Here is a 60948-nt window from a genome sequence, read left to right as displayed (position 1 = left end):
CGCTTTAATACTTGAGATTATATACAAGACTATAAGTAGTAATTATTCTATATTTTACTATTAAACTAAGGAAAAAGGAGTATAAAATTATTTGCTTTACTATTATTAAATATTGATAAACTAGAAGTCATAGCTTCCGTCATAAGCTTAAATATAAATAATTGAATATCTTTCAACATATTTTCATGCAATCAGACAAATTTTTAAATGTAAGTTTACAAAAGACAGATCAGTTTGAGTATTGTAGAATAATACATACAAGAGTTCGTTGCTTTAAAAGGTAAACTAAAATAATAAGAAGTATTGACTGACTATGGTAATAATTAGATTATTGCATAATATAATTAGAGTAATCACAGTTATCGACTATCTAAGAGAGAAGAGGCGGCTAACTCCACATTCCAGTTGGCCGACTGTAAAGCTGACTCACACTGCTCCTTCGAAGCGACTCCCAACCTGGATACGGTAAAAAAATCTTAAATCTTTGAAAATATAATAAAGAAATGTATTAAATGACCATCAACAAATAGAGCCGCCAATAATTTAGCAACGTCACCAATATTATAATAAGTCCATCGTTTCTGTGACGTCATTCATTACAAACTTACGAAAACAGCGTTTTTAGGAAGGCGAATTTTGCAAAAGAAAATGACGAATGAACATATTGATTTTATCAGCAGTTATAAACACAAAAGTCTTACACAATCCTTTATAGGTTGAATATGTTAACCCTAACTAGTCCAATGTCGAATCTCATTCGACATCGATTTTTTGCTCTTAGGTCCCATGTCGGATGTTATTGGACTTTTTTTTCGTTTTTTTCAATTGGAATGTAACTGTCTACCTAGATTATTTTTTTTTTAATTTTGGGGGACCGTAAAGGGTTAAATTAGATATTCCTCCCGAGCGATAAAACCCCATTATCTTGGCTTGCCAATTTGCGGGTTAGATGGTTTCCGATAACGCGGTCCAAGTTTAGACTCACTTGATGAGTTGCGTCAGCTTGAGGTTCTTGAGCGCCAGGGGTATGCTGCCCTGCGCGGCCTGCAGCGCGGCCAGGCACTGGTCGCGGCCCGCCTCCGCCGCGCCCCCGGCCAGGCTCTGCAGCCTCCGCACCGACTCCTCGCTCACGGGCAGCACGCCCGATATCCCCGACAGCCCGAGTTTCCTCTCCAGCTGCTGCGTGGACTGGGGACCGCTGGAATAGAGATCCAATTAACTTTGTGACTGCAATTGACAGACGGCAGTGACGCCAGCCCTAAATGATGTTTTCTTACCTCACCACAATGAATGTTTTGAGCCATAAAATTTAATGCGGAAAAAACCTAATTTTTCACTGTGTCAGACAATCTATCTACATATCGTAGTCGTCAGGAGAAAGTGACCAACTACAAAACCTAAAATTTTCAGGAGGGCCATTTAAGTCACTTTTTCTTGGTAAGCATATAAACATAATGGAGTTAGTCATTTTTAACAAGTCAATATATTATACTTCCAAGTTTAAACCCTTTGGGATTTTTTATAATATATCAAATAGTCAATGATCACGTTTTTGTAAAAAATGTACTTGGTCACTTTCTCCTGTATGACTACGATATATTCATATTTTCATATTCATTTTCTAAAGAATGACCAAAACTACTGAAAACACATGATTTTATAATTTTTCAATACTTTGATCATTTTAAGATCTGTCAGTTTTTCCTCAAGATTCTTTTAAGTATACATTCATTCATACTTGAAGCTCTTATCCGCACCCCAATGGTGCATAGGGCACTGCATCATATAAACGCAGTGTTATCTTGATCGTTAACACATGAAGGAAAGGTGAATAGCCCTCCGTTTCAGGTACCAGTCCAGGGTAATATTGAATAAATATTAGAGTGAAAAAATCACTAATATTTATTTTCACACCCCCTGGGAATCGAACCCGGGACCTCCAGCACGGTAGCCGTACGTGCTGACCATAACACTAGGGAGGGGGACAGATACGGACGCCAGTGATAGATAGCTCTGAATGTTTTCTTACCCTACCACAATGAATTTTTTGAGCCATAAAAATTCATACGGAAAAAACCTCTTTCTTTACTGGATCACAAAATCTTTCTACATTTATTTATATTCACATTGTAAAGAATGATCAAAAGTATTGGAAACTTATGATTTTATAACTTTTCAATACTTTTGGTCATTTTAAGATTAAGTATTTGTCAGTTTTTCTCATGTTTCTTCTAAGTACATATATATTGACAGTGTACAACCGACACATGCTTGTACAAATTCGGATAACAAACACCGGGTGTCCTAACCATTGGCACCATTTCCACCCTACTCTCCAATAATTCTCTTTATCCAACAGTGTCAATTTGGAACGGTTCCTTATACACCAGAGGGGTCAGAGATCTGTCAGTAAGCAATGTTATTTTACTTTATAATAGTCTTATAAAAATAGTATCTTCTAACATTATCCGAGACAAATACCTAACGATTACCACGTTTCTTTCAAGGTTTAGATTTTTTTTGGTATTGTTGTATACAAAAATTAAATCAATGAGATATATGAAATAAACATTTTGACGGTAGTTCTTGATGGAAGTTTTTGTTTAGCAAATAAACATTGATGTTGTAAATTTTAAATCAGTTCTATCAATAATCTTTCGAATGGAAATATAATATATTACTTACATATCAGTTATCTCATGATATACAGGTTGGGGGTTCGCTTGATTCTGCAGTAGTTCTAAAGGAGAAGGTGGCGCCGGGCGATGTGGTCGAAGTACGGCTCCCGTGTGCAGAGTGGATCCATACACTCCTTCGAACACTTCATCATAAACTCTCGGGACTGAACTGCCCTCCACATAGGCGGGGGCGTCGTTACTGTACAGGTGATATGTTCCATACGTAGGCTGTTGTTCCGCACCGCCGTATATACTATAGTGATCGTTTATCTCATTATAAACGGACTGACTGGAGTAGACGGTTGAATTCCTTCTCATATCATCCACCGTTCTATCGTAATAAGCTGACTCGGATGATTGTCTAGGAAGCGTGCTGTTCCTGTTTGATTTAAATTCGCCTAGAGCAGTTTTATTTTGAATCATAGACGGAGGCCTGTTGGATAGCATAGTAAAGGTGTGCACCTGATTGGTCCGCATATTATTATCTTGAGAAGTGCCAGCGCTCGCGCCGTAATCGGAGTATTCATTATTTACAACATGCGTCGATCTTGTTAGAGTATTTGGGCTCGAGTTGACAGGCTGGGAGTTGTTTGCGTATTGATATTCTTCCTTCCAATTTCTAATAGGTTCTTTGGTGTCTCCGTTGAAGGAGTTTGAGAACTTGGATGGGTCTTGCATTAAGCTACTGCAGCTAGCGCTCATTACGCTATTATTAGGAAGGGTATTTGTACTATATCTGTAAGCGTTATTTTGCTGTGGAAATTCACTAGAGTGATTGTTTTGTTGCAATGTGGAATTCCTCCTCAATACGGCTGTTTCCCTCAGAGATTCTAGAGCTTGGTACTTGTTAGATAGCTTGTTGGACTGCGGAGGGGGGCGTAAGCAAGGTATAGCGCTTTCATTCTGAGATTGTTCTTGATTCACATTACTATTTGCCGTGGCTTCCTTCTTCCCTAAACTTTTTTCTAACTCTTGTATGAACTTTTTATCTATCTTCACGGGTGAGGGATCTAACCTGAGCGATTCTATTCTCCCCGCAATATTCTGGTCGGCATTTTGTTCCGCCACAACTGCCGTTTCATTAATAGATGTAAAATTATTTTCAAAGGCAGAATCAGATGTTGGCTGTGTGGATTCGTAGGACATTTGCGAGGATGAAGCGTAGTTTTTATGTTGGTTTTCTAGCATATTTGGTCTGTAATCGGGGGCTTCCCCCGCTAAATGTGATGTGTCAAATGGATCTTCCTCATTGGCAGATTTTTTAGTGCCGTATAAGCTAGCTGTGTAATTTTGTAACTCTTGAACTGCGTAGTTGGGCGTGTTTCTTGTTCCGTACTGTGATTGGGGAGCAATGGCGGGTGTCATAACCGATTGCTCCAAAGTATCCAAATTTTGAAGATAGTGAGAAGTATTTGCGTAGCTCGGCGGTTGTTGGTAAGGGGGAGGTTCACTTCTAACTGAGGAATCGTAAGAGCTTTCAACCGGGTCATCCCAACTTGGTTGTTGGGATTCAAATCCTGGAAATGTATTATACGATTACGTACATATTCGGAATTAGATAATTGTTTTAATACTGTTGTAATTGATAATAAGTTTACTCTACCATTTTGCGGAACATCGATGGGTTGGTCGAGTAAGGACTCCACGATGTGAGCGGGTCCGGGCTGACTGGAGGGATGGTGGGATTGGTTACTGGAGGAAAGTATGTCATCATCTGTGGAGAAATCTATGAGTACACCCTCGTTTGCTGGAAAGGCAAATAAATCAAACTTGAAATAATTGAGGTTGTGCATTGAGAATCAAGCGTGAGAAGAGTGAGTAGTAGAAAGTTAGTTTGTAAACACGAGAGAAACTTTCATAGAAAGAAGGAAGCTTTCATTAGATCATCAGTGTCGAAACCATCATCAGTGTTGAAATTTTTTGTTCAGCATGTCAAAATAGTGATTTTTAGCATTTTTCTAAAGTTTATAAATCGAGGACCTTTTGTTTCTTTAGCAATTGATACAATTGTGCTACAAACATTGTGACTGATGACTATTCTTTTTGGTATTCTGTGATGTAAATTCTCTCCTCACCAATGATATAAAACGCTCAATAAATTCAACACTTAATTTTCATTATTTATTCACGAAAATGCTTAAGTGACATTTTCTCATCTATAATAAAATATCATTATCGTAAATATTAACTTTTAAATTATGGATATGAGCAAAATTGTAAATAAACTATATTTATTTATCATCCCACAACAATTGTAGGATGAGAAAAATCATCATGGTTATCATTGGTTAGTGATTTTTATTTCAATAAGAATAATATATCATCATTGTTAGCCTTGGGTTAGAAGTTAGAGAAATACAGAATAGATATTGTGATCATACTGGAAAATGGACCAATTCCTCTGAATAAGTTGCCTGGACTAAATGCTGGAACACAATTTTGAAGTTGAAAATAAATTTCAAACCTTAAAATAAAATATTACAGCAACATCATAAAATATTTTGAGATATACGTAAATAAAACTAAGGGAGTTTTCAACTATTTAAATGAGCTTATGTTAAAATTACACGCATTGACTTGGTTACTTTTTGAAGTATGCTCACAATACATACACATTAGTAAGATATATTTACAATTTTTTTTAAATTTATTATTAGATTAAAACCAATATTTTTAGCTTTTCCACTTTTTTATTTGACCAGCGACCGGGTTTCGTCGTTACCGACATCATCAGACCAGTCTGATGATGTCGGTAACGACGAAACCCGGTCTAATAATAAATTATATACAATCTAATAATAAATTAAAAATGCAATTCCATCACGAAGTGTCAGTGGATAATATAAAGATATATTTACAGCGGGCATGTAGTAATAAGTCAATTACCATTATGCGTAATCTTAGGCTGAGGCGGTCGGTCAGGTTTATTTTTCCTGTGAGATTGTCTGGAATTTTGGCTACCGAGAGCCGTGTGAGTAGGACTGAGGGTGTTGTCGTTGGTCAGCTTGTTATAATTAAACTGCTTGCTTCCCGAGTTGCCTCGCCTCAGCGACTGCGGCTGCACCGCCTCCGGAGATTTCTTCTTCAAGCTCCCCGAAGGTCGCAGGTTCCTGGAAGACGGACTGGAGGGACACGACCCTGGATAGATTATAAAAGAGACAAAAAATTAATTAAACATTTACATTTGGTAACTTGTTAATCCTTCCCTTACGGTGCTAAAATCTTCCAATGGTGATATGTATTTTGTACACCGTATGAAAATTTGTGATTTCAAGACGAAAAATGTGATTATTCTTAAATGTTGATTTTATTGACCATAGTTGATGTTGAAATGTAACAGTTTTGTAATTTTAGCTCTGGTAATTATCTGAAAATGTGAAAAAAATACAACGCAAGTAGCCGCCATAGCTGGCATAGTGGCACGACCACCCCAAAGGACGACTTGTGCGCTACTAAAAGGAGATTGGCGGAAATATTATCAAGCCGCATGTACGCAAAGCACGGCACGCATGCACATACTAGAAACGTTTGCATATAGGTTATTCTATCCCCAATTTTTCACTTTCATGTAATACGTAATTGTATTATGAAGTAATACAAAAATTCTGAGCCCGTATCTATTAAATTTTGTATCAATATTCTCGTTATTAGAGTCGAATTGTATACATATCACCATGAAGGAAAGGTAAATTTCATTTAAAAAATTTAATCACAATGTTAAGACTGTGCGAATATTTTTGTGATGTTAAAACCAAATAGAATAATGTATGATTTCATAAAGAAGAGTATAAAGAAATAGTGAAAATAAAACAGTTGTTCAAACAGTTACATAACACAATAAAAGACACTTCCGTAAAAATATGACATCATTCGATGCTGTTAATGAATTCTGTTGACAATTTTTTATATGAAAAAACGGTGCAAATAATAGTAAGGAATGGTGCAATTTAAATTATGGAGTAAGTTTGTATAAAAGTCTAATTAGTTAGTGAAATTTCTCAGCGGAAACTAATCATAAATTAAATACCAGGACAATACTTGAATTCACTTACTTTTGTAACTAACACATAACCAATTAGTCAGCTTAGCAATGGCATAGGAGTGAAGACATTAGTTATCAATTAGCACTAACTATTCAAATCAAAGTATCGTCCTAGCGTTAACAGTAAAAGCTTGTCAATTCTAAATTAAAAGGAATAATGTTTAGAATTTCAAATTAACAAATTGAAAAAAAAACAATATTTTCATTGATTTGCTTATTTTATTTTGAATATTGGATAATGAAATATTTTTTTTTCTATTTCATATTTTAATTTTTTTGTGGGAGGGAGAAAATTATGTAATATTTTTTTAATAAATTATGTCCGAATTCGAAAATCATTGTTCAAATTAACAAGCTTTTCCTGCAATTAGTTTTATTAAAAAGTTAATGAAAATTAGTTCATAAAATTTATATACATATTTTTTTAACTTATCCCTTTTTGATGGCATGAATGCTCTATCAGTAAAATAAACATTAACAACGTACTTGCAATTAAAATATCGGTTTTAAAAAAAAAAAATACCCGTAAAGTGTAAAATTGACCATTGGAAAGAGGCGTGACATACCATCATTTTTGGGAACTAGAGAGGGATCTTTAAGATAAGTTTCTTCCAAAAATCCAGGATTACCCCAGGACTTTCCGAATGCTGATCCGTGGCCGGTGTGAACTAGAGAATTCTTCACGGGACGACTGATGTCTTGCTGGTGCTTCCTTCCAGAATCCACTATCGATCTAAAACAAAGGCTTTATCAATTGTCGGTAGTATTTTGCATAATTTAAAGGGAAAGCTATTTGCACGAGGGTAGGTATGCTCATATTTTCACAGGTTGATATAAAATATTTATAAAAAATTTATTGTTTGCTCATCCATTTCAATACTACTACTACTACTGACCCTTATCCGCACCCAATGGTGAAAAAACACTGCATCAAATTGATGCAATGTTAAGTTGATCGTTGATCAACTTAACATAACTTAAGGCAAGGTGATCAATCCTGCGCTTCAGATACTAGTCCAGGGTAATATTACATAAATATAAGAGTAAAAAAAATACTTATATTTATTGTCGTCCCCCTGGGGAATCGAACCCAGGACATGATCTTGGTAGCCAAATGCGCTAACCACAACACTAGGTAGGTTAAATTTCACCATAAGTAATCTTAAATTACAATTTTCAAAGAATTTACTGGTCTCTTTTGCACTCTTTTTATCTCTTATATTTTCGTTATGTCTAAAATATACTTACTTTGGGAATAATCCAATATCAAATGTTCGTTGATTTTGACCCTTCCACCAGTAGAGTTCAGATCGGCCATCGATAATGATGATGCAGTCACCGGCTTCCGCCGACAACTTCCCCTCTTCGGAATAGCTGAAAGGTATACATGTAAATATATCAATAAACAAGCATAGCATTAAAATAGGAACATAAAGAAGAATCCGTTTGTCTGACATAGCAAAAACTCACTTTCAAACAATGAGCTTTGAAATTTGCATAGCTCATTCTGTATGTAATTAGTTATGCCAATGCAAAATCATCATTTCAAGATCATGAATATTTTTATACCTTTCATGACAAAATTTTTGATATCAATTTGATTACTTTTGATTAGCCGTAACGGAGACCAGGCGATTATTGGTGAGGTATTGCAGGATTGCCGCGAAGGAAGGCCGCTCCCGGGGTGTGAGGTCCCAACACTGCATCATCAGAAGGTACATGTCCGGGGGACACGCGTCTGGTACTGCAAGACGCTGGTTCTCTCGGAGAATCAGTCTCAGGATGGCAGACCCATTTAGACCTGACGGGAAAAATATTCACGATTGATGTCTTAAATAAAAATAGTACTTACAGTATTATTTGCCAAATTATTATAATGAAATTTCTTAATATTGTTTCAACAATATAATTTTTTATATTTAATCCCTGGACCGATCAAGTTAAGTCAGCAGCAGGCACCTTGGTGGTTGGAGCGCTACGCGCAGCGTATATCAAAGGATAACTGGAGAAGAGTCATTACTTCCACAAGGGTCACAACCCTCAATAATGAGGAATGAGGAATGAGATGGAGAAGGAAAGAATATATTTAAAACAAAAAATCAAATCCAAATATTTGGTACTGTAGGTAATTTTTACCATCAACTAGCAGTACGCTTTACCATACATAAGTATCAACCACAATTTGCTGTTTATTTAATCTGGTTAAATGGAAAATATATAAAATAGAAAGCACACATTTCTAATATGTATTATTTCATAATGCTTTTGAAGCTATGAAAAAATCTAAAATCTATTCGACAACAATGCGATAAAAAAAATTTTTAATGCTAAATGACGACAACTGTCAATATTACTGTTATGTTCATCAGATGACGCCACCATTGTGGTAAAAAAAATCTTTTTTTCAACAACAAAAAAAAACAAAGAAAGGGACCATTGTATTGTAAGTTTCAACAAAAAACTTCATAGACAATTAACAATCACAAAAATATTAACTTTTAAAAAGCTCAGAAAGTAATTTCTCTAGATCAAAAGAATAATAAAATAGATTAAGATGAAAGGTAGGTACCCATCCAAGGATCCTCCCCGAAGGTCAGCATTTCCCAGAGTGTCACAGCGTACATCCACACGTCGGATGCGTGAGAGAACTGGCGGGAGCGGAGTGACTCCGGGGCGCACCAGGGAAAGGGGACTTTCTTATGTTCGGTCATCACGTAGCAGTCATCAGAGTCTGGCAACACTCTCATCAAACCGAAGTCTCCAATCTTAACCTGAAGTTTAAATTTGTACATATGTTTGTATATAAATTTGAAAAAGAAAATAATATTATTTGTTGAGGTAATGTGAATCCTTAAAAACATGTTTTAGGAAATAAAAGCGAGTTTGTAGAATATAATAAAAATGATTTATGATTTAACAATGAAACTCTTTCTCAAAATGTATTAAAGAATTCGCTACAAAATATACAGTATTTGACTTTTTTTAGTGGCTTTTTTAACCACCTTTTGAAGAATACACAGTGGAAATACGGATAAATTTTCAAATAACTTAATCAAAACTCGATAACAAGATGTTTTTTTAAAGGTGTCTCAACTTGATATAAAACATCTATCATCCCTCTTTATATGAAAGAAGATGGAAGTCTGAGCATCCCAGGGATTACGACCTACTATTTGGCTGACTTGAGCGATCACTTATGCACTTGTGTTATGTTTACCATTCTGCCCATTATTGAACATCCATATTCTATAAATTCTTGAAACCTATATATATGCAACGGTCTCGAAATGTGGGTATGATTTTTTATACGTTTGGAAGTATGGCTAAGTATTTATTTAGCTCACTCTGCTTAAACAAGATTTTTTTGTATTAACATACCATATCTAATGTAGAAAGAAGGACGTTGCGGCAAGCGAGGTCTCGGTGTAGGAACCTCTTCTGTTCCAGATACGCCATCCCCTGCGCAACCTGCACCGCCCAGCGGCTGATCAGGTGGAGGGAAACCCTTCCGTTCTGGGCTCGGAGCCAGTCGATGAGAGCTCCCTTCGGTGCCAGTTCACACACCATCATCAGGGGCTGGAACACGACTCCGTGCAGGCGGATCAGGTGCGGGTGGTCGAGGCAATGCATCGCCTGCACCTCCCGCACAAAGTCGTCAAATACGCCGGGCTGCGTGAGGGCGTCAGCTTTGAGAACCTTTACCGCTACAGATAATGCGGGAGATTCCGGACTTCTTTTCCATTCGCCACGTCGGACGACACCGAAGGAACCGTCTCCTAACTTGTCCCCAAGCCTGAAAAATATACACAATAAAATAAATTAATACTTCTAATCCTTGGTGTAGGTCTAGTGGCCTGTTTTTAACCTGTTCACCAGGCGGGACGCATAAATACGTCCAACGCAAACAATATCAGGTACGGGAAGGACATATGAATACGTCCTTGAAATATATGTTTATTATATAATATATATATACACGTATATTTTTCGAACAACAAAGGTATTAATCATCCATACATGTCTCGACATGAATTTAAGACACGGAGTGAATCAGTATTCGCGCCCGTTACAAGTTGCGTAATTGGACAGCGGACCGCTTGGTTAACAAGTTAAGAGGGATTAGCCTCCTACGATGTTGATTCTCAGCTCTCAATCCATCTCTTTGGTGGTCTGCCCAGGAGTCGTCTACCTTGGGGTTACCCGTGTATTGCAATGTGGGGGAGTCTGGATGGTTCCATTCTATACCATTGTCTTCCCCACCTAACAAAGTCATGGAAATAAATAACAATATTTTTAATTTTAACACATTGTTTGCGGGAAAAGGTTAAAAGCGTCTTTTACATACTGGTGATAGAGAGCGGGAGACACTTATAAGCGTTTTAAAAATTTAGAATCGGGTTTGCAGTTACTTGTGACTAGTATACGACCCTAATTAGTATATTAATTAGGGTCGGGGTTGATGAAAACGCTGCCCGACAACAATGTGTTAATGAACAACTAGGTATTGCAACCAAATGAAGATAGTAATTCCCAAGTGCCATATTTGAAACTATTAAATGTTGTGAATTACACATTATCTAAATTATTTTCCCTAGTAACAATTATTCTATTTTTTAGCATAGCTTGATATCACTGACACATTGTTTAATAACTTTTTTTTTAACACAACACATATTTTTGCTGAAAATACAGTTTTATATTCATTTTTAAAAAGTGGCAATGATACAAGATATTGCAAGAAATGGAAAGATTGCTTTTAACGACAAAAATGAGAGACGTGTTCTTGCAATATTGGCAAATAAATGTTATTACATATTTTATTTTTTTGCTTTAAAAAAAATCTTCCTCTCACCCTTATATGCACCCAATGGTGCATAGGGCACTACATCATATTGACGCAGTGTTATCTTGATTGTTAATTGCACAAAGGCAAGGTAATCAGCCCTGCTCTTCAGGTACCAGTGCAGGGTAATATTAAGTAAATAAAAAGTGAAAACCACCCATATTTATTTTTACTCCCCTGGGAATCGAACCCGAGTCCTCCAGTATGGTAGCTAGATCCGCTAATTACTACACTACGGAGGTGGACATTTTTTTCTTTAGACATAAATTAGACTCACGCAATATCTTTCTCCATGATGAGACAGGTTAGGACATTTCCCGAGTTAGAAGCGGGAGGGGGTTTGCTGGGGACATTGGAACTGCTGCTAGCGCTCTGTTTGCCGCCGCCAATCAACTTGCTCAGTATATTCTTCTTCCACTGGCTCATCTTTTTCTTCTTAACGGTGTCCATCAGCCTTCGGATCCCCGGTTTGCTGAGACCAATCTTTTCCAAGTCATCCGGATGCACATAGTCAAAGTGTGCCAACCGAGAAACCTGAAGGCATTCATGAAAGTTATTCTTAGTATTCCCATCCATCTGAAGAGGAAAACATTCGATGCATGTGTACTTCCAGTGCTCACATCGGTAGTATAATGGCAAAGGGGTATATCTGTCAAATTTTTCATTTTCTAAGTTTGTTCCACAAAATGTCTAAAATAGTGTATTTCATAATCTGGCAAAAGGATAAAGCTGTAGTTGCAATACTTATTTAGTTTTATTAAGATATTTACATATAAAAATACATACAACAAATGAGTTATTTAATTTCACAAGTTTGTTATTGCTCTCTTGTAAAATTTGGTCTGAGACAGACCCTTTGCCTTTACACTACCGACATATGGATTCAAAGCATTTGCCCTAACAAATCAAATCATCTATAAGCTCCGGGTAACACAAAGAGCAATAGAAAGAAGGATGCAAAACATTTTCCTTAGGGACTGAAAAACGAATGTTTGGATGATAAGGAAACACACTAAGGTAACAGATATGGCTCAAAGAATCGCAGAACAAAAGTGGAGCTGGGCAGGTCATGTGGCACTTATGTCTGAGGATAGATGGACAAAAAGGGGCTTGACTGGAGGCCTAGAACAGGACACAGAAGCGTGGGTAGGCCCCAGACAAGATGGTGCGATGACATTAAAAAACTGGCGGGCCTGCACTGGAAGAGAGTCGCGTCCAACAGAGAACTGTGGAAGTTCAAGAGGGAGGCCTTCGATCAATTTTTTCATTCCTTGCGCCAAAGATATTTGATTTGCTGCCTGAAACCATTAAGATTTCCAGGAGTGATCAGGTCTTTAAGAACAGTGTCCGTCGATGGTTGCTTCGCATTAGAAGGGACAAGGTAGAAAGTGAATTAATTAAAGTCCAGGTGTAATTATTATATTGAAAAACCTTTATACTGTAAATTTTATTTTTTATTTTTTTTTATTTATTTTTTATTCATTTTTATTTATAACATAATAACATTTTAATCATTTATACATATGGAGAACTTTTATATTTCGATTCGCTGTGCCTCTCCATAAAAGAGTCTGTGCTCTTGTGCTTGGAAAGGGACTTACACTCGTGGTTTAATGTTATATAATAAAAGATATAATAGTTTTTTTTATATATTTTTTTAAAGATTTAAATGTATAGAGCTCTAATTTAATTATTATTGTATCTCCTGTATGTTATGTATATAAACTAATAATAAAAAATAAAATAAAACATATATTATTAAAAAATAAAAAATTAAAAATTAAAATTAAAATTGTATTAACATGTTAGTATTCGGCTCAACACAGGCCATGCCTAAAGAGCCGTAATACATATAGTAAATGTATACATGAAATAAATATGTAAAGGGTCCGCCAAATAACATTTTTTTTTTGAAAATGGGGCGCAAAACATCGAGTGTAGCTTCGGCTGTGTGGCACGTAGCGCCGTCCTGTTGAAACCAAATGTTGCCAATATCCTCCTCTTCAATTTTTGTGAACAAAAATCCGTTCAACATGGCCCGATAACGATCGCCATTGACTAACGGCCACTCCTTGCTCATTTTCAAAGAAAAATGGCCCAATTATGCCTCTGGACCAAAATCCGCACCAAACAGTGACTCGTTTTGGGTGTACCGGCTTTTCAATGTATGCGTGCGGGTTTTCTGTGCCCCAAATACGACAATTTTGCTTGTTTACATACCCGCCAAGATCAAAATGAGCTTCATCCGAAAAGATGATTTTTTTGGCAAAATCGGCATCTTCTGTAAGTCGAATGTCGCAATATTTCCCAGCGTTGTTCAAGCGTATACACAACCATATTCGCTCAGCGGAAGGATAAAACTAATTATCTGTCAAATCAGACATGAGCTAAGTGTTACCATTCACGAAATAAGCACTAGTTGAAAAAAAAAACTTTAGATGGCGGACCCTATATATTTGAATGTAACTTTGTATTATGAAATAAATAAATAAATAAATAAAATTAATACTGGACACAAGAAGAAGGCTGAAGTAAGTAAAGGTATTCGTATTATTCGGTGCTTCTTTTTTTTAACTCCTATTCGCACTCAATGGTGAATAAAGCATCGAGTCATAATAATTCAGCAACAATGTTAGCTTATTCATTGATTATATGAATGCATTAATAAGGAGAATTTATCTATGACCTCACGCGTGATATCCATACACTAATCACTACACAATGGAGGTGGATCTTGTATTACACAGTGTTCCAGAAGAAACAGAGAAACATCAGAGATAATGTATATTATATTTTAAATAACACAATCAAACACTGATTTTTTAGGGTCTACTAATAGTACTATATTTTATTTTTTTAATACAAAAACAAAATTCATGACAATTGTTTCGCATTGTTAGGGCATTATCAAACTACTGCCAGTTTCGTGCTGAATTTCCTCCTTAAACAGAGTATAAGAAATATATATTTCCTTCAACTTCAAACCCTTATCCGCACCCCAACGGTGCATAGGGCACTGCATCATATAAACGCAGTGTTATCTTGATCGTTGACAGAAGACATGAAGGAAAGGTGATCAGCCCTCCGCTGCAGGTACCAGCCAAGGGTAATATTGAATAAATATTAATGTGAAAAAATCACTTATATTTATTTGACTGCCCTCCCCCCTGGGAATCGAACCCGGGACCTCCAGAACGGTAGCGGAATATATATATTTAAGAAACAAATATCCACTTAACTTCGGCAATTTAATTTTCTGACTGCACCCATGTACACTCAAATCAAATTACGCAACAAACCTGCAACTCATCACGAATCCTTAAATAAAACTGCTCAAGTTGAACGTCCCTCAGCAAATCCGAGAGCCATTCTGTGTCTGAGTAGTCTTCAGCCATCTTATGTAAACTAGTGTCTTCTTTTAAACTGTAAAATGTACAAACAGCATAAAATAACAATTCGTAAGATTGCACAAATTGTGCAATTGATTGATCGCATTTATTTTATTTTTAAATGCAAATAATTCAATAAAGAGAAACTCCTGAGACGAGAATACGAACTAATGAAATGCGTAATATCTACCTGAGATGTATAAAAAATGTTTGCCGCAATCGCACCGATCACGACACCTTGGAAATGTTTGCACGGCATTCAATAAGCTTACGCCCGAATTATGTTAAACGAGTAACAATTGTTTAATATGATCGCAAGTGTATTTTCAAGGTAACTTTCACGTCCAGAATATACTCTCATTCTACTCAATTTTGAAGAACAACTAGGATTAAAAACATTGTGACGGTTGAAAAAAATAAAAACTCAATAGATGAGTTTAAAATAATTCATAAATAATGTAAAATAAGAATAACAAATAAAAATATCGCAAAACACGACAAAACGTCAAAACTAAATTATAATATATGTTTTTTCTTGCGCTTCTATCCTTTTCTATGATTTTATGATAGCATAGACTACTAAAACACCATAAGCTTTATTTAATCTTTACCTACCAAATACAAATACAAAAGCATTACATAGGTTTGTTGTATTTTAACATTTTTGTTGATACGGGACACTGAAAACTAGGGCTGAATGGGAGAGAGGTTATCATCAGCTAGAAAAAAGCAATGCATCTAGGTAAATAGTTCGTGATTCTAGTAAAAACGATTCCCAAATAAAACAATAAATATTGTTCGTTCAAAGAGCTGAAAGGAATTTACAATTATGAGCTGTTTTTTAAAAACTAAATAATATACAACAAGAAAAATAGGATTCTTTCTTTAAGAACGAATGTACATTTAACGCTCCTTTACTCCAGGCGAATCAGCACCATCCAAAAAATTAAAGTTTTAATTTTTTGCATAAATGTTACTGAAAACATTTGAAGTGACCCTTTAAAAATCCTCCCCGCCTGGGTGTCCGCTCTCCTCCTCTAGGTGTTACACCTTGTCGTGTTTTTAAAGTGTAGGAACTTTTGACGGATCACTTTTAGGGTCGTCGTAAAAAAATACTCTTCCCAAACATTTAAGTTTTTTAATTTATTCTGAAGTTTAACGTAAATATGCTTTCTTCGCCTGGACTACTTGGCAAAAAGGTTTAGAAAATTTAACGTTAGGTACATAGGTAGGTATGTATATCACTAGAAAAATAACATAACTATACATATATAGCAACACTTTACAGATTTCTTCTTTCCCAAATAGTGCGCCATCTGTCTTCTAAAACAGTAAATATACGCAAATTAGATTTCCGCGATTTTCATAAGAATTATACTATTTTTATATTGGTGTTTCAAAACATAAAACTTTATAGAAAAAAAAAAACTTTTTTGGTTATAGCTTTCAGCATATTTATTTTTATTTATGATTTGCAACTTTAATCAAAATGATAAATACATGTTCCGATGATTTTAAATTTACAGTTCGTATTTTCTTCATATAAATTTAAAACAAGAGTTTCTAAAAAAAATGTGCAGTTTGAATATAGTGTTCCAGCCTAAGTTTTAAGTTTTTATTCAACAATGTCTTTTGTAATATGTTGTTTTGATTCAAATGAAACACATGACATTGTAGAAGCTATTGTTCAAAAATGTACGGATCCAGGATGTAAGTATATTTTAAAACAAATGAATAGTTCATCTTTTAGTGTAATAAAGCCATTTTACATAAAATTACTTTATTTTCGTGCTGTAACTATTGATTTTCCTCTCATTTGTGTTGCCGCGTAAATTTAGTACTGCCCTTGTAAATTATTGTAGGAATAAAAGTACTTACTTATTTTATTCATAAATATAAAATTGATTAAAAATAGGCTGCATTGAGTTATAATATTATTTTTAATGGGATTTAAAATAAAAATTTAAGATTTTTCAGTATAAATATCCAACAATCAGGTTGAAATAAAATATTTCACTATCTATTAATGTAATCAGCAGCATTTCAAAAAATTCAATAGCCACTAAGTTGAAAAAAAGTAACGCCTTCATTTTGCGGTTTTTTGACATAACAAAAAAAGATGAAAGGTTAACGTCAAACTTTTGACACATAATACCCAAAAGCGATTTGTGTATAGTTTTGGATATTTCATTGTGTATTTGGCAGACAATTAATATTCTGTTTTTAATAATACGGTGAACCAGTGCATAGTAATTTATAAATGTCTTCTCGCCTATATTATATTTATGTCTGACTCACTCAATGTCTAGTGAACTCAATCTAAATTAATATGTCTTTTGGTAAGAACCTTTACGCCTTAATGTTATTTAATATTTTTTAATATTTTAATGCTAACATACCCATTTTTAAATTAGAAATTGAGTTGATTACTTAGGAGTATGATTGTAATTCATGTCATTCCATTTTTTCTTAATTAGCTAGCAAAAAGTTGTGTTTAAATTTTATTCCATTGCCATCAAAGTGTACGAATATACACAAAAAATGAATATATTATATTTATTAGTGACAGTATATCTCATATCTATTCTGCAATAATAAACATGAAAATGAATTTTTGTTAATGAAATTTTGACGTGCATAAATTTTGGTTATTCAAATTATTAAATAATAATAATACGTTTTAGTTAAACGATACAGATAATTGTCCGTCTTCTTAGTGTAATGGTCAGCACACGGCTACCGTGCTGAAGGTCCCGGGTTCGATTCCCAGCGGGGGTCAAATAAATATGTTTTAATTAAGTAAAGTTATTTTTTACTGTAATATTTATTTGATATTACCCTAGTTTGGCACCTGAAGATAAGCGCTGATCTCCTTTCCTACATGTATTAATTGATATAGGTGTTTAAAGAAATAATATTTATAGTTTAATTTTATTTTTGCCTCGGTTAATTCGGGAAGCTGCTTGATGTGTTCCAATTAAGTGGAATTAACTAACATATAAATATATTAAATTTTCTTACATGTTTTTCTTTTTTCATTTGCGAGCCCAAAAAAACATTATTGCAGTTTTAAGGTTGTTCCTTAAAAGTTAGTTTATAATACACCACCTTAAGGCGTTTGTCCATTACATGGAATTTTACCATCCGGCACGTCAGTTAGCGTTTTAAAACGATGACTGGCTTGGATTGGCTTGTGCTTTTGTCCATCTTTCTTCGGATCGAAGCTCTTGATCGGTGCAATTGTTCATTGTAAATTCGATCACGCTAAACTGTCGTAGTCGCTTTCATTTTTCAAAACCAGACTGCCGGACGATAAAATTCCAGGGAGTGGACAAGCCCCTTACAGTTTCACTTTAAACTTATAGGTTGATCACATTTTTTCTACTATTTGTCATTATCGACTTTGGTTGTTAATGAAAGAATGCACAGATTTAATGTCATTATTAAAAATGACCTCATAATTAATTACTGTAGCTATTCTATGGCAATTGTCATCTTTTCAAGGTCACTGATAATCACTTAATTGTAACCCAATTGAGCCTTTTCTACTTAACGTACACAAATAGGACTGAATTACTATATTTAAAAAAATGCTATCTATAAATATAAAAATGATATAGCTATCTTTTAACCACCCTACCTTTGGGTTATTATTTAAAAATTAGGTGAAAAATCTTGTTTTTTTTTGTTCACAAGATTTCTCAATAACAATAATTACTCGCAATGTACCAGACAAATTTTTTAAACAATAGGCCCATTATGACCCTTTTTATATCCTTTGCAAGTCAGAGGTTCTTAAAATAAGATGTCGACAGATTAAAAAAAATATACTCTATTCAATATTTTTACAAATATATTTTGTACTGAATGTAATATATCAATCAACATAATCTTGATATATTCTGCAAATGAGGTATTGATCTCGAAATACTAAACGCATTGTATGACGTATTTATATGCGTAGGCCGAGTAGGAATTTTTCATACCTGAACGTACGGGATACGGCTTGTCGTATTCGGGCGATAATATAGCCGATATATTCATATATTTTTATGATATTTTTAAATAACGAGGTACCTCTCCAATAGAGCGTACTGCTCGTGTTTAGGGAGGAAGTTCATTTTACTTTATTTATAACTGAATTATAAACATTGTTTATTATTCAGAGTAATAAATAGATTTAAAATTAATCCTATGGTATATTAAGTGATAATAAAAGAGTGAGGCTAAGAAAAAGAATTAAGAACTAAAAGCAATTATGAATTGATAAAAATTAAAGTAACTGTAAACTAACACTCTCCTTATCATTCATCGTTCACTTTGTGTAGTACCACTTTAATTAAATTAATTAATTAACTTTGACTAAAGTGGTATTACTTAAAGTGAACGATGAATGATAAGGAGAGTGTCATATTACCGTACCACAAAATTAACAATGCTCTTAACTAGTTACTTTTTTATAGTACTCAATGCAATTTAATTTAAATAAAATTTTAGAAAATATAAATGAATAATAAAATGTTTTGAATTATTATCTTATTTAAATTGCATTTTATGAGAAGAGAGTATATTAATTACTGGATAATGTTCAATGTTAAATAATATTACACAAACATTATCTGCTCTGTAATTATAATAAAATGCAATAATAATTAGTATGTTAGTCCATATTGCGTCATTTTACTCCTAGATGTTTAATTATATTTCCACGGCATCTGAGTTGCCATCATTATTGGCGTTAATACCTTCAGAAATCTTGCTAAGTTGCTGAAACTTTGTTATCTTGTCAAAGTTTTCTGACAATCTATATCTGATAAGCACAAAGATACATATTGATATTGGTGCAAATAGTATTTGGTGTTTTAAAATTTGTGGGATTAATCAATCACCGTATATTGTTATATCTCGATTAACAGTGACATGTTCAATATGAATTTTAAGATAGTCATATTATTTATATACTGCCCAGTTTGTTAGTTACTTAATTTTTTCAAACTAATCGGTTTTGTCAGTTTCAAGTTACAATTACCCATTTTTTTCAAAATTAATCGGTTTTGTCAGTTTAAAGTTACAATGCTTGTAAATAAATTTTTCCATGGATGTTTGTGGCAATTTTTATGCTGAAATATGTATAAAAACTTTTACTCATCCTTTTTCTTTCTTTCTGATTGAATTTTTAATATCGGGTCACGTTTGGTGTCTCTCGGAATATCTACAGCATGACATGTAGTCGTTTTTGTTTTTATTTTGCAAAAATTGTTTATTTAACATGTGAGTATTTTATACTGATAAGATAACATAACTTACGTTACTATTATTAATATTTTGTGTAATATGCATTAATAAAATACATTACTTTAAAATCAAATCTCTGCACTTGTGCATAGTACAATTCATTTTTGTGTACTTAAACATTTATCGTTTTCTACAAAGTAATTATATTTAAAATTGTCACTGTATTTTGAGTATTTCTGTTACTCTTTTAAGCTTAATATTTAAAATTTCAATTAAATATAATGTTGGATTCGGTTAGGTAAAGATAGATTCTTATAGTTGAGTGCAAAATTTTTTTTTACCAGATTACCTTGGATGATTTTTAGAAATTCTGATATAATTTTTTGGTTTTTAAAATTTTGCCATCAACAAATATCCATCAAGTTAAAAAAAACGTATATAAAATATAATATATCGACCATTTCCCAATGAAATATTATTAACATCGGTAAACTAAAGATCATTTTGTTTAAGTTAATCTGCTCAAAATAAATATACGCGTCATCTGAAAAAAAATTACACTTTGGAGCCATCAAATGACAATTCCAAAGTGTATGTTTTTTTTTAATATTTCATTTTTAACAGATTTACTGATTCAAATCTATATTCACTATACTGGTGTTGATATAATTTTGGCAAAAAAGAGTTGATACAATCAAGTAAAACGGCACTTACAGACTTTGATATTAAAATAAATTTTGCCTTTATTTTAAATGTATGAATGCTATCATTTCTACTAATAGCATCTTATTATGTGTAAAGTCTACCCCTTGAATAATATTATAAACACATTATTATATAAATAATATCAAAACCGTCAGAATTTTTTTTACCCCTTAAATTCTATGAAGTACATAATTAGAAAGCATTTGGAGGTTTTACATAACTAAAATTAATAATGTAAAAACATGTTCTAGAATGATCCTAACTTTATGTCTTTATTTTTTATTTCAATTTCACTTGGTAAATACCACTATTTCTCAAAATCTATTATGACACGTGTAATGATACATTCCGCATAATTTTATTTCAAAATGATATGGAATGCATTGATACACATGTTACAAAAGATTTCAACAAATAGTGGTATTTGCAATGTGAAATTTAAATTGATAATGGATAGATCTTAAACTTTTTACTTAAAAAAAATATATTCAAATATCATTTTGATGAATTATATAAATAAAAATTGTAATTTCGTAAGCGCAAATATTGTTTTGTCTAATTGATTTAGAATTTTTTATTATTTATCTGTGAAAAAAGGTGCTAGAACACCGTTCTACCGCATTGCATAGGAAAAAATGCCCAGGATATTACAAATCAATTAATGAAATTGGTATCTTTATAAAATTAATTAACTTTGTTCTCACCACTTTTTTTATACCTGATATATATTCACCAAAAACTTCCACACACTCCATAAAAATCCTAAATTATTTAGGATTTGGATTTTTATGGAGTGTGTGAAAGTTTTTGGTGAAAGTATTTTAATGTTTTTAATGTATTTTAATAAAGTATTTTAATGATTAAAATAAACCCTGATTAAAATAAACCCTGATGATGACAATGTATTGTTGAAACTGGTAGGTTTAATTGTAATAATAAAAAAATGGTGAAAACAAACTTAATTAATTTTATAAAGATATTATAAAATGTACCACAAAGTATCTGCAGAAAACATTCAAGAAATGAAATTGGTGTCTTTAAATTGTTTTTGCAGGTTGCTGTGGGTGTTGCTCCGCATTGCGGCCGCGTTACAAGCGGCTGGTGGACAACATCTTCCCGGTGAACCCTCACGATGGGCTGGTCAAGTCCAACATGGAGAAACTCACCTTCTACTCGCTGTCCAGCCCCGAGAAGCTGGACCGCATCGGCGAGTACCTCTTCCAAAAGGCCAGCCGGGACATATACCGAAAGAGAAACGGGTAATTGCTTTAGCTCTAATTTTTTTTATTTCTTCAGTTTAATACAAACTATTATTTGCACTTAATTTACATAATATATATTTATATGTTCTTACTGTACACAAAAAATTTATTTTTAAATTCTTTCAGACTCTCTTTTTTTTATACATTCAGGCGTCTCATTATACATTTTTAAACCCTTATACATTATACAATTTTGAGATTATGTTTTTTTTTTTAATAGCAATCTTATTTCATTATTATTTCTAGTTACGTATTTATGATTTTTTTAATTGAAAACTATTTTATTCTTAAAACATTTAGACATTTTATCATAATTTTTTTTTATATAAAAATATGCAAATAATTTATTAGTCTCTTTCTTATAGGTAACCAGATGAGTTCTTAAGAATTTCTAGTTTATTCAAATTTCCTTCATTGTCTAAAAATAAAACTATGGAGCAGTGATCTACATGCAGAATCAATATTGTTTTATATATAACTTCTGCAGTATTTCTATCTTACTTTTTCCTTATTCAACATGTGACCCTTATCCACACCCTTGATAGTCATTTATACAAAGACAATATTGTAATGTCCTGTCTTCAGATGATAGTCCGAAGTGGTTATTAATAATTATTTCGAACTTCCCCCGGGAATTGAACCCGGAACCTCATGTTTGGTAGCCATGATGACAAAACGTTTATTTTTTATTATTATTTATTGCAGTCTCGTCATCATTGCTATGGAGGCCATGGACCAACTGCTGGTTGCGTGTCACGCGCAGACCCTCAACTTGTTTGTTGAGAGTTTCCTGAAGATGGTGCAGAAACTTCTAGAGTCCACTGATCCTCAGCTCCAAATCCTGGCCACCCAGAGCGTAAGTATTACTAATTGTCCAATGATTTTATTCTCCTATACTATAGTGGAGTGATTAGTATATTTGAATACCGTTCTGGATGTCCCAGGCTCGATTCCCAAAGAGGAAGATTTTTTTCTCCAAAAGGGGAATATTTATCGTATTTTGCCCTGAAGTGATTAGTAACTGAAGTGCAGAATTGATCACCTTGCATTCATATAGTTAACAATAACAACAACAACTCAACATTATTTCTATCTGACACAGTGCTCTATGCACCATTGAGTACAATTTAAGGTCAGATTTTTTTTTAAATCTAAAATTTTTCATATTAAAATGATCATTTTCTGAAATCACGAATTGTCTAATAAAAATACATACGTATGTTTAATTTTTGTGTAAATGTTTCTACTTTTTACTATAAATATTAATTTAATTTAAATATGTAATTGAATTATTCCAGTTTGTGCGATTTGCAAACATCGAGGAAGACACTCCATCGTATCATCGCCGATATGATTTCTTTGTGTCGAAATTCTCGGCGATGTGTCACAGCAACCACTCCGACAAGATCACTAGAGATAGTATCCGGCTAGCTGGCATTAAAGGACTCCAGGTAAAAAATATTATAATTAAAATGTAACTTTGTTTTAAAATCACTATAAATTTATAGTGATTTTAAAACAAAGTTACTTTTTAATTATAAAATGGAAAATCACAAAGTTAGTGCTTCAAATATAAATTATAAAAAAAATCTGTTAAAATAAAACAAAGACAAACGTGATATTGATAAAGGAACATGAATATATTGGCATTTACTTAGCTCATAATGCATCATTGACCGGTTTAATCAATCATATACATTCAGTTAATGTGTTAAATTGATAAACATATATAATGATTTACACGCGCTAAAAATACTAAATTTTGTCTAGTGTGATGGTTAGTGGATTTAGCTACTGGGCTACAGGCCTGTCAAATAAATATTTATTTAATATTACCCTGAGCTGATACCTGAAGCACAGAATTGATCACCTTGCATTTGTGTTAGTAATGATCAACTGCGTTAATACGAATCAGTGCATTAAAAACATTTTGTTTTTATGTTTAAAAATAAAAAGTATGGTTATCATCATCATATCATTATCCAAGTCTTTATAAGCGCCCTTAAGGTAGTATTTTACAAATAGTGCTATATAAATTATCCATAATTATTATGGTTTTAAGCAAAATATGCATAAATGTTTTCAATTACTACGGAATATTCTTAATTGTATGTAGTTATTGGTCATTTCCGAAGCAATGTTTAATTTTGATGCCTTTATTTTTAGGGTGTGGTAAGGAAGACGGTATCTGACGATCTTGTGGAAAACATTTGGGAAGCTCAACACATGGACAAAATAGTCCCATCTCTCCTATACAATATGCAGGTTAGTTGATTTATTTTTAAGTTCAGTTTTACTTAGTAAATACCACTATTTCTTAAAATCTATTGTAACACATGTTTCGATACATTCTGCATCATTTTCAAACAACATATCACATTTTCAAATACCGTGTCACAATAGATTTTAAGAAAAAGTGGTATTCACTAATAATATAACTTAAATTAAAAATGGATAAATTTCACTACAAAGTTACTGTCGAATCAATTAATGAAATTATTTCATTCATATTACATACAAAAAATGTTTGGAATTTAATTATACATTGATTTGTTATCCTTAGTAGTTAAGCTTTGTTATTTTGTGAGTAATTTATTGGAATAATCATTGATGAGATAAATGAATTATTATTGAAATTAACCACTTAACTGACGAATTTTGGCGAGAAAATTTGCAGTTGCAAGAAATCATCAAAAACAAGTCAAAAAATGACTGTCCGAACACCGCTCGGGTTATTCAATAAAACATATGGGTTAATATTTGACTCTGGCAAAGCAGGACTGATGAGTAGAATACAATTTATCCAAGCAGTGCTCGGGATCGTCAAATGCAATACAAAATCCTTGGCCGAGTAACGCTCGGGCTAGTCAGGAAACTGGTTAACAACTTTTAACTGTCCATGTGTCAATCACATATTTTTCTTTATAGAATTGCCAGTACGAGAAGGCTAACGAAGGTGCCATCACCTCCGAAGGTGTGGAGGGGAGTCAGGACAGCACTCCGCCAGCTTTAGCTGAAGCTTGCTTGAGGGAACTAGTCGGTAGAGCCAGTTTCGGCCACATCAAGAGCGTACTCAAACCAGTTCTCAAGTAATCCATCCATATCTTATGCGTAGGGCACCTTTACACCAATGAGTATGCGGTGTTGTGCGGGTGATGTTATGTGTGAAGGTATGAGTATATAGAGAAAAGTGCACATTGAAAAAGTGGCATGGCCCTTGTCAGGTCAACGCGTGGTATTTAAAAAAAATTTCTATCTGTGGCACTGAAATATGCCAAGTGCATACTGCACTAATCATATATTAAAATGCGTCGGTGTAAAGGTGTCCATTCGTTCATGCTAGTCCTCATTTTCAACAGTAAATATTGATGTTATCTTTTATCATTACAGACATTTTGATCTTCATAAGTTGTGGGTACCAAACGACTTTGCGATTCACACATTCAGGATTATCATGTTCTCAATCCAGGTAAAAAATAAATCTTCCTCTTTTTCTAATGTAATTATTTGTAATGGAATTATTACATATAAATTAATTTTCGTTAATTAATGTTACATATAAATTAATTTTCATAAATTAAAAATATCGGGTATGTTTTGTTCTCCAGGCGCAGTACTCGTATACTGTGGTGGAGACCCTGATGACGCACCTGGACGATGACAGGAAGCCGTCAGAGCAGATGGTGGCAACCCTGAACGTGACCAACCGGCCCGGGGCCACGGTGCGAGAGAGCACGAGAGTCCGCACCGCTGTGGCCGAAGTCCTTGCGAAGATTATCGCTATTGCTGCTGGCGAAAGTGTCGGTAAGAATTCTTCTTTTTTTAGTTTAGTTTAAGACTGTATTCTATTGTTCTCGAAGCCTGCTCCTGAGAAGTGGATGTCCAGCTATCCCTCCATCCTTTGGGTGTTCTTCCTGGGGTCTGCTACCTGTTTTGCACTCGTCTGCTGCTATCCTCACCATTTAATCCAAACCCTCTCTCCCCACATAATCTCTCCAAAAGTGTCTTCTTGCTTTTCCCTTCGACATTACAGATTCTCCTTATTTCCGAGTTTCTTACTCTGTCACCAAGTGTTACGCCTGCGATGGGTCGTATAGTCTTCATCTCATTGTTTCTTAGAAGGCTTTTTGTTCTAGTGGTAAGAATTCAATTCTATAAATACAACACAGACTTTACTTTCATTATTCATTTTCAAATGCGAGGCATTGACAATGTGTTAGTTATAAGCGTGCATTTCTGTATTTCTATGAATTGATATTGAAAAGACTCATTGAGTTGAGGCAATAATTGTGTGATGAATTTACGATTTACATAATGTACGTTTTACGTAACATGGCAATTTATAATACATACCATTTATGTAGAAATCCAAGATACTAGCAATCCCCATTGGCAAAAAATATCTCTGGTATCTAATTCTGTTGGCTGTGACCAGCCCAGTAAAATTATTAGTCATACATACTAAAAATGACTAGAAAACAATGTTCATATTAACCCATCATATTAGAAACGTGTCCCTTTTGACATGTGACCTACACATTGTTTTCAGATAAAATAAAATTGATTTCCTAACATTTTATTTATTTATTAATATTATTTGCTTAATTACCTTTATTTCTTAAAAATTATTGTGTGATTTGATGCTTTCAGTATCAAAACACATGTTTTACAATATTTTATAATGATGTGAAACATCGAAACATGTTTCATATTATAGATTTGAAGAAATAGTGGTTTTTACCTAGTGAAATTTAAATAAAAAATGCATAGATACCACAAAATGACTGCCTAATCAATTAATAGTAAATCAATAATTAGTGAATGTTGTCTCAAACAATTTTCAATAACTCTAACTCTACTCCAGCATAGATTTCTCTAGTAATATTCTTCTCTAAGGCCAGCGTAATACCTGGCCCATATTATTATGAGCAACTGTATTTGTAATATTCAAATTTTTCTGTTGGCAAGAAACCACAAAAAAACAGCTCCCGTTCTTTAAACAGATTTGAGTCATAACACTTCAATACTTTACAAAAAAAAAATGCCACGGCACCTACTCGCCTAATTTACACAATACAAAGGTGTGTGATGTTAGTGTCTATATTGTTTACATACATAATTTGTTGAGTCACAACTAAAATTAATGTGTAGTTATGTTTATGCATAGTTACACTAGTTTCTTATAAGCTTTTGACACTGAAAAATGTGTTCATTGTTTCTGCAAGCATCTCTTCTAGTACAGTGTTTACTTTTCTATTATTCTCTCGTTATTTAATAAGTGAATTTTTGTATTTTAGGTCCATCCGTTTTGGAAATCATCAACTGTCTTCTAACTCATCTTAGGGCTTCCGTAACTCGCGATTCAGAAGTAAGTTCATTTTATTAATTTGTTTTATCAATCACCAATGAATTTATACAAATGAGGTGGTCTATATATGTATGTAGATGGGTGGCTTGACTCTGGCCAATGTCTTTATACGATGGATTCTTCAGTTCTTTGGACACGTTGCGCGTGGCAATGAGGATAGCCTGGAAAAACTGGTTATAATCAGTAGCCTGGAGGGAAAGAGAGGGAGAGGAAGATCCCCACACGATGGACCTATCAAGTTAAGGCAGCAGCAGTCACCTCGGTGATTGGAGCGCTACGTGCAGCACTGTCATGGGATAACTAGAGAAGAGAAGATGTCATTGCTTCAACAAGGGTCACAACCCTCAGTAATGAGGAATAAGACAGAGAAGAAGAAGAATATTTCTGGTAGTAATATCTTATCACCCTGTTACAATTTTACTATTTCAGAGTGAGACTGATGAAAAACAATATCAGGAGGCATTAATCAACGGACTGGGAGAGTTTGCCAATCACCTCCCTGACTATCAGAAGATAGATATAATGATGTTCATTATGTCCAAAATCCCGTACCAACCGACTGGTGGCAATAAACAGCATAAGCCAAAGAAGGGAGACATCATGTTGCAAAGTATTCTGCTTAAGAGTTTACTCAAGGTAAACAAATATTGAATTACATTTATTATTGTTTTAATAACATTTTTCACCACTCATATTTATCCCAGTAACAATATTCATCAGTGAAATGTAATATTCATTAGTAAAATACTTTGGTGAATAATAGTATTCATTACTGATATATCGTAGTCATACAGGAGAAAGTGACCAAGTGCATTTTTTTTACAAAAACGTGATCATTGACTATTTTATATCTTAAAGTTTAAAGTTGCCCTGAAAAAAATCCCAAGGGATTTTAAACTTGGAAGTATAATATATTGACTTGTTAAAAATGACTAACTGCATTGATGTTTATTTTGTTGCCAAGCAAAAGTGACTTAAATGGCCTATATTACGTTTTGTTAGTTGGTCACTTTCTCCTGTACGACTACAATATGTTATTAATAACAATATGTATTCATTTGTCAAATATATTACCTATTACAATCAGTTTATATTACCTGAAGATGGAAGCATAGCTTCCCAAACTAGTCGTTATTATAAAATAAACTCAAGTGGTAAAAAAACAAATGTTTTTCTTTTACAATTACAACATTTGTTAGTAAAATTTATTGTCAGTAATAATGTTATTTATTGATATTTGTTATATGTATTCATTTGTAAAATATGATTTCAATAATATTCATTAGTGCATTCATAGGTTTTCAATAACAGTCATGAATATTCAACAATGATATTCTTCAATGAAATATGCTTAGTTGATATTATTATTATTATTATTATTATTTATTTCTCTTAAATCAAATATTTTTATGGGTGAAATTTTTAAATCTTACAAAACCCTTAAAAACATATTTTATTCGTTTCAAAATCTTAATTTTCCTAGGCAAGTTTTTAAATTATGGAGGCGAATTGAACTTTGACAGTCAAAAAAATCATGACCTTAGAACAACAGAGGTTTTAGTAGATAAGAATAAGGGCAAAAACAAACCCTTGTCAGGCCGTCACATTTTTAATTCCAGCATATTTGATTTATTTGAATGTTTACGAAACAGGTTGGAAGCAAGTACAAAACCACTCAACTGAATAAAGCCTTTCCCATCTCTTTCCTGGAGCCGTTACTCCGCATGGCCGGTGCACCGAGCCCGGAGACCAGAATCCTGGTGCAGCAGATCCTCCATCAGCTCATTGACAGGAGGAGTAACCTCGACAGACTTAGTATTATGAGGTTCAGAGCTATTTACATACTTTTAATCACCATATTCTCATAATATTTTATCAAACGAAACCCCAATGTTTTATAAAAATAAAAATACAGGACATTCGGTAATATTTTTACTAAGATATGTAAAGAAATAAAGAAGATACAGAGAATTAAATTCTAGGCATTTAAATTTCTACCATGGTATAGCTTGCGATCACTGTTCCAAGTGTGTAGTATTCGGAGTGGGATTTGACGGAAACTAAATCGTTTTTGGACTAGTTTTAACAGCAGCTAAAGGTGCCAACTTTCAAAAAATATATACAGTCGAATTTTGAAAATTTCAAAGTCTTTTTTTATTTTTAAATTACAAAGAGAATCTACTAAAAATCCTTAATATAATGTAGAAGCGCCCTTATGTAAATGGCCCTGTATAAATTATCCAAAACAATAATTATTATAGAGTATGTGTGAATATGTTAAATCTGATATTTTTTCTGTGAAATAACACCCTGTTATTTTGAATATTTTAATTTTAGCGTTCAAGTAGCCGATTTGGAGTTAAATCTTGAAAAGTCATCGAGACCTGATTTGATATTTATGAATAAACATGGACCAGCTATATACTCATCTCTTTACGAAGGTACTTGAATTATTATTCAATATATTAGTTTGTGATTTGTTTTGAATAATTTTACTGTGAAGAAACCACCCAATAGGCTCTACCCATATTACTACTATACTATGACTTATACATTTAATTTCAGGTCTTCAAATAGAAAACAATACAGCAGAAAACATAGAAGCCATTTACACTACTTTGGCACTCTTATCCGTTGAACTGGCTTCTGAAGAAACAGTCTGCGACATGCTTCAATTTGTTTTGGGGTAAGCCTATGAAATTCAAATTTTAAATTATTATATTGACCTACATTTCGGTAATCTGTCAAAAAAATGACAGCCTAAAACTTAAAAATAAATAAATATATAAATTTGACTGTGAATACTAATTCACAGCTTCAACTGATCTCATCTAGGAAGCAGGAACCTAGCTTATATTGTGAGAAACTTTGTTGCCGTTATACAGAGTACGCTGTAAAGCTTATTTAAATTGGGAAATTATTTTAAACAAATTTGTTTGTTATGTTGCAGCACTACAACAAGGCTCCACAAAGGGTCAATTTTCAATCATTCAGTATTTATGCATATAGAATATTAAGTAAATTTGGATTCATTTTATTTTGATTACAGGGTACAACACTTGGCACTAACAAACCCGGCGTTGTCTCGCTCGCGACGCTACCAGCTTCATGCTCTTTCTGCTGCCCTATTAGCGCTTCTGCCGCACACTCTACAGTTACCTCCGTTGGATGAATATGCCAAAAAAGTAATCATTTATCCATAAATTACGTATTTATTGAAATATTCATCAGAAAGATGTTCAGTATAAGCTTGTCAATTTGAAATTGAAAAAAAAGTGTAATAAAAATAAATTTTATACATACAAACTGATTCAAAGTGTTTTGAAAGTAATTTGTATTTTTTATTGATGGAATGACAAAATAAGCGAATGAAATTGGTAATTAAAGCAGATTATTGAAAAAACACATTATTTTTTGTTTTCGTTTTTAATTTTGTAAGCATTTCAAATTAAATGATTTCAAAGAATTGAAATGTTTCATGTTTTGAATATTGAAAGCATTAACTTTGTGGATCATATTGATATATTCTTTTGAGAAATAATATATGAAATGTTTCAATATGCAAATGGTTTTGTTCTTATATGAACTGCTATGTGTGATCAGCCTATTATCTCAGTAATCCGCCTGCACTATCCACTATGTAACACGATTTTATAAGAAAATGACAATTTTGTAAAAAATCAAATTAACAGTGTTCCAATTAAAGAGTTTTTACTGCAATCAATATTTGTGATATATATTACCATAAAAATAAATACTTTATTTGAAATTTAGTTGTCCTAATTTTATTTTTATTTATGGCAGATTATCGAAGCGCGAATTAACGATGCCTCTCATCTCCTACCATCCCTGTCTGATGAGTACGAGGACTGCGAATCCCCATCCAAGATGCCATATTTGATGATAGATCAGGTGCGTAATTTTTCATAGATTAGAAATTGGAATACTTTCACGGTTCTCAGATAAAGTAATACGCTTCATGTTTTGTACAGATGGCGCTCTGCGAGTGTTTGAAAGCGTCAGGCATTGATGCGTCTCGCCTGCAAGCCGCCAGTCCCTATACAGGAGGGTCGGCAATGCATCATCTCAGTCACCAAAGGCACAGTTGGGTGGAATCTGGTATGTTTTATTTATTTATTTTATTGTACACATAATACCAATTGAAACACATTGCGAGACCGAGTAAGAAATACCGACATCCGGAGCATGTGTAAGACAGAAGATATCTTGAGGTGAGGACGACAACGAAGGCGATACTGGAATGAACATATAAACAGAATGTCGGAAGACAGACTTCCACGTATCACCCTTCAAGGTAGCCCTAAAGGACGCAGACCCCCAAGCAGACCTCCGAAAAGATGGAAAGACAGCTGGGAGTCAACATCCCAAGAGCGACATGCGGAGGCACTTTTTTTGGAGATCCCTAGGATCTACAAAAAGAAGAAGAAGAAGAAAATAATGTCCTCACTGGGTTTTTCAGAGCCGAGGGCACATTTTCTTTATTATTATTCCGTACAATGTTTTTGGCGTCTCTCGCGCTCTACCAAAAGTAAGCAAATAGAACGCTTATAAGCGTCTCCTGCTCTATACCAACAGTATGTAAAAGATGCTTTAAAAAAATTCCGCAAACAATATATGTATCAGTTTTTTATAAATTTCCCGATTATCCAATTTTATGTTTATTTACCTTTATTTTGAAATGCTCAATCAAACGTGAAATATATTTGATTTTGTTTGATCTGTTGACAGTAAGTAATTTATAAATTCAGAAGTAATTACGTATTTTAATTTATAATTTAGGTCATGGCCGTGACAGCATTACTGACCTGTCAACCAATCAGAACACTGATGTAGATAGCGTCAACAGTTCTCCGGGAGTTCAAAGAGTGAGTTTAGAATTTCTTTACAAATATTTGTTTTATATTTCATATTGCAATGTTTCAATTTAAAAACTTTCAATGATGCAAATGTCCATATCCAGTTACTTAAATATATTTAAAAAAATTATTCCAATTTGACAACAGCGCAAATAGTGCCTTTGCTGTTTAGTAATGTGCAAGACGTATGCTTAGTATGGCTAAGCACAGGTCTTGTTACGTTACAACGTTCACTACAGACATAAGTACTCTTTGGCGAGTGTTTTTTACCCATCTGCATATTGATAAAAGAATCTCTATTATTTTTTATTTAAGTTTTACTTAATAAGTACCACTATTAATTTAATCAATCTTTAATGGTATTTACTAAGAAAAACTTAAATTAAAATTGGATTGATTTTACCACAAAGTGACTGAAGAATCAATTAATAAATTTTTTATTAATTTGTAGCAGAAGCCACCTCCATCGGAGTTAACATTTGAGTGCATGAGGCGCGTACTGGCCGATACGGGGGAGGCACGCGGTAAGGAGCAGCAGGAGAGAGAGGAACACGCCCGCAAACTGGCCCAAACATTCCGCACCGCTCCGTTCAGTGAATTGCAAACAATGACGCAACCAAAGGTACACTATCACTCATTTCAATAACTATACTGAATATTGGAATTCTGATTAGTTATCATCAGTATTGTAGTAAAGTATGTTCTGGGTTTTGATCGCTCCTAAAGTCAATCTGGCAGGACAAATGGCAGCATTGTGCTACTAAAACATGGACCATAAAAGCAGCAGAAAGGAGAAAAAGTGACGCATTCGAAATGTGGTGTTGGAGGTGCATGCTCCGAATTCCATGGACAGCTAGACACACCAATGTCCATTCGACATTCGTTGCACTTGGAAGGCTTGACTCTGGCCAGTGTCTTGTACATGACGGATTCTTCAGATCTTTGAACATTTTGCGCGTGGCAATGAGCCACACGAGAGGGAGAGTAAGATCCTCCACACGACGGACCGATCAAGTTAAGACAGTAGCAGGCACCTGGGCAGTTGGAGCGCTACGTGCAGCGTAGTCAAGGGATAATTGGAGAAGAGTCATTGCTTCGACAAGGGTCACAACCCTCAGTAATGAGGAGTGTGACAGAGAAATCTACACCTTACATTTTTCATACACATTTTTTTAATGTAGTAACATTTTATTTCAGCATGATCTCCAGCACAAGCTGTCGGAGATCTTCAACTCGCTGGACTGGGAGCCTCCTGTCCCGGTGCACGAGATCTCCCCCTCCTCCAGCCGCCAGCACTCTCCCGTCAGCCGCACCACGCCTGGACAGCGCAAGAGCTTCCGGGGACACCAGCAGAATGTACCGGCCTATGAAAAGTACTTCCCTGAAATGTTCCTCTATTAAAACCAAATAAGAACAAAGCTCAATTATAAGGAGGTAATTTTAATGGCTATAAAATTGATTATTTTGTTGACAATTAGCCATGATTTTGAAAATACAGGCGTCACCTTGACTACCAAAAATAAGTTACATAAATATTATTTCTACACAATGTCATTTTTTTAAAAATTCTTGTGCTGAATTGAGCATTGACAGTCAAGATTTATGTGAAAGGTTTGCAATTATACATAATAATGCACTCTTTTTCTTATCCTTATCCACACTCAATGGTGTATTATCAACTGCATCATATCAACCTAAAAATATTGATGTATACCTAAAAAAAAAAACATTGTACTGATTTATTCAATCATATTATTTTTACTACTCTATTTAATTTTTATTACTTATTATTTCTTAAACTATATTTTTTTATAACGTAAATCAGTGCCTCGTTATGATTTCCACTCAGTGAGGTGTTGATGAGGCGGAATATAAGATCAAAAATTCACTCAAAGAGGTATTTCTTTTTCACCATATTAACTTTATATCCTATGTCTTTAATTTAATATTCTATAATTTAATAAATGTTTTATTTTACCACTTAATCGATAATTTCTGCATATTATATTGACCGTCTTATTATTGCTATTTAGATATTTGCGACATGTTAGCAGAATATAATATCCGGAAGTAATGAGGGATGCCTGTAATTAGTCAATTTTTGACACTCTTTTAACAGATGTTTGGTGACATTCAAAATCAATTATTAGGAAAGGTGTATATAAACACTAATATACTGAAACCAGAAAAGGACATCAAATTATTACCAGTACATACACTGATGACTATAAATATTATTGAAAGTGGTAACGTTATGACTATAGTCAGTTGACTATTAGAATGATGCAAAATTGTTAAAAAATATCTCTCATGTTGACGAAAAAAGTGTTTGTTAATTGTGGTAGTACAATATATAATATGAATTAGGGAATATAAATTATATATAGGACAACTACACTCTTCAGTCATATAGGTAAACGCATATTCATTCAGTAATATACATATGAATTTACTTCAGAATCTCAAGTTTAAAAGCAATAATAAAATATATTTAACATTATAAAATTATAAATAACTTTCATCATGATATAATATAAATTAAGCACTCATTTAATGATAAAAATAGCGCATAAATATTACTGCCAGGTCTTATCACAATTGTTTATTTACAATCTAGTGACCAGTTTCACCAGCGCGCTTACATCTTAGACTAGAGCTTATGATATAATGAAGATACGTTATTACAGTGTCTTAAAAAAAATATGTTTTCATATTTTCATGTTATTATTAGACTAGTGAATTTAAATATTCTCACCACTTAGTTTAATAACCAGTTGACTCCAATTTTGATGATGTTTCAGCATTTATCTTTGAAGTTGTTAAATTACAATACTTATGCCTATTGTATTGTGTATTCTATTTATAATGTGTAATAAATTATGTAGTTAATAGTGATAATTTAACATGGTATAAATTTTAAATGCAATAAAAACTAATCGCAAAACAAACACAGCGTAGTATTCACAGATACGTTGTAAATAACTTACATAGACTAGAAAAATAAAAATGCATATTATATTAGTTTGTTAAAATTTTTAACACCAAAAATAATTATTATCTTCTAGAAGTAAAATCAAAGTTTCATTGTATTGAATTAAAATTTAAGTGTTACTTATATTGTTTATATAAAAAACATGTGAATATCTAATCTAATTGAAAGAATAGCGATATTGATTATCTCCAATGTGTTCACGGTAGCTGATTATTTGGAGATTTAACTTTTGGATAATTCATAGCTTTATTGGCATTTTCGTGTCAACGTATTTGGGAATATTTCCCAACAAATTTATCAAATAAATTTTGAACCAATGTTATAAAAATACATACTCTTGTTTCTGTGAATGTCATGTTATCTAATGTGTAACCTAATTGCTTATTTAATATTTATGGAATTAACCTATTTCAATTTTGATTCAATTTATGTTTGAAAAAGAATGGGAGAAAGTTGTAGTAATGGGTGAGACTTTAAATGGGTTGTAAGTGATGATTTCAAATGTGTATAAAATATACTTATTATTTGGTGACATTATCAACTAGCTTTGTAACTGTGTCAATTGAATACATCGATTGATAGTTACATGGTAATTTTAACTGTACTTTCATTATATCTGGATATCTGCATTGTTGATATTTTTTTAGTTTTGCATTTTACTCATCATCGTAATTTTATTTCATTAATTTTTAAAAGATCTTTTATTTTTTCTAGACAAATAAGCTGATAAGTATATAGCATTTTGTCAATAGATAATATACAAATAACAATGTATGTGTATGAAATAAAGCATATTATCTATAAGCACAGAGAAAAATACAACAAATAAATTGGCATGTTTATCAAAACTTTTAATATACCACATTCATCAAGAAGTTTCTTTTTTACAACTTATTAGAATTTCTTTGTAAAGTTGGTATGTAGTTTATAGATTTCCAGATATATTGCAAGGACTGCTGATATCTCACCAGTGTAAGCAATACTCAGTTTCTCTCAACTAACAGTTACGTGAATATACTATGTGTGTTATAGCTTTTTGTCGCTTTCTTTTGGCAAATATGTTTAGGCATTCCATTAGTTCATATAATTCTTGTTTGGTTTTAACACAATTCAAGATTGCACATATTCATAATTGCTTGGCTTAGCAATTGATAATAACCCATGCAAAATATAGATTAATTATATAAGCTTTGTCTTAATTCAAAACGAAATCTAAAAGTGTTATTTTTTCGTTTCTCAAAAATCATTTTATTTTTGTTTATATGTAATATGTTAATCGTGTGCTCGTGTGTTGTACACATGTGTTGTAAGTTCAAATAAAAAATATATACATTTGATTGAAATTTAGATATTTCAAGTAAGTCGTTACTTCGTTATAATATACATGTAGTAAAGATTTTTGTCTTTGTGGTGGTCTTAGTAATCGATTTCAATCCACAAATTTCTTATACATAATCTTAACCCAATGACCGCTGAGTGAATTTTTTTTATTTGGTGTTTTTTTAGTGAGAGTTGATTTATGTATAAGAATAAATAAACCACACTTTAGGTGAAAACTTATTACAATTTAAATAATTAGTTGGGAAAAAATCAAGTCTTTATTCTGGGTACTATATACAGCTGACACTTGTCCTGACATTTATGTTACAGGACAGACTTGTGCGCTAGCTGCAGTTAATGGTTCAGTATTCATTTTGATCCAATAACATTGAGTTCAGTTTCTTAATCTTTCCGAGAGTACACAAATTGATATCCGACTTTCTCTGGGGAGTGGGTTCAATCGATTTAATATAATTTTTTTTTCATGAAATTGAAGGTATATGAAGATATAAATTATGTTAAAATATATATTTTTTTAAAAAACACCTCTTCGAAATATTTTTCAACTGTGACAAAATTACACGCAAATATCCATAGATGTCATTGCTATACAATTTACATCATACTAACTGACAGACGGACTTCGACGTTCATTAACGTCGATACTTCTTTAAGGAAAGTTCGCACCGATGTTCATTTACGTCCATAATCACGGAAAGGTTAAATTTCTGAAATACTATTTATATTTATATTAATAGCTTTTTTGAAAATAAAAACTTATCACAGTAGGTCTAAGCATTTTTAGAAGCGGGGTTTGTAACAAATATTATTATGTTTCTATTGTGGGTTGGATTATGTAGTATGTATTTAATCAAAATTAATTGTATGTATGTTTGTATACGCATTCCAATTTTGGGTGTTAGGAATATTGTTACATTTGAGGTTAGAATTTATGGAATAGGGGTTGTAATATTTTTTTAAATATTTGTCTTTTTTGTCATGATTTATTTTTATTTATTTATTCTAATTGTAAAAACTGCCATAAGCTATTTCCATTATAGGAAGAACAAATAACATATTTCAGCTTATAAAAAATAACTATGCTTATGCTTTGCAAATATTAAAATGAATATATTTAAATGCACACTTGAATAGAAATTTATTTTAAGCTTATTTTATAACATTTATTAATTAATTCATAAATTTAAAATAACAGGTCATCCCATCAATTTGCAACTACTATAATTAATATTCATTGCTTTCATTTGCATAGTTAATCCGGCTTTTACTTACATTATTCCATACCCAATTATATAAAAAAAAATATTTACAGATTTTATGTTATCACATGAAGTCTTAATAATAAAAAAAGAGTTACATATACACACGGGCAACTCATAACACTTCCAATGTATCTAAGATGAAAACAACATCTAATTGACAATTTTGTTTGACAACATTGTTCTTATCATAGATACATAAAAGGAATTACAAGATTCCAGTATGTATGTTACTTGATTTGTGTAAATTTTGAGTTAGGTCAGTTTACTATTAAACGTCCAATAGTCAAATGTTAATTGCTCCTGTAATGTATTTTTTATAATTATGAATATATATTACCCCTATAAATTCAACAATTCTTCTATCAACTAATGATAGTTGTTTGGAAAATGTTTAATTTAACTATTGTATGAAAAATATTTCAGATTTGAACAACACTGGTTGTGGATGACTTTTTATCTTCAGAATGATATATGTTTGTGGAATTTTCCTGTTATAAAAACATTTTTTCCAATTATATATAATAAAATTTCATGTTATCAAAAAAAGGTTTTGCATTTTATTTAATTTTTTATCTTAATTTCTGCAAGAGATGCCATAGAAAATTTAGGACGGAATTCAAACAATGGTTTCACAGCTACAAGAAATCTGTGAAGGTTTATATAAGTCTAATTTTTTTTAATAAAAGAAATATTTGTGTTTTTATTATTTACAAAAATACTTTACTTTCTCACTATTTCTGTGAGCCTAAACAGCTCATTATTTAAAATACGTATCAAATTATGGTAGAGTGGGTTCAAACCCGGAAACTCTTGACTCAAGAGTCCGCGACACTAACCACGGGACCACAACCAGACACGTATTATTAATATGTTATTATTACTGAAAACCAACATTGTACATTTTATTGTGATGCCTATAAGTAGCAATAAAAATAAAAAAGGGCATCATAATTCGTCATTAAATTTTATTTAAAAGAAAAACACATTACACTTAATTAAATTTATTGTCAAAAGCGAAAATGTAAAAGTAGAATAAAAATACATGGTATACATAACAAAAACGTACCGGAGTACTTGACCCTAGACTCATAACCATATTTCTGAGTACACTTAGACTGAATTTACACTGCTTATTTAAGAAAACGCAACACAATTACATTTTAGAATACAATAAGTGATGTAATTTGTTGCTTTTACAATGCGCTTGCTTAAGTATAGAAAATAGATGTATCCACATCTATTTATTTAAGAAAACTGCTTAGTAAATAAAATTAAATAAAACAATTCCATGCTGACATAGGTTGAATTACTAGTACTAATATCTGTCTCCGCAGTGTAGTGGTTAGCGGGTTTGTCTACAGTGCTGGTGGCCCTGGCTTCGATTCTCAAGGGGATAAAAAATAAGTATCAGTGACTTTTCACTCTAATTATTACCCCGGACTGGTACCTGAAGCGCAAGATACCTTGCTTTTATGAAACCAACAATCAAGATGACACTTTCAAAATGATGCAGTACCCTGTATATCATTGGGATAAGTTTTAGAAGAAATATGACCAACTTAATTGTAAAAATAAAATAAAAAACTATTCACTGACTGCTTTTTCATGATCAATGATGATTACGTCGGACCTATGCCAAATATTTTTGTTATTTTATAAACATGACAAAAGGTTATGTTGTGTCACAAAGTGTTTCATTTTTTATATTTTTTCTCAAGGTCAATAAGAAATGACTTTCTGTCCTTCCCGCATCCGAAACCTCCCAATTTCCCCCCGGAAGCTATCAATCGATGGCACGGGACTATTATGACCACGGGATTAGCACCAGCAGCAGACCCCACAGCTCTAGAGTATCCTGGTCCTTTACCTAACCGTGACGCCAATTGGGAGTAGCTCATTGTGTCGCCAAACTTCATCAAAGTCAATTTCGTCCAGCATTCCTGAAATTCAAAAAAATATTTTTCAAATTTTAAGAGTAATATTTGTGTTTTTATTATTTACGAAAATACTTCAATTTCATACTTTTACTGTGAGCCTAAGCGGTTCAGTATTAAAAATAGGTATCAAATTGTGGTTGAGTGGTTTGGAATCCAGAAACTCTGATTTGAGAAACCGCGACACTAACCACGGGACCACAACCCGACACGGAAATGTTTTTTTTTATTTTAAAAATCTTTGATTATATGAAGAAATGTTGGAATATAGATACAAAAAATAGCGCTGTATTTAGTAATGTTTCAATCAGCATAATAAAAAAGTAACAAACTCGATATTTTTTTTTAATAAAACGATTTTTTTTATGAAATTTACAGTGAATGAATGAAGAAGCGATCCCAAAACAAATTTATGACGCAAACAATGAGTTTTAAATAGAAACGTCATAAGCCAGTAACAATCTCATACAAAATTAATAACCCCATTTAATATTTAAATTTTAAACATGTTATAATATTATTTTTTAATAGGCACTCCTGCAAAATGAAATATAACAAATTATCAACCTTTTGGAAATCTGTTCCAGTAAGTTTGAATGGAGTAGTGAATTCTTTCAAGGTCCCTTTGAAATAACTTGACATTTCTTCTTTCAAAGTAATAAGTACAGGGGACTCTCCAATAATGATGTCTTTGCTAGTCTCAGTTTTTAATTGCTTGGTCAAGTTTTGTATTTTTTTCCCATCCACAAACTGCAATAAATATATATGAAAATCGTCACCCATCGCTATCATATCCCCTAGAGGCGATTCGATTCTGCAGGCTTTCAAAAGTTCATCATTTTCGAGAGTGCTTTCTTTCGAAAATATATCAAATATATCACCATGTGACATTTTAAGCTTTTAAGGGAGGACGCTGGAAAAATAAATAAATAATACAAATATTATTTAAGAAATCAGAACGAAACACAAATTTGCAGCAGAAATAAACTAAAGGTTTAAATTTGGAGGGATTTAATTTTGACACTTTAGCTAATAGCACACGCCATTTCATTGAATTCAAAATTTTCAGATTCCGAATTCGGAATAGGATACACCCATACCTCGCTTTACGGCTTAGATACGTGATACGGCTTAGAAACTTGGCCACAAAGCGAAAAGCCGTATAAGGAATTAATTATTCTAATACAAATTCAATGGGATCGGTTTCAAATTTCTTAAATATGTAACATGGTTCATCTTAAATTATTTTGAATTCCTAATGAACCAAAAAAAATCCACCTCCGTAATGTAATGGTTACCGTACTGGAGGACCCAGGTTAGATTCTCAGGGAGGTCGAATAAATATAAGGGATTTTTTCACACTAATATTTATTTAATATAACCCTGGACTGATATCTGAAGCGGAAAGCTGATCACCTATCCTTCATATGTTAACGATCAAGATAACACTGCTATTATGCAATGCCTAATGCTCCATCAGGTGCTTCTTCGTCTATGTTGAGATGTCAAAATGTATAAATAACTGGAGAACTGGAGGAAAAAAGTGGAGAAACCCAGATTTGTGAAAAAAGGATATTAAATATACCCAAAAATGTTGTAAACTATTCTCATTATCCATTTCAATATACTTCCCATCAGAAAGATGTCCTTAAAATATTCCGCCGTATACTATATTTTTTCTCTTGTACACTCGTTATAAATAGTTTGAAAAAAAAATTGGTATTAACAGAAGGCCTCGAGAAGAAAAAAAATAGTATTCATCGAAAACTTCAATATAGTCTCCTTGGAACTTTCATACCCTATTTCAAAACGCTGATACCATAGCGAGAGGTAGCCGATCAATTAACAAATTAATAACCTAGTAATTCAAAGATTTTATGAAATATTTAATTTTATATGTGAAATTAAACAATCATCATTTAAATAAACTCCTTGTTCATAAAAAGGGTATTATATTATATAAGGGGATTATAATATTTATTATTATAATATTATTGTCACAACTGTCGTCAAGAAAAGGCGAATTAGTTGGCTTGGCCATGTACTCCGCACGTCTCCTGAGAGCCTTAATCAAGCTTTCCTCTTTTACAAGGCATCAGGTTCGCGCCGCCCAGGATGACTACTGCTGACAATTCGTCGGCAGTTCTCGTCAAAACTTTGGGACGCGGATTTGACTTGGGAGGATGCAAGGGAGCTGGCAGCTGACAGAAAAGCCTGGAGACAGTTTATGGACTCCATATGCTCCACCTAGGGAGCGGATATGGTTTGATTAATTAATTATTATCATTTATTATTTTACCTAACGATCTCTATCGGGTAGGTACTTTGGGTAGCATAGACATTTTTTTTCATAGATCAATTGGTATTAATCTATAGTTTATGGATAGAGCATAACCGTGTTGAAAAGTTTGTTTGCAATTGTCGTCGGATTGTCATTTTTGCTTGGTTGTAGCGTTTTAAAATATTTCAAATGAAATTAAGTTGATATTATTTTTGAATTGTGTATTAGTTCATGATGACTGCTTCACAACAAAATAATAAGCCGGCTCCTAGCAAACCCGCACCTAAAACTTACGGAAAAATAGTTCTAACCTTACAAAATTGTCTTCTTCCCGATGAAGCGTTCGCTCAGACACCCTCCCAAGCAGATGGTCTGGATATTGAAACTGAAACTGATCTTCGTATTTTAGGATGTGAATTAATCCAAACCGCGGGCATTTTACTGAAAATGCCCCAAGTAGCTATGGCCACTGGTCAAGTGTATCTGCAACGATTTTACTATTCCAAATCCTTTGTCCGCTATCCCATGGAGACTATGGCGATGGGTAGCATATATTTGGCTTCTAAAATCGAAGAGAAGCCATGCAGAATCCGAGATGTCATAAATGTTTTTCACCACATCAAGCAAGTAAGAGCCCAGAAACCCATAAGTCCACTACTTCTAGATAATAATTATATAGAATTGAAGAATCAAGTCATCAAAGCGGAAAGACGGATTCTTAAAGAGTTAGGATTTTGTGTACACGTTAAACACCCCCACAAATTGATCGTTGTCTATCTTCAACTTTTGTCTTACGAGAAAAATAAACAGTTGATGCAACTGTCGTGGAATTATATGAACGACGCTTTGAGAACTGACGTGTTCATGAGGTTCCAACCGGAGACCATAGCCTGCGCATGTATCTACCTCACGGCCCGGAAGATCGGATTACCGCTGCCCAACAATCCCCACTGGTTTTCTCTGTTTTCTGTCACGGAAGAAGACATCCAAGATGTTTGTTTGCGGATTCTCAGACTGTACAAACGGCCGAAAGTTAATTCCGACGAGGTGGAACGAAAAGTCGAGATACAGAAGCGGATATACCAAGCTAATAAATTGATAAGTCTCGGAGTTTTAGGTCCTACGGTAGCTAATTACGTAAAGACCTTAGAGGCGAGGGAGAAATCGGGGCAGTCTTCACCGACAGGGGCTTCCAACTCCACCAGCCGAGATGACAAACGGGATAGGAAGGAGTCTCTGAAGTCCACAACACCTCCTCTGAAGCATCACCGAAAGTATAAAAGCGATTCGAGAAGATCGCGATCTCGGTCTCATGATCGTAAGGACCGTTCGTACAAAAAGCGATCGCCGTCCCCACCGCGCCAGCGACACCGCTCCAAGCATCACCACTCTGACCGATCACGCTCCCGGGACTCCAGAGACGACAAGAGGAAATACTAACTCCATCTTTCATATTAAATCTATGTTAGTTATCGAGTGACGAGCGCCAATAATATTAATTATTTTTACATTTTATTCATCACAAAAGCAACGGAAGTAGTCAAGAGTATAATTTTAAGATATATTTTTGGAAAAACTTGATTTATTATTATTTTGGTTGTTTTACAGCAAACCTTAGGCAAACCTATTATACATATAAGGTTTTCCATTAGTGAAACCTATACCTGTAAGGGTATTTGTATTTATAAGGAAGGCAATTCTCATTTGTACAGCAAATTGATTGGTCAACAAACTCACCTAAATGTTATCTCACCGACTTAGGATGACTTGAAAGTAGACGGTGTTTTACATCTTGTATCTTACATTTACTTTATTTTTTTACGATACTGATAATAATGGTTTGATACAACAGTCATAGTTGTGAGTGGACATGAAATGGAGTTCTCATTGAGTGAGGGTTGTCTTTATTATTTCAATAAAATGCATCAATCGAATGGTTAAATTGTGCTGTTACGAGTAATGATGGTATTGATGGATTGATTTCAGAATCAAGTCATGATGTATTTGAATAAACATATAATTTGAATAAGGAAAGGCTGCCAGGAAATATTACCTACACCAATCCTTGAAATTTCCTAGCGATTTTTATTGGGAATCTTTAATTTTCATGTAACATGAAAACTTATGTTGAGACTGTATATTTTTTAATGTGTCTGATACTCGTCTTTATTTTATTTAACCAACCTATGAATTATTGGTTTATATGACTTTGTAAAATAAAATTATAAATGTAATATGGCCGCTGTTTCACTGATACTTACAGAGATATATTATTTCAATACATTCAGCATTTTGTAAATAAAAATATATTTTCTAAAAAAATTATGCATTTAAACGTTATTGTTTTATTTATACTTGCATCCCATATAATTTATTGATTGTACATATACTCTTAGGTCTCTCAACTTGTTATGAAGCATCTATAGTTTTCAAACAAAAGACTATGGAATTCTGAGCATACTTTTACATATATATGTACAATGAAACCTATATCTATCGTTCCTCGAATAATCTTTTTCCCGGATGTGTCATTTATTTCTTCTACCCCGAATCCATTTCATACAAAAATAGAATGCATCGATCGTTTCTATCTACCATTTTACCGCATTCATCGTTTGAATTACGCTGCATAATTAATATATATTTTCTGTTTTTATTTTTTACATTCTTCTCAATTTTGTTACATGCGACGACAATATTCCAAGGTGTGGGATAGAAACTACTGAAAGTTTGTGATGCAAGGTTGACGGATACATCAGAAGAGGTTGATATCGATGAAAAGGAGCCACTGCCTGTACCTTAATTTTCAGACTCTTTGAAAGATCAAATAAAAACTTTCTACTACGCATATTCAATAACTAATACCGAAAAAAATATTATGTAATTGGCAATGCCGAAAGTAGACTTACGGAAATAAAACAGTAAAAAAACAAATGTCAATCAAAGATTATATTTGGTTTGTCGCTACAGTGGCCGTGCGTTGCCCCTCGCCTCGTATCGATTTAAAATCTCACAATCATTTGTAGATGGTGGATGACGTGTGCATATGGTTATAGTAAACCTAATTCTCTAGAAACTACACACCCGGCACACCTTGCATTTCCTGAATTTCGCTCGTATCACGCGACAATTACTTGTACTTGTTTTCTGTGACCCGACAGATAGCGATTATAGCGAGCCTACATTTAATTGGAGGCCTTATTTATTAGACAAGGTTATTTTATTTTACAACTGAAAGCCGTACTATGGTGTCCATGGCGAGTTAGCATTGCATTTCATTCAACCAAATATCACAAAGTTTAATATTTTTGTGATTCTGTACTTTTTTTAGAAATAAATACATTTATTTACATCTAAAACTTATTTAGAATTTTAACCCACCAATGGTTATGCAGATTGGGAGGACGGTATCTCTACTCAATTGTATTTCCTTGTGTATTGACTTCTTAATCCCGCATTCATAGTTTATTTCAATAGGTCCTTTTAAAAACGATAGATAGAGGTTTCACTGTATATCATTATATACGTATATCATTCAGGGCTGAATAATCCAGTGTCAGATATAATAAATAATAAAAAATATTTACATTTTGTAGTTGTGTATTAAAAATACATTCACAAGTATATTTTTAATTGACATTATCATTAATAAACCTGTTTTATAATACATCATGAATAACATGTGAAAAAAATTTAAGTAATAGTCAATATTAAATATATGAAAATCTACAATATTTAATGTCCATTAATTAAAAATAAAATAACACCAATCCGTAGGTAGATTTTTTTTGCCATGCTGTCGCGAGTTTTACGCATTTTTTTTGAGACGACAGTGTTCAAATGAGTACCTACTCATAATTTTTAAATACGCCCCTCCCTTATCTGCACCAAGGGTGCGTAGGGTATATAAGACACTGTAATGAATTGATGCCGTGTTACCTTAAGCGTAAATTATGTGAAGCCAAAGTGAACATTCGAAAGACAAGACCCCGTATATATTTTGGAGATATATTGGTTTTGATTCCCAAATAGAGTCTAGCTCTTGTGCTTGGAGAAATGGTAAAGTGGGTATGAACCATAGATTCCCAAACTTATTTGACTCGACACCCATTTTTCAATGTCAATATTTTTCATCCTTTATACTTTTGGAAAACTGTATCTCTATTAACGATAGTTAATATTAATCCCCAATAAGTTTTTGGAGTTTTTCTTCGAAACAAATATGTTTTTGAAAATAAAAGTGTTATTGCAAGATTTAAAAAATTTTAAAACATTTTTCGTATTTTTTTTATACATAGTCATTAATAAATTTATGTGTATTGAAATAACTTCACATAAGAAATTCAGAAATAAGTTATTTAATGAAATAAAAGAAAAAAACATATACACTTAACTTAAAATATAAACAAACAAAAAACCTATTTCAAATTTCACTTGGTAAATACCACTATTTCTTAAAATCTATTGCGATTGTATTCAGCATTATTTTGAAACATCGTATTATTTTTTTAACACTAGATTTCAATTAATAAATTGGAATTTGATTAGTTATTTAATAGTGGACCCAAAGTAGGGTATTCGAAATATGAATTTATTTTTCATCCGGCCCACCATTTAAAAAAAAATCCTACCCTTTTTTCAAAAAGTTGGTGAAATAAGTTTTTCTTGGCCATGCAATGTTTTTCATAAATTAAAAATATAGAGCAGGGCTGTCCAAACTACGGACATGCATGCGGCCCTCGGCTTACATTTACGCGGTCCGCAACGTGTTTCTGATCTACTGCAAATAATAAATGAATGATGTATTTATTCATATGAATAAATAAGATTTAATGTTAATACATATGTCATAATCATCATCCAGGTTTTTCTTATTAATTATTATTAAGTATTCTGCGACCCTCCAATGTATAATTTATTTTAATTAGCCCAGAATCATATCCGGTTTGTACAGCCCTGATGTAGAAGAACATAGTGTTACTATAGAAATCTTTTCGAATATACGAATATATAAAAGATAATCAGAATCATTATTCATATACAACATTTTGAGTGTGTCAAAATACTTATTCACAAATCCGGATTATCTCGAATTATAGGAGTTATTTATCATATTATTTTTTCGACATCTCAACATGATGAAGAAGGCTATGGAATTCTAGGTATTTACAAGGCTTATGACCTGTCATAAGCTGGTTAAGTGATCACTTTACACACGTGCATCATTCACCAATTCTACCCATGATTGACAACCACACTACTCAAATTTTGGAACTCCTCGATATATTGATCAATCTCGTGACATGGTATGAATTCACAACAGCACAGATTCTTTCTATTTGTAAGCAAGGGCCGAATCTTGGATTAAATTGACATACTTGAGCCCTCCTTTAAAATGTGATTTTAAATTTATATATATATATATATATATATATATATATATATATATATATATATATATATATATATATATATATATATATATATATATATATATATATATATATATATATATATATATATATATATATATATAATAATAAAACCCTTATCCGCACCCCAATGGTGCACAGGGCACTGCGTCATATAAACGCAGTGTTATCTTGATCGTTTACACATGAAGGAAAGGTGATCAGCCCTCCGATTCAGGTACCAGTCCAGGGTAATATTGAATAAATATGACAGTGAAAAAATCACTTTTATTTTATTTATTTTACCCCCCTTGGGAATCGAACCCGGGACCTCCAGAGCGGTAGCCGAGCGTGCTGACCATTACACTGCGGAGGCGGACGCATATATATATATATATATATATGTATATAAAAAAAAATATATTTATATATATATATATATATATATATATATATATATATATATATATATAAATATATATATACATATATATATATATATATATATATTTATATATATATATATATATATATATATAAATATATATATATATATATATTTGTATATATATATATATATATATATATATATATATATATATATATATATATATATATATATATATATATATATATATATATATATTTATATATATAAATATATATATATATATATATATATATATATATATATATATAATATATATATATATATATATATATATATATATATATATATATATATATATATATATATATATATATATATATAAATATATATATATATATATATATATATATATATATATATATATATATATATATATATATATATATATATATATATATATATATATATATATATATATATATATATATATATATATATATATATATATATATATATATATATATATATATATATATATATATATATATATATATATATATATATATATATATAGGAAATAAAACTATTAAGTCCTTTAGTATAATTGAGCAGCAAGGGCCTATTCATGACAATTATATGAATTAGGACTCTTTTAATGCTTTAAACGAAATTTTGCGTCAACTTAGTAAAAATACTACTATTCGTAATTTGCCTTTCTCATAGATGCTTAATAAATCCAGTAGAAAATAAAATAACACGCTATTTCAGGGAGCTTTCAGTGGATCGGATGACCGAGCTTACATAGAGGCTACGCTCGATTTCAGTAGAATTAATAAAGACAGCCTAAATAGAAAATGGCTCGCCCTTTGTGAAGGCAGATTAACCCTCCTAGTTTCCAGTTCCATTTCAACAGAAAGTCAAATCTCATTTATAAATTGTGCGTGAATAATAATTAATCCGATTACACTTTGTGTCGGCGGTCAAATGATATCATTAGTGGTAATGGTTCGGTTCTAATTAAACATTCATCGAAGGTGGATTATGTAAAAGGATCTTTTCGGAGGGATGGTTACTAAGTCTCACGTTTCGGTACTTTGTGTTGGAGGTAATCATTATTATATATTTTAATCACCAGTAATATAATATGATATCTTATATTACACACAAATTATTACTTTTATAATGATGCGATAAAGCAAATTAAGGGAATTTCTCATTATATACGTAATATACTTAAGATTTTCTCACTATATCTGTCTATATCTCATTTGCTCGTACCAAATGATGTGTAGAGCACTTCTCTAGTAGATTTATATTATCCACTGACACTTCGTGATGGAATTGCATTTTTAATTTATTATTAGATTAAAACCAATATTTTTAGCTTTTCCACTTTTTTTTATTTGACCAGCGACCGGGTTTCGTCGTTACCGACATCATCAGACTGGTCACTTCTCTAGAATTGAATTTATCGTCGTTACCGACATCATCAGACTGATCACTTCTCTAGAATTGAATTTAATTTATTGAGACCATCAAATTGAGATTAGAATTTTGCTATTAATAAAAACGCATTTTTTAAAAACAATACATATACGATAGAAGAGATATTTGGAGAGTTACCAAACGAAAAAAAGAAATATAAAGAAGTTAATGAGAAAAATATTAAGAAATTATAATAATAAATGTAAATAAAATTATTGCATACTGAAATATGATTATTTTAATCTACGAGTACAGTTGAACCTCTCATAATGAGCATAATTCGTTCCAGAATCTTACTCGTTAAGCGAAGCATTGTTGTGACAAGCGCATCCCGGCTCACAAGTGAATGTCGTGAAAAAGGGACTTGCCCTTTCTCTGTAACTATGCGAAATGTCGCTCGTTAAGGGAGTAACTTTTTTTACATTTTTTACTCGCTATGCGAATTACTCGTTATCAGAGGTTCCACTGTATTAGGGCCCAGTTTTAGATAAGTCGTAACTTAATTTTCTCTAAACCCAGGTAACATTTAACGTAATTGATTTTTTTTAAAACACTGTTTTGGTATTAAAAAAATAAGTTTTTCTTCGAAATAATTATATGGTTTTGAAATGAAAAGAGTTATTGAAAGGTAAGGAGTAAAAAAATATACAATAATATTTTTAAATAATAATATCCAATACATTTCTTTAAAAAGATCGAGCGTGGAAAGATATGTCACCTCTTTGGCGGTTGACCGGCGAATGAGTTTTGTCCTTGGGACTTATCAATCAAATATTTAATTAGGTATTTTATTTAAAAAAAATATATTTTTATTCCACTGACCCAATTATGATCCTTATGAATTTTATCCTCAGAAAACAGAAAACAAAAAAAAACATAAAAGTTCTTGGTGGTTTATAAATATACTCGCTTGTTCATGTACAGATATGCAACCTCAAACGTCCTAGTCATTACTGGTATTCTTTTTTATATTCACGAATAATAGTGACCACTATTCCTTATTATTAATATGAATATTATTTCATTGTGTTATTTAATTATTACTCATACATTTAAGTCTTTTAATCAATTAGTATATTGACGTGCTCATTGCCGAGATGTAATATCTTCGAACAAATAAATGACAGGCGATTTGTAATGTATTAAGGATGCTGGGATTTGTTCTGCTTAGTGTACAACATCCGTGAATAGACGAGCACATGACATACTGAAAATTCTTTACAAATCATTGCGCATTCACGCGAAGTAGACTCGAGTGGATCGGTGATTTGGAGGTCATATAATCTGAAGTACTTAATAGAGATGGGTGACTGAATTTAATAACGGCTTCTTTAAAATAAGTCGTTACTTAATTCAGTTTTTTTATTCTATCATTTAAAGCTAATCACTCAATCAGTACAAAAATTTGGTTACGTATTGCATATTTCTAGCTCCGAATATATTTGAAGCCTACTGATATAATGACAGAGTTTCCTCCTAGTTAGAGCACTGATTGTTCATATTTTCCTATAAAGAGGAGAACCATGGACTTTTTTTGGATAGGAGAAGCATTTATTATTTACCTTGCTTATTATGTACAAAGTTTACAGAGCAATTACTGGATTTTGATTATTTCTAGCTAAAAACACTTTTGAATTTATTCTGTGAAGGGTATTATGAGAGTCACGGATGACAAATGCCCGGGATAGCCAAAGAATCGATGCCTTATATATGGTATTGGAAACGATGCTCCGTATTATCTGGATTGCGAGAAAGACAAACATTTAATTTTTAAAAGAGATAAATGTAGATAATAGACTTTCTTCCGTCCATTTGAGACAAGTCCTTCAGTTTTTCGAAAACATAGTCAGAAGAAACAATAACAGCCTTGTAAATTTAATGATTTTGGTCTTGGTCGTGGGAGGAGTCAAGGGTAGTAAAAGAAGAGGATGATCCCACTGGATGGACTAAATAAATCAAGACTGCCACAAAGTCATCAGTGGTTGTTGCTATACGGATGGTTGCTGTCGGGAGAGGTGGAAGACAGAATGTTTTGAGAAAAACGAGAGATGGTCACGACCCTCAGTAATGAGGACAATGACCCAGAAGAAGAAGAATCTATCTGACAAATCCTTATATAAACCAAGATAAAGTAACGAATATTATCACATTACTATTTATCATTAGATTCTTACTGTCCATCAATCCTCCTCCCTTAGTTTTTCCCTTTACCTCCTTCCTTAAATTCCCTTTTTCCTTTGCCTTCCTTATTATAATTATTTTTTTTTAAAAAATGGCAATTTGTAATTTATGTTTTTTTTTTAATGTTGAGTACTATCTACCCTCTGATTGCAAACAGCTGTATGTGGTATCAAACGTTTTTATCAATATCACTAGTCTGTTTTTGGTTGGTATTAAGATATTGCTTTTTAGCAATAAGCCCGCTAATGTACTTATTTATTTTCTGTTCATGAAGTTTAAATAAATAAATAATCGATAACCGAAAAAGTAACATTTATCCATAATCACATCTCTAGACTACAATACCTTATCCTCTCCACAACATTTTTTTATAGACACCTCACGAAAATATCATTCAACGTCATATAATCATCCGTATATTGTATGTTGGAACCAGTAAAAACAAATGTAAACATCATCCATACTTAGCCATCCTTTTAATATATAATATTGTGTAAATTACTTACTCTCTTTGTTATCTGATGCGATTCTACGAATCCGCATCTCAAGAGAACTATTTTCCAAACGGGAAACTGAAACAGAATTATCTCACTGAAATTATGCCAAAATGACATGTTCGCTTATTTGGATGAATTATAATGTGTCTATTTCCTCGTCTCATTGCACACGTGGAGACAGACGTGGAGATGCGCAATACTGTAATAATTTTATAAGACTGTAATCTTTCATTTAACAATCCTTTGATAACTTCTGGTGACTTTTTTGGGTCAATCATATGAATTCTGCCGACTGAATATACTTTTTATTTCTACAGTTTTTACCATTTTTTTTATTTCTACTATTGTTACAGGTTTATCACTTCAAATAAGATGTTTTACAACCAAATTTGACGCCTTACAAATCAAATTGGACATTTTACTAAAGAAATTGGATGTTATATTAAATTAAATAAAAAGTAAGATTAAAAAAAAATATGTTCAAAGTAGTACCTACTCATGATATTAATTTTGTAAGGCGTCCAATTTGATTTTTAAAACGTCCAATTTAAACTGAATACCTGTAGATTATAATATATCATAGTTTTTTTTGTGACATTACTTGGTGGAACTGCATTATATATATAATAAAGCAACAACTATATAGTTCTTACCACTTTTATTTTATTTGACCGGTGACCGGGTTTCGCTGTCACCGATATCATCAGACTGGTGGGAGGCTAGATAAAATTCTACGTTACACTAACCACGGGAGCACAACTGAACTCATTATTTTGAGTAGCAATTATTTATTGATGCACCATACACGATTTCCAATTGTTAGAAAAACAAATGAAAATATTAGTTGTAAATAGTGTACTATAAATAGTCATAAACTAATTTAATTATTTAATAAATTTATGAAAACTGTATTTTAAATGTTTAAAATTAGCAAATTAAGTTTTCATTTATTTCATTCGATAACTATTAATTTACAAAATTTTGAGTGCGTAAAAATCATTGTTCACTAATGTTCATGAAAGTTTAGGTTAAATAAAATAAAAACTTACTCAACTCAACCATAGAAAGAATGTCGAATCAAAATATTCATACAACTTCCGAAATTAAAGTAGTGCGGTTGTCAATCATGGGTAAAATGGTGAATGTTACACGTGTATAAAGTGATCACTTAAACCAGGCTATAAAGGCAATGTAAATTTCCAGATTTACATATTCTTCTTTGTCTATGTTGAAATGTCAAAATGTGCAAATATTATGCTGAGAGGGGCGAAGAAAATAATTTACTAGTAAATTTATTTTGTTAATTTTTAATTTGAAATTACTTGTGATAGTCCTGTTAATGTCCAGACTTCCATATTTTACTTCATCTGTGTTATGTCAATATTAAGTATTAATTGATTAAAATGAAAAGTGATTCAGGTATTGGATCGTTTAGTAGAACAATGTGTGCTCTAAATTAGAAAGCTCCGTGCAGATTCAGTCCACTGTTCTCGATAGCGTGAAGGGAGGGGTGAGGCGGCGAGTAGTTTGATCAGTTTCCCGCACCCGCCGCGCGGCGCTCGCGTCGTTTTCCCCCGGAACCTTCTCAATTCAAAATAAATATAACACAAGCGCGCCCGCTCGGAGCGTCACTTGAAACTTGACGTTTGGGTCCGGCGGAGCTGGCTAGCGGCGAACAACTTTTAGCTACCGAGTTGTCAAACAACTTCCGTTCGCGAGTTTCTCGTTTTCGTCAGCGTAGGATACTTTCAAAATCGTCCGAGTACTTACATTCGAGTCGAATCCATCAAATTTATTTTAATTCGTTCGAAATTTAAGTGGAAAAAATACGCGCGAAAACGTGCAACCGGTAAGATCTTTCCCGCGAAAATTTATTGTTACATTATTTTTACCATGCGGGCCGGACAAAAAGTTCTTAGAAATTCCGGGTAGGTAGTTTTATATTTATAGCACCCTTAGCTTTTTCGAGTTCGTGATGCACGCTAGTTAATCTGGAAAACTTTCGATTAAATTAATTAATCTTCATGTCGCCCGTTAAGGAAGTGTGCGTGTCGGGGAGCAAAGGGGGGGTTCTCGACCCCAAGAAGGAACAGGGCCAGTGGAAGAACTCCGGTAACAACGGGTACTTGTGTTCGCCCCAGGAGAACGGGGGCAGCGATGACTCCACGGGAGTCCTGCTGGAGGACCTGAGCGCCCCCCGCAGTACCGTGGTCCACTTTGGCCCGGGGGCCAAGACGCACACGGTGCTGACGGAAGATGGCGCCGGGGGCGGCTGCAGGAAACTGCACACCAGGTTCTGGATAGTCTCCGCTTTGGTGCTCTTCATCGTCAGCATCATCCTGGCCAGCACTGTGCTGCAGCTCAGCGGGCAGCAATGCGACATCGCTTCGGAAGGTCAGTCACGACACCCATTGTATTTTTTTTTATATACATACAAATAGAAATTGGGGTAGTTTTAAAATACACGAAACAACACTGTATGAAATGTTGCGCGTCCATCGTTGCAACAGATAAGTATGACGAGGTATATATATAATGCAGTTTATATACCTCGACATAATTATCTAACAACATGCAATTTTTAATTACTTTTTTCTTCCTTCGAAATACTTACTTAAAAAGCTTTTTAGAAACTGATCCGTTGTTATCTAATTTAAATCATTTAATTGCATTAAGTACCTATTGCATAATTTTTTTAACTGTTGCGTTGAATAAATGCAACATTGGTACTTGACATTTTGGCAGTTATTTAAAAAAAATACTTTCATAATATTAAATATTGAATTGTAATACTAACGATAAGTTAGCTTTTTTGCTATTTCCGCATAAATATCATATTTTTTTTTATGAATAATAATCAAATGTAGTCTATACATTATGTGAGTACGTTTATGAATATTTTTTTTTTGTAGTTGTAAAAACACAAATCTAAAGTATACACTCTGTAGATGTTTCCAGTTCTTAAATAACAACAACTTGAATTTCCGTAGAAAACTAGGGGCATAAATATGTATTTAATTTAAGTTTTACTAACTACTATTTCTTAAAATCTATTGCGACACGTGTTTCAATTCATTTCGCAATATTTTAAACACCGTATTATATATTACTTCATTAAAAACGTTTACAATTGCTCATCAGTAACTAAAATAAAATGTATTAAATATATACCCATTAAAATAACTCATCAGTAAATGCGTAAAAAAAGACATTGCGAGCTTCTTTTTACAATATTTTGCTTGGTTGGAAGATTTTTCTTCTCAGTTATAAGCCTCCCAATATACATTTATTTCAAACAATAATTTAAATAAAAACATTACATTCGGAATTAAATTTGAAAAAAAACAGAAGGTAAACAGCACATTTTCAGAATTCAAAATATCCTGAATGCATCTTATGAATGTATTCAACGAAATTATATATGCCGTTACGAGGAAAACAACTGAAAATCCAAACTGTCAAATATTCAGGGGAGATAAATTACTGATTTTAGAATGTTTCCCTTTCTACCAGCTTTTTTTTTTATATTCTACAATTTTGCGCTTTTGAAGTGATTTTTTTTAGGTTCTTGAAAGTATTTATTTTCTGCGTAACTCTCTTTGCATTTGTTGACGAATTTATAATTTCAGGATTAGAAGATGGTTATGTGGAATTTAATTGAAAATCTCTCTTAATTCAATGAAATATTTCTGTTACTCAGCAATAAGAATTAATTCATTCTCTAATAAATAAATTATGGGTTTTTGGTAGCCATAGTATGATACAAATATGACTTTAAATTTTCTTAATAATGGGAGAAAACTGCGCCGATGGTAGCGCCTGATCTGGTTATAGACTGACCTTTGTCAGTGTTCAATTATAACTTGAATTGAATTGTCTTTGGGATGTTTTGTTATTCACTGTATTCTAGACTCGAAACTTGTAGATTTTGGCGCTTTTTCTTGTTGTTGACCATATTTTTTTTTTCGTTCTCTAAAGGCTCACAGTCTTTCTATAATTGTCTTTTTATAAATTTTACTGGTTATTAGTTAAAAATAGAAATTGTTGACTAGTAAATATTAAAACGTTTTCAACTAATATATAGTATAATAAGGATGCGTTTTCTGATTCTCTGTGCTACGTACTAACACAGTACACGTAGCACACGTGTTTAATTTTTTAAAATTATCTAACGTCTAAGAGACTCTGAAATTTACATACGGCTTATGCAACGCCGCTTATCATGGCCCTATTAAAGCTTCAACTTTATGAGTTTTATAGTCCCTACCAGTGGCGTGCACAGATAATTAATTAGGGTAAGCCGTAGAGGTAGGTAGTAAGGTAAGATAGGTACTACTTAGTAAGGTAGGGAAGGTAGGTACTGGTTGCGTTTTTATATGTGACGCGGGTAAGTTATGATAGGCACTGCTTTTCTGCCTAAATGGAATGCGTGACATATAAAAACGCAACCAGTACCTACCCTACCCTACTAAATTGTACCTAGCTTACCCTACTACCTACCTCTACTGCCTACCAACATTAATTCGCGGTTTTTTTCTTTAAAAAAAAACTTAAAAAATCTCTTCTGAACATTTGGCGATTTAGATTGACGATTGTTTACCTCTTACCTTCATATATTACGTGTATTTGTGATGGTTGTCATAGCCCTTGAAGTAGAGATTCGTGGTGGGTAGGCTCTCGACTCTAGGCTTTCCTCTCAAGCCTCCGGTAGCGCGGTCACGGCCGACTTGCGCCGCCTAATTAAAGCCGCTGGTACATTTATCCCGGATTTACAAACAAGTACCTACCACTTCTCTATGGCATGCAATTTTAAATTATTTTACCCTCGTTCGAAATATAAAATTAAATTATTAAATTTATCAAGTACCTACCGCATGATTTTTGAATTATTTTATCATCGTTTGAAATATGAAATTATATTATAAAATTCAAGTACCTACCGCATGAAATATATTATTATTGTGGTATGTAAAGGCAACATTTTTATTAACAGATTTGCATAGTTTAAAAAAAAAGGTATGCCCACATGATATAATGAGGTGTGATAACTAACCTACCACCACGCCGCTTCTATTCGGGGGTAGGCAGAGAGAATTAGAACGCCTCACCCTTTTGTGTGTGCAAACAATCTTCGCGTTTTCCAAATTCATGCATCTCCTCATACATACGATTATTCCGACTCTTACCACTTTCAAATATTTGGAATATTTGACCATGCCAATTTTTTCGGTGTTACTCTGCTCCTATTTTCAACTATTTTCATTAATTTGTTTTACTCTTCTTTCTTTACTTATTCGTGCCACATATCCAAACCATTTCTTGCATTGTTTCTTTATTTCACCATTGGATAATCTATAATTTTGCAGCACATAAATCTAAAAGATCACATTTCGACTACATTCAGTCTTCTTTCATCCTTCTTTTGCTAACTCCATATTTCTCTTCCATACAATAGGGTGGAAATCAGACTAATGTGTACTGTCAGTTTACCTTTCGCTGACAGGCTTTAACCTTTTATAACTGATTTCAGTGCATCATTTACATTGTTTCCAGCATTCACTGTCCTTCAATATCTTAATCAGTTGATATATATATATATATATATATATATATATATATATATATATATATATATATATATATATATATATATATATATATATATAAATATATATATATATATATATATATATATATATATATATATATATATATATATATATATATATATATATATATATATATATTTATATATAAAAATTTGAAAATTCTTATAATGTTTTCGAAATTCAAGTAGTATTTGTTTGAACGTACGTACATAGGTACTGCTGGTTATAAACAAATATAAAAATCGTGATTTTTTTACTCCTACTTTTTAAATTCACGGAATCTCCGCGGAATCCTTGAAAATAACGAAGAGTAAAAATATTATCTAGGTACATGTCTTTACATTGTCATGGCGCCGCGATTCGTGGTGTCTCGTATCCCAAAAGAAAAGAGAAGCATAAAACGTGGGAGCGTACTTGTTTTTGCTGAAATTCACACAGAAAATGAAGGGCGCGAGGAACACTCCGTACACAAGTATACATTATAGAAACAGGTTATTATGGTATCAAATTTCATTACCAGGCGACAATTTTGCTCGAGAAATATGAGACAAATAATTTACCAGAAAAACAAATAAATCATGATTAACATTATGAAATTTAATTTAAATTTAGGTCTCGAGTCAAAAACGAGTCTTAGCATTTATTTTTTTAACCAAATAAAGTTGTTTTGACAAATTATACTAAAATTTAAAACTTTATTTTTATAATCTTTAAATTATTTTTTTTTCGTGTAGGTTCGAGATTCAAATTCATTAGAAGGATTAAAAAATACATAATTGGTTTTTCACTATAATATTTATTTAATTATACCTTGAACTGGTGTAATTTAATAAACATAATTGTGAAAAATATAAAGAAATCGCAGTATCACAGTACCTTCTAGTAGTTTACGATTATCTTAATCATCACTGCCTCGATGGGATCAATGCTTTATGCACCACTGGGTTTGATTACATCCAAATTAATTTATTCAAATTAAATCAAATTATTCCTCTCCGTAGTCTAATAGTCAGCACGCTCGGCTGCCGTAGTGGAGGTCCCGGGTTCGATTTTTAAGGGGGGTAGTCAAATAAATTTAAGTGATTTTTTTCTCTAATATTTGTTAATATTACCCTAGACATCATAACAAGGCCTCAGCTTCAGGTACCAATCAGAGGTGGAGAGCTGATCCCCTTTCCTTCATGTAACGATCAAGATAACACTGCGTTTATATGATGCAGTTATTATTTTTGATTGGTTTTAACCACGGCAAGATGGTTTGGATTTTTGAAAAAATGTTGTTTTTTATAGGTTTGTCAGTTGATATGAAAGCATACGGAAAGATAATATATAGTCATATATTTTAAAATAAGTCTTTTGGAAGAGGTGATAATCGAACCCGCGATGCCAATTTCGTAGTCAAGGTCTACTTAAATACTCCGAGGCACGCCTTGTGATGTAAATATTATTCAAATATCTTTTTTCTTTCACACGAATAAGTTCCTAAAACTTTTCGTTGAATTGTTTGTCTCGATTTCTTTCAAAATAATTATGTAGGCACGTGATGAACGATAAAATTTTGGTTTGTATTTGCAACAAATATTTTCCGTTTTCCTTTCTATACATTTGAAAAAAGAAATGAGTTTCTTTAATTGTAATAAAAATGTTGATGTTTTGACGAACAAACTTCTCTAAAATATTAAATCTCCTTTTGTTATTTCCCGATTGCTTTGAAATTTTGACACAACGTTGCATTTAAATGCGCACGAGTTTTTATTATACACCCATCACAAGTAAAAACATAATAAAATAATAAAACCCTTATCCCACCCCAATGGTGCATAGGGCACTGCTTCATATAAACGCACTGTGATCTTGATCGTTTTACACATGAAGGAAAGGTGATCAGCCCTCCGCTTCAGGGTAATATTGAATAAATAAGACAGTGAAAAAATCCCTTATATTTATTAAATCCTTATATTAACTCATATTTATTAAAAATAATAAATAACGACACCTTTTTAGACAGGGATGATCCATCTCATTACGTTCCGTGATTGAGTTCACAACAGCGATCAATGGTTGGATTTATAAAGCTTTTATTTAGCGACCCTTTTATTTCTATTGAATTTATTTCCTATTCCATTTATTTCTTGAAATTGGCAACCAAACCGTTTTATTTTTAAGTTATTTTCGGGGAAACAATACTTAAATAAAACATTAGCACTGATCGTTAGTATAAAGCGGAAATTAAAAGTTGCAGATCGGATATTAGTATCCCTATATCGGCGTGTCTCATCACATTGCTCAGATAACGGGTAGCATGCTTGACTAAACATAGATGAAGAAGAATATGGAAGTCTGAGCTTTTACGGGGCTTATTGTCGTAAGTCCCGTAAATGCCTAGACTTCTACATTCTTCTTCATCTATGTTGAGATGTCATATAATAATATGAAATAACAACTTTAATCCAAATTTGTAAACGAGTATTTAAATGCACTCAAAATATTTTTACTAAATTATCTGGTTAAATTATAAGCTAAAATAATATTTAATGGCGATTCTCATGTATGTGATTATAATCCGGAATTAGGACCTGACATACTTCGTAAAAGAGTTTCTACTCAATAAAAAAAGCTTATTTATCTCACCAATAAAGCCTTTATGTAAGTAATGATCAAGATTACACTGCTTCGGGTTGTGGTCCCGTGGTTAGTGTCGCGGACTCAAAAGTCAGAGTTTCTCGGTTCGAACCCACTGTACCACAATTTGATACCTATTTCTAATAATGAGCCGCTTAGGCTCAGAGATAGTATGAATTTGAAATATTTGTGTAAATAATAAAAACACAAATATTTATCTTAATACACGATAAGGGTTAGAAGAAGAAGTGGACAAACCTAGATTTGTGAACAAACATTTGGACAGGATCAAAATATTGGGCGGCAAAGTGGTGTTACGTATACAGGACACAACATGTTGCGAGTCGGAGAAGAGAATACAATATTCCATGCATAGATAGAGAACATTATGTAGAATGTAGATGAAGAGGAGGGAGATGTGAGGTACTGCGACTACTATATGGTGCACGGTGGTGAGATTCCTTTGAAAATAATTATCAAGCGCTTCATCAGATATTCCCTCCGCATTTCCTGGCGGGTTGCTTTTCTTATTCCTCTCTCGTT

The 60948-nt window shown here is 32.6% G+C and overlaps 4 protein-coding genes across 7 annotated transcripts; 2 read left to right on the top strand and 2 right to left on the bottom strand.

The window, feature by feature from the left end:
* Positions 1-224: 224 nt before the first annotated feature.
* On the bottom strand, positions 225-15479 carry Ack (activated Cdc42 kinase). 4 transcript variants are annotated; one of them, XM_088273102.1, is made up of 13 exons: positions 15143-15479; positions 14863-14986; positions 11841-12097; positions 10099-10513; positions 9290-9491; positions 8326-8521; positions 7969-8094; positions 7287-7453; positions 5565-5816; positions 4282-4425; positions 2686-4195; positions 986-1198; positions 225-456 (listed from the first exon to the last, which is right to left on the bottom strand). In XM_088273102.1, exons 2-13 carry the CDS (start codon positions 14956-14958, stop codon positions 360-362), a joined length of 3675 nt encoding a protein of 1224 aa, XP_088129228.1. In that variant the 5' UTR covers positions 14959-14986; positions 15143-15479; the 3' UTR covers positions 225-359. The 4 variants fall into 4 exon arrangements, with proteins under 4 accessions (XP_088129228.1, XP_088129229.1, XP_088129230.1 ...); XM_088273103.1 differs by having other exon boundaries at positions 4282-4392; XM_088273104.1 differs by having other exon boundaries at positions 7350-7453.
* A 1576-nt stretch (positions 15480-17055) lies between these two features.
* Positions 17056-34126, top strand: stmA (Protein EFR3 homolog stmA). The gene is made up of 19 exons (XM_088273092.1): positions 17056-17291; positions 21947-22151; positions 22860-23010; positions 23453-23605; positions 24321-24419; positions 25083-25243; positions 25545-25623; positions 25763-25958; positions 27452-27522; positions 27952-28158; positions 29175-29347; positions 29860-29963; positions 30088-30208; positions 30572-30707; positions 31327-31434; positions 31515-31641; positions 32323-32408; positions 32851-33021; positions 33597-34126. The coding sequence occupies exons 1-19, from the start codon at positions 17282-17284 to the stop codon at positions 33798-33800; spliced, it is 2562 nt and encodes an 853-aa protein (XP_088129218.1). The 5' UTR covers positions 17056-17281; the 3' UTR covers positions 33801-34126.
* Positions 34127-39539: 5413 nt separating this feature from the next.
* On the bottom strand, positions 39540-40951 carry agt (O-6-alkylguanine-DNA alkyltransferase). Its single transcript, XM_088273094.1, has 2 exons — positions 40496-40951; positions 39540-39934 (listed from the first exon to the last, which is right to left on the bottom strand). The coding sequence occupies exons 1-2, from the start codon at positions 40817-40819 to the stop codon at positions 39689-39691; spliced, it is 570 nt and encodes a 189-aa protein (XP_088129220.1). The 5' UTR covers positions 40820-40951; the 3' UTR covers positions 39540-39688.
* A 1373-nt stretch (positions 40952-42324) lies between these two features.
* LOC148301530 (cyclin-L2) lies at positions 42325-44538 on the top strand. Its single transcript, XM_088273096.1, has one exon. The coding sequence runs from the start codon at positions 42441-42443 to the stop codon at positions 43647-43649; it is 1209 nt and encodes a 402-aa protein (XP_088129222.1). The 5' UTR covers positions 42325-42440; the 3' UTR covers positions 43650-44538.
* Positions 44539-60948: the final 16410 nt, after the last annotated feature.

This window comes from Brachycentrus maculatus, unplaced genomic scaffold (assembly GCF_059751285.1).
Source record: "Brachycentrus maculatus isolate JH-2025_06_01 unplaced genomic scaffold, ASM5975128v1 h1tg000548l, whole genome shotgun sequence".
NCBI lineage: Eukaryota > Metazoa > Arthropoda > Insecta > Trichoptera > Brachycentridae > Brachycentrus > Brachycentrus maculatus.
This window is presented reverse-complemented; position numbering and strand designations above follow the sequence as displayed.

What these genes read in the sequence shown, in the direction of transcription:
- Ack (XM_088273102.1), bottom strand. Translation starts at nt 14,958, where the DNA reads ATGGCTGAAGACTACTCAGACACAGAATGGCTCTCGGATTTGCTGAGG. An exon ending in CATCGATGTTCCGCAAAATG is followed by an intron (nt 4,196 to 4,281) that starts GTAGAGTAAACT and finishes ATACATTTCCAG; the next exon opens with GATTTGAATCCCAACAACCA. An exon ending in TATCATGAGATAACTGATAT is followed by an intron (nt 1,199 to 2,685) that starts GTAAGTAATATA and finishes TCTCTATTCCAG; the next exon opens with CGGTCCCCAGTCCACGCAGC.
- stmA (XM_088273092.1), top strand. An exon ending in AAATCCTGGCCACCCAGAGC is followed by an intron (nt 23,011 to 23,452) that starts GTAAGTATTACT and finishes GAATTATTCCAG; the next exon opens with TTTGTGCGATTTGCAAACAT. An exon ending in CATATTTGATGATAGATCAG is followed by an intron (nt 31,435 to 31,514) that starts GTGCGTAATTTT and finishes TGTTTTGTACAG; the next exon opens with ATGGCGCTCTGCGAGTGTTT.
- agt (XM_088273094.1), bottom strand. Translation starts at nt 40,819, where the DNA reads ATGTCACATGGTGATATATTTGATATATTTTCGAAAGAAAGCACTCTC. An exon ending in CTGGAACAGATTTCCAAAAG is followed by an intron (nt 39,935 to 40,495) that starts GTTGATAATTTG and finishes TTTGAATTTCAG; the next exon opens with GAATGCTGGACGAAATTGAC.
- LOC148301530 (XM_088273096.1), top strand. Translation starts at nt 42,441, where the DNA reads ATGATGACTGCTTCACAACAAAATAATAAGCCGGCTCCTAGCAAACCC.